Source organism: Oryctolagus cuniculus, chromosome 7 (genome assembly GCF_964237555.1).
Source record: "Oryctolagus cuniculus chromosome 7, mOryCun1.1, whole genome shotgun sequence".
Taxonomy (NCBI): Eukaryota; Metazoa; Chordata; class Mammalia; order Lagomorpha; family Leporidae; genus Oryctolagus; species Oryctolagus cuniculus.
This window is the reverse complement of record NC_091438.1, coordinates 86,454,963-86,527,051: the sequence shown is the minus strand read 5'-3', so window position 1 is coordinate 86,527,051 and position 72,089 is coordinate 86,454,963. Positions and strand designations below refer to the sequence as shown.

The window sequence follows — 72,089 nt, the reverse complement described above, 5'->3', positions numbered from 1 at the left end:
AAAAGATATCTTTACTTTTAAAGATAAACCTTATTGTGTATATTTAAGACATACAACAGGAAGTTATGAGATAAATACATAGAGAGATAGATATAGGAAAATGGTTGTTATACTAAAACAATCACTGTGCTTATCATTTCACATAGTTACCTGTTTGTTTTTGTGGCATGAGGAGATATAATCTACTCATTTAGCAAAATTTTGAGTCCAATATACTGTTTTTTTATTTATTTTATTTATTTGAAAGACAGAATTACAGAGAGGTAGAGACAGAGAGGTCTTCCATCAGATGGTTCACTCTCCAACTGGCTGCAACAGCCAGAGTTGCATCCATCTGAAGCCAGGAGCCAGGAGCTTCTTCTGGGTCTCCCACGCCGGTGCAGGGGCCCAAGGACTTGGGCCATCTTCCACTGCTTTCCCAGGCCATAGCAGAGAGCTGGATTGGAAGAGGAGCAGCCGGGTCTCAAACCGGTGCCCAATGGGATGCTGGCACTACTTCAGGCCAGGGCTTTAACCCGCTGCGCCATAGCACAGGCCCCCCAATATACCATTATTACTTACAGACTTCATATTGTACATTAGATTTTGACTTGATGTATTAGGATTTAGCCATCAGTGGATTTAAAGCAGAGGAGTTGCCTGATTAAATGAATGATTAAACAAAGAATGTTCTGGCACAAATGTGGAGAATGGATTGAGAAGGGCAAGATCAGTGAGAGATCAGTTAGGAAGCAATTCTGAGGGCCAGCTTTTTGGTGCGGTGGATTAAGCAGCTGTCAGCGAGACTAGCATTCCCTATAGGCGCCAGTTGGAGTCCCAGCTGCTGCACTTCCAATCCAGCCCCCTTCAAATGCACCTGGGAAAGCAAGGAAAGATGGCCAAAGTGCTTGGGTCCCTGCCACCCACTTGGGAGACCTGAATGGAGTTCCAGGCTCTTGACTTCAGCCTGCTCCAGGCCCAGCCATTGTGGCCATTTTGGGAGAGAACCAGCAGATGGAAGATCTCTTCTTCTCCCTGTCTCTCTTTCTCACTCTGCCTTTCAATTAAATCAATGCAGGCCTAAATCATGACAGAATCAGTGTGGACTTGAAGAAGGAGGACCAACAGCATTATTGGATCAAGTGAGTTTCAATAAACTCCGTTCCCATATTCTTGTTACCTAACAATTGCCCAAGTCAAATTCCAAGAATAATCATACTTATCCCCTCTTAAAGGTGACAGCCAGGTCACCCTATCCTGTCTTAAATGTTTATCGAAGGAACCTCAAGATGTCCAAGCTTCAAAGATTAAACCTTACCACTCAAATCCTTAATGCTGTCATCAGAAAAATCCCTCTAACCACACTCCTCTCTGAATGGTCCTTGACCTTCCAGCTCTCAAGGAAACCTGGCTTTGCCATGAGGACACGGAACACTGCATTCTCATGAGTGGCACCCAGTTTTCTCTCACACATCATTCCCCACTGGGCCAGAAGGAGATGGAAGTGTACTTCTTCCTCCTCACTGCCGCTTCCAAACCATTGTCTCTTTCTTGTTCTTTCTGTTGGTTGCTTTGAAGCCCGTTTCCTTCCCGCCACACTCCCTTGCGGCCGTCCTTGCCCTCCTGGTCATTCACATACATTTTTTAGAGATTTCAGCACCAGGCTCCTTGCTTTCCCCCCTCCATTCTCATCATCACTCTGAGTGATTTCAGTCTCTACAGACAGCCCATCGACTTCCACGGCTTCTCCATTCCTCAGTTTCTTTATCTCTTTCCAGGGATTTCAGGATAAACAGGCTGGATGTTGAAGGTACAGGGAAGAGGGACTTGAGGCAGGGAAGGGGGCAGGAAGGAAGGCAGTTAACAGCGCTTCTGCTTGTGTAGTTGGAATTCTTTCTGTTCAAAGTGTCAGGAATTCAACTGAAACCAACTTAAGCAAAAATTGCAATTTATTGGATTGCAAAAATGAGATAATAAAGGTCAACCTGGCCTAGGATTTCAAACACGGGATCCCATTGTCACTGGGACCTTCTATAGGACTGCTTGATACATTGGCAAGCCAAGCCTGGCACTGGTCCCTGAATCCCAGTAAGCCCTGGCATTTGGAATTTTTTTCCTCAAAATGTTCATGTCTTCCTCTAGGACAGGATTCTCCAGATCAATGCCACGTACCATGCATCTCAGTCACGTGAGGTGTTCTAAGTCCTCTCTGGGACTGGGACTGGGACTGGGACTGGGACTGGGACTGGGACTGGCCAGGGCCAGTAGGGTTACCTGAGCCTGAGTCAGTACTCCCCTGAGCCACTTTTCTCTGTCTCTTGCCTTTGATACACTATTAAAGCTACTATCCCATACGTGGAGTGATATAAATGCCAAAGGAGCTCCAAGACTCACTCTAGGATCATTTTCAGTTTCTAAGGCCAGGCCCCAGTTCCAGGAGGGCAGCTTAGTAAGAAAATCATTCCCATTGGCCAGTGTGCTAATTCTTTTGTGGGATTGTGTGAGATTGGGCCTCCAGGCTGATTTTTGGATGGCACTCAGTCACTTCAAACATAGGATGAGTTCAAGTCTGTGAGGGTACTAACAATGCATTGCTGGCATTTGGACTTGAGCTGCACCTGTGAGCACCTGTGTCAGCTACTGCCTGTCCAAGTTTCAACCACAGTGTGGCTTTCAGTATTGAGGCTGGGGTCGTGGCAGCGAGCATACTTTACCTCTGTGTCCTGACCACTGGCACCCAGGTCAGTCACCCTGCCCCTGCAGATTCCATCCCAAGGGTCAAGCAGTCCTCCAGGGGTGGCTGCACCTCTCCTCTGAGGGCTTTTGAGATCCCTGCTCTGCAAAGCTATTGAACCCTTTCATCAATATCCTCTCTTACCTCCAAGTAATATTGGAGTCAGTCTTAACTTCTCCTGGACCAGGGATACACAATCCTTGTAAAAATAGGTTGCTGTTAGCTTCTGCCTCACAATGAGTCCATTGCCTACCCCCTAGTTTTGGAGGTTTGTGGAAGGCAAGGCTATGGTCAACAGACATGGAGGTCACATTCTGTGAATGGAGTGATTATTTGACCTGAAGGTTCAAAAGAAGATGCGCTGCCCTGTGCTGATGCTATTAAACTACAAATAGTAGATTTAGCATGAGCAGAAAACAAATGATCATTCACCTTTTCCTTCATACTCTGGAGATGCCTTGTCATATCAGTGAAGGATGGTAACCCCATGAGAGTCATTAGACGCCAGTATTATGAGTGTCACCTGAGTACTGATGCAATAAGCATCAAGTAAATAGTATCAGGAAACTCGCAGGGATCAGAAAACCTATGTTCCTGAGATACAGATGAGGTTCTAAAGAGCCATGGTCATGTGAGAAATAAGAACATTGGTACTGATGCATTTGACAATAAAGAAGATGAAGAGGTGATTCTTGGCCCTAAAGAGAAGAGGTGGTATTTAAACACTACAAAGAACCCTCATGTAACCTGGCTGAACCCTAAAGAAGTATGCAAGTATGTGTTCTCTACCAAGTGTTCTCAATCTTCAGCAAGAAATCCCTGCCCTTTACATTCACCCAAGAACTTTTTAACATATTTTTGATCAGATTGCTTACATAGACAGAGGCCTGCAAAAATGTAGGCAAAAATGCCTACACTCTGTCTCCATTGCTTATTTCTGCCTCCTACGGTGCATTTGGTTTAATTCTGTCCTAATGCAGATAAGATTTCTTCATGGTGTGTGAAATGCGGATGCAGATAGCTCTGGGTTACATCTTGCTGCTTGTCGTGAAAGAATGAGAATGACATTATTCCAGAAAATTCTAGGAAGACACCCCGTCTCAACTTAGATGATGTGCCCACCACTTGAAGTAATCGCTGTGTCCTAAGGAATGTGATCAATGAGTAGACTAGATGGTGTCTCTTACTAAATTCCTCTGCCAATGACAGGAATGCCATAATTGGCAGCCCAACCAGAACCACACCGAGTAAAGGAGGAGCAGTCAAGACACTGGGGCAGTTTCCAAAGAGAAAAGGATGGAGGATGAATGGAAACAACAGATGCACCTACAAAAGAAAAACCTGGAAAAGTGGGTGCCAGACAGATCCTAGAAGACATGATTGTAGTGTATTTACACTATAATTTATTCTATTACCACAGTGGAGTTGGTAAATAAATATAAATGCCTTGTCCAGTCATCTATAAAATCCATAAAATAATGTTAAAAGCAATAACCTGATAAAGTAAAACTTAGAAAAAGGAATATAGTTTTTATGTTCCAAGTTGACAACAGGAACTCATACCCAAACAATATAACAAATACTTTTACATCCGCTTTCAGAAGAAATGAACCTTCAAATGTATCTCACACTTTCCTGAAAACCTAGACGTCAAGCACACTAACATTAAAAAAAAAAAAAAAAAAAAACCCTTAAGAAACAAGTGCTTGAAGTTTTTATCTGTACAGAAAGTTTTGCTATAGCCTTTATTTAGGGTAACAGTCGACAGTCGAATGTCTTTTTTTTTTCTTTCTTTCTTTCTTTCTTTTCTTTTTTTTTTTTTTTTTTTGACAGGCAGAGTGGACAGTGAGAGAGTGAGACAGAGAGAAAGGTCTTCCTTTTGCCGTTGGTCGAATGTCTTCTTAAGGTGAATGTTTACCATAGCAGTTAAACTGCTGCTTGGGACATGTACATCCCATATCAGAGTTCTGGAGTTCAAGTCATAGCCCCACTTCCTGTTCCATCTACACTTGATTTTAGCCAAAAGGCTGACAAGCGATTCTCCCATTCCATCTTATTACTAATGCACACCTTGCAAGGTAGCAGGTAATGATTCAAGTATTTGGATCTCCACCACCCATATGAGAAATTCAGGTTGAGTTCTGGGCTCCTGGCTTTTGCCTGGCCCACCCCCAGCTGTTGCGGCCATTTGGGGGCTGAACTAGTGAATAGAAGATATTTCTCTCTCTTTCTCTCTGTCTCTCTTTGCTGTTCAAATAAATAAAAATAAATAAATAATTTAAAATACAAGAATGGTCTTTTTTAACTGTAGAAAAAATGCAAAAACTATTTAGTAAAACAAGAGGGGTGGGTGTGTGGCTCAGCATTTAAGGCACTGCTTGGGACACCCACATTTCACTCATACCAGAGCACATGGGACCAAATCCCGCCTCCACTTCCCATCAGTTTCTAGCTACTGTGCACCTTGGGAGGCACCAGATGATAGTTCAAACACTTGGGTCATTGCCACCCATGTGGGAGACCCAGATGGAGTTCCTGGCTCCTGGCTTTGTCTTGGCCCAGCCCCATTTTTGAAATGATGGATTCTCTCTCTCTCTCTCTCTGCCCTTCAAATAATGAAATAAGCTTTAAAAAATAGATAAAACAAGAAACTTACAAGTCCTACTGGATGTTTTGAAAGGCTCAAGATAAAGAACTGCTGATGACATTTTTAGAACATGATGAACTATTTATAATCCCAACATTTTCAGAATTCAGCCTCTTTAAATGCTGCTACCTGACTGCAGAAACCAAGGGATTTAAGCTAGAAGTGCAAGCAACATGGATAGAATAGTCAAACCCAGACCAGATGGCTCTTTAATGCTATTGAAGTAGGCTGGTGGTAATGTGTTATGTAAGGATCCAGGGGGAAAAAAAGCTGCCTTCAAAAATATCTCCCTTATCCAAGAGCCCTGATGCCTGAAAGTCCACCTTTAGTAATTGGAGAAGGCGGAGAATTTATGTTGCTCTTCCCTGCCTGGTATCTACTAGTTCTAATGGTAACAATATTCTGATGTTCCTTAGGAGAGCACTTCTCTCTAGCTTTCCTTGAAAAACTTAAATATAGTTGATTCAGACCATAAATGTAGAGATAAACATGAGACACCATCTGACCAATCAGCATATCACATCCCCTGGCTTCAGCAGTTGACCCAGGGACAGACACATAACGCAAGGAGCTGCAGTTGTGGAACTATGCATGGAGAAATTGGGACAGAGATAACACTTCTTCCCCTGGAAGCTAGCAGTAAGATTGATGGAAACCTGACTCACCCTGGGGCCAGCCCCTCTCCTCCTCTCCCTCTCTTAGGCCAGCCACTCTGGTGCTGGGATTGGTGAATTCCTTTGTACGTGCCCACTTAGGTCCTCACTGACTCTGTTGGTATTTTTCAGCTCTCTGAGATAATCTGGGATGATTCACTGAAGTCTAGAAAGCAATAATGTCTATGTTTCCCACACATGTCCTCAGGACGTGTTCCAGGAACACAGTTGCCCATATGATTATGTGTTCTTAATGACTGCAAGGGGGGAAAAAGACACCCCACTTGCACAGAATCACTTGGGTTTTCTTCTTTTTTGTATCTGGCCTCTTGGAAAGGAGCTAAGTGGACAGGCAAACTTTCCCATTCCAAAAATAGACTGTACATATTGCATTAACTGTATATACAATGAGACATTCTATATACCGTAAAAACCTTCAAGTATGGTAGTCAGCAAAGATCTTTGAAATAAATTCATTTTCTTCTGCTCCTGGAAGTCTTCCATGGGGACTGACAAAATGCCAACAGTTAGGAGAGAGTGATGGTAAGATTATTTCTCTGAATGTATTTCACTTCTCCCTCACTTCCAACCCTGGCAAAGCTCCAGAAGAAATTATCTACACAACAAGGGGAGGCAGCTTAGCTCTAAGGCCCATTTACACATGTTTAGGAGTAGACAGATCCAGATTTCCATCTGCATTTTGCTCCTTCATTCCATTCTCCTTTCAAGATCACTTATGGTCTGCCTACCTTGAGACAGAGGGACACTGTGTGACAGGGATTAGAGCAACAAAAGAAACAGATGACATTTTTTTCTCTGATGTAATTATAGCTCCTGTTGGATGAAATACAATGAAGACAAACAAATTACTCAATAAAGTAATTTCAGATGATGATAAAAGTATGAAGAAAAGAAAGGCAGGCTGGTGCTGTGGCACAGGTTAAGGAGCCCACATTTGAGTGCTGGTTCAGTCCCTGCTGCTCTAGTTCTGACCCAGCTCCCTGTTAATGTGCCTGGGAAAGCAGCAGAAGATGGCCCGAGTGTTTGGGCCTATGCCACACAAGTGGGAGACCTGGATTGGAGTTTCAGGTTCCTATTTTTTTTTAAGATTTATTTATTTATTTGAAAGTCAGAGTTACACAGAGAGCGAACAAGAGGCAGAGAGAGAGGTCTTCCATCCGCTGGTTCACTCCCCAATTGGCTGCAATGGACGGAGCTGCACCGATCTGAAGCCAGGAGCCAGGAGCTTCTCCTGGGTCTCCTACATGGGTGAAGGGGCCCATTGACTTGGGCCATCAACTGCTTTCCCAGGACATAGCAGAGAGCTGGATTGGAAGAGGAGCAGCCGGGTCTCGAACTGGTGCCCATATGGGATGCTGGCACTGCAGGCGGCAGTTTAACCCGCTACACCACAGCACAGGCCCTGGAGTTCCGGGTTCCTGACTTCAGCATGGCAAAGCCCCAGGCAATGCAGCCATCTGGGGGAGTGAACCAGAGGATGGAAGATCTCAATCCCTCTCTCTGTCTCTGTCTCTTCCTCTCTTTGTCATTCGGCCTTTTGAAAAAATAAATAAATGTTTGCAAAATAAAAGAGTGCTTTGGCATGGGAGATTGGTGAGTGAGGATGTACAGTTTCTGTTCCCCAAGGCTGCCCCAGCACATAACCAGAAGTTCAGGAGCTCAAATGATGCACACTTATCACCGTAGGAGGACAGAAGTTTCACTGGGCCATGCCTCCTCCAGGGGCTCAGAGGGGATCTGTTTCCCTGCCTGTTCTGCTTCTAGAGGTCACTGCCTTCCTTCACCTTGGCACCTCCCTCCGTCTCCACAGCCAGCAGAGGAACGTCTTCAAGTCACTCTGACCCACCCGCTGCCTTCTTTTCTGGGTGAGGACCATTGTGAAGACACTGGGCTCACCCAGGTAAGCCAGGATGATCTCCCCACCTCAGAGTCCTTGGCTTAATGAGATCTCAAAAGTCCCTTTGCTTCCCTGGGGTAACAATCTCACGGGTCCCAGAGGTAGAACACAGACGTGGGGGGAGAGGGATGATTAGTCTGACTACACAGAGAGTAAAGGAGGAAAGCCAGGGTGAGTGCAAGCCTCGGAGTGCAGCGGGGAGCCAGGAGGGCAGGGATCTGATAGAAATCTGTAACAAGACGACTGTGTGGATAAAGGGACTGGTGATGAAAAGATGAGCGGGCTATGGCTGTGCTTCAGGACAAAGATGAGGACCTAAACCCCAGGAACGTGGCTTAGCTTCTCTGTGGCTCAGGAACCTTGTTATAAAATGAAGTGACTATTGCAGTGTTGTACTGAGTAAGCAGCACTGCGTGTTAAAAATCCAGTGTATTACTGGACTCCAGACAGTGCTCGACCATTGGTACGTATTGTTTTCATTGTGCTTTAAAGCTTAAATTCTAATAACAATATTAGAGCATGAAAGAAACCTAAAGGGTTAAGAAGATGAACATCTGTGGGAGAAGCAACTTGCCCAAGGATCCCTGTAGTCAGCAGTCAGCTAGAAAGCGAGGTATCACAGGGAAGCATGGAGAAAGAGCCGCTTCCTGTCCTGACGATGACAGAAAAGGTAGCTCAGAGCTCAGCAGGAAAGGCCTGCGAGAGGCTGACCCTGTGAAGCTCACAGGCAAAGGCCTTGTGGACGGGGTGGGGGTGGGAGGAGCTGGTTTCAGATCCTATTTAGTGCTTACTGACTGTGTCATCTAGAGCAAGTCACTTAATCTCCACTTGCCAATTTTTCTTCCTTAAAAATGGGCTTACTATTCCATTCCACAAAGTTGTCATGAAGCTAAAATGCGAAAGCATAAGAGCATTTTGTAAACTGCCAAGGCTGTAAAATGAAATCTTTTTATGCCTCTTCTCCCAAGTAGCCTATTTTCCGTTCCCCTCGAATCCTGGAAGGCATGGGACATGTTTGCTTTCTGTTGTACCAGTTCTTACTTTTCCACAAGAGCTTTTGCCAGAGTGATAGTCTTCTAATGCCCCTGTCTAGAGAACAGATCCAGCCACATTGTCCGATTCCTACTTCTGACATATCAGTTTTTCCCATCAAAAGCTGATATTCAAATGGAAAATGTGCCTTCTGCAATCATATGGTGCTAGCTTTTCATTTCTGCAAGTTTTTTTTTTTTTCTGCTTGAAAGTTCATTTGTTACAAACTGGAATTTAGATGCAATAAAAATAACTGTACTCTACAGAAATATAGAATAGATTTGAGGCATATGCAACTGGGAATTATTTATAGCAAAGTCAGTTAAGGTTGTATTTAGTTAACTAACATATATATACTTTACATAATAGAGTGTGGAGAAGCTTTACAAAGCATTAGAGATGACGAGAGTTCTGAGACCAATCAGCAGAGAGAAGTCAATGCTACTATCACCCAAAGGCCCAAGCTAAAATGATAATCATACTCGTGGTGTTCACACACATGAGCTTCAGTAATGCCAGCTTGCATATGGCTTCTCTGATACTAAACTGCGACTACCTGCTGTGACTACAACAGGACCCCCCCCCCCGACCCCCCACCCCCACCCCACCAGCACTCTTTGTTTTCGAGAGTTCCCAGCTGTATCAAATGCTGTCTAGTATTAGGCCCACCTCCTCCCAGGGGAGGGTCCACTGGTCTGTCTTCCCTACAGTGGCCCGAATGGAAATGAGTCAGCCACTCGATACATGTAATCAGATGAAAGCCTGTTCCCGAGGGATGACCTCAATCCCACAGTGAATGGGGAACAGACTGCATACTGCAAATCCCAGGGCACCAGGCATTGTCTGGTAAACAAAAAGAAATGAGAAGCACCGGAGTAGGACGCAAAAGCCAAGACAAATTAATGCTTTATGTGTGCTAGTGTTTATCTGTGTTTAAATAAAGATTGAGACCAGCAGTGAGTCATATGTAAATAAATGTCTGTTAGACCACAGTGTGGGATGGAAGGGGGATACTCATTCATTACAATGCGTAGATTTTACAAGAAAATCCTTTAGAATCACTGAAAATAACGATAGCTTCCTTCTCCCACCAAATCTTTGTGATATATTGGTTCTGTTTTTAGGCAAGATTCTGTTGTATTGTAGGTATACATATACCTGAAAAGATGGAGAAAACGGAAAAAAATGAGGCTGATGATTAGCAGTAACTATCAGAGTGAGCAGTGGCCAGGACAACATGCTAAATTATGTGATGAGATCAGAAAAACTGAGAATATAGAAGACTCTATAGGGGAGATGATCTAGGTTTTCCAACAAATAACATGCAAGGAAAGGGGTGGGCACTACGATGCACTGGGTTCAGTCACCACTGGGGATGCCTACATCCCGTATCACAGTACTTAGGATTGGATTCTACCTACCTTTCTGATCCAGCTTCCTGGTAACATAACCAGAAGGCAGCAGATGCTGGCCCAAAGGCTTGGGACATGGGAGACCCAGGTGGAATTCCTGGCTCCTGGCTTTGGCCTGGCCCAGTCCCAGCTGTTGTGGGCATTTGGGCAGTGAGCCAGCAGATGGAAGATCTCTATTTTGTGTGTGTGTGTGTGTGTGTGTGTGTCCATTATTCTTGGCTTTCAAATGAATGAATGAATGAATGAATGAGTAAATAAATAAAAGTTTTTTAAAAGTTTTTATACAAGGGCATGGCATGATGTAGCCAGGGGAGAAGGAAAGAGTAGCAAGGAGCCAAGGTTTGACAGCCCTGCCCTGCTGCAGCCCTGCATGATACCAGCAAGGCAGCAGGGCTGTGGTGTGACAGCTCCAGTTCACTGGCGTGACAGCTCTGGCTGGCTCGTGAAGAAGACCCAGCAGGCTGGCATAGTGGCTGGCCTGCATGACTGCCCAGCCCAGCCTACAGCATCCAAACCTCCTTTCTCTGCGCTGCCCAGCTCCCCCTCCTTGTAGCAGAAACCACAAGTTCCACAATGTTGCAACTTAGAACTGGAGCCAGCTAGAAATATCCAATATGGCTGCAGGCTGTGTCCTCATGATGACCTTTAGGTCATTATAATGTCATTATCATGAAGTTACTATAGCCAACACTCCCCCTCCCATCCTGCATCTGGTGACATGACACTTCCAGGATTTCCAGGACACAGAAATGGGGGCCACTCAAATCCTGCCCCAAACCTTGTTCCTCTTTGAATATTAAATTAATTCCCACCCCAGACATCACTCCCATGCCTCCAGATAATATAAAACAACACGCTTGTTGATTGCAGTACATTACTTGATTTTGTGTGAATTTATTCCTTGAGTGTGCACTTTCCCTTTGCTTTAAATAAATCTTGCTTCTCTACTCACCTTTAATCTACATCTCCTCCTTGAATTCTTTCTTGCACTGGAGAGATGAACTTGGACCAAGTCTAGCCAGGGGCCACCACACAACAGGTGTTTGTGGCGCAGTGGATTAAGCCACTGCTTGCCATGCCCGCATCCAATTTTGGAGTGTCAGTTCCGGTCTCAGTTATTCCACTTCCTACCCAGGTTCCAGCTAATGTGCACCCTGAGAGGCAGCAGGTGATGCTTCAAGGGCTTTGGTCCCTGCCACGTATATGAGAACTCCTGGATTCAGCCTGGCCTGCCCCAGCTGTTTTGGGTGTTTAGGGAGTAAACCGGTAGATGAAAGGTATCTCTCTTTGCCTCTCTCTCTCTGCCTTTCAAATAAAATGAAAATAAGTCACTTTTAAAAAAGATTTAATTATTTATTTGAGAGGCAGAGTTACAGAGAGAGAGAGAGGGAGAGACACAGAGAAAGGTCTTCCATCTGGTTCACTCCCCAAATGGCTGCAACAGCTAGAGCTGGGAGATCCAAAGCCAGGATCCAAGAGCTTCTTCCGGGTCTCCCACATGAGGGCAGGAGCCCAAGCACTTGGGCTATCTTCCACTGCTTTCTTAGGCTATCAGCAGGGAGCTGGGTAGGAAGAAGAGCAACAGGGACTCAAATCTGCACCCAAATAGGATGCCAGCACTGCAGGCGGAGGCCCAACCTACTATACCCCATAAGTAAATTTTAAAAAAGTCTATGAAATATGGAGCCACAGTTGTGGCATATCAGGTTAAGCCATGGCCTGCAATGCCAGCATCTCACATTGAAACACCAGTCTGAGCCCTGGCTTCTCCAATTCTGATCCAGCTCCCCACTAACGTGCCTAGGAAAGCAGTTGAGGATGGCCCAAGTACTTGGCTCTCTGTCACTTATGTGGGAGACCCAGACAGAGTTCCTAGTTCCTGGCTTTGGCCTGGCCCAGCCCTGGCTGTTGTGCCCTTCTAGGGAGTGAAGTACTAGATGGAAGATCTCTCTCTCTCATTCTCTCTGTAACTGCCTTTCAAATAAACAAATCTTTTTTGAAAATCCATAACATAAAACTCAAACTCTAGGGAAAAGTCGCCTTATTCTCTGCTTGTCATATCCCTCCTCTGAGGCAACAATTGGAAAAGAATATCTGACTAACCGGGGAAAGGAAAGATGGGGGAGTGTGTCCACAAATATTTCAATTATTTTTCCTTCCATTCCAACAATGCATGAATGGAAAAAAGTACACAGCTGAGTGAGTTACTTAGCCTTACTCAAATTGCCATAATTAGTTAAGACAGCTTGGCAATGTTTCAGGACATCCGGGAGGAGGATCATATTGAATGTCCGCCCTCACTCCCCAAAAGAGCAGATGAACCATCCAAGGCAGTGTCATAGGTACAGGGAGATTGCCACGTCCATATTTTCCAAGAAGACCTAAAACCTAGGACCAGTAAGAGCTAGGAAGCTCAGAGAAATTGTGGCCAGGTGACATTTGCCAATTGCTGCTCTTCAAGTTTTAGTTGGGGCCGGCGCCACGGCTCACTAGGCTAATCCTCCGCCTTGCGGCGCCGGCACACCGGGTTCTAGTCCCGGTCGGGGCGCCGGATTCTGTCCCGGTTGCCCTTCTTCCAGGCCAGCCCTCTGCTGTGGCCAGGGAGTGCAGTGGAGGATGGCCCAGGTGCTTGGGCCCTGCACCCCATGGGAGACCAGGAAAAGCACCTGGCTCCTGGCTCCTGCCATCGGATCAGCGCGGTGCGCCGGCCGCAGCGCGCCGGCCGCGGCGGCCATTGGAGGGTGAACCAACGGCAAAGGAAGACCTTTCTCTCTGTCTCTCTCTCTCACTGTCCACTCTGCCTGTCAAAAATTAAAAAAAAAAAAAAAAAAAAAAAAAAAAAAAAGTTTTAGTTGGGGTAGTCAAGTTTTCAGAAAAGTCTTTTTTTAGAACAACATGGAGTTGGAAAAAGTGTGTTTTGTGCTTTTACTTCTGGGTTATTCCATCCTGTTCTGCCTTTGGAAATCTTGTCAGGCCCATGTTTCATTCATTTATTCGGTAAATACTGAGTACTACGTGCTAGGCACCGTGCTGATAACCCGTGTGACAACTCCAGAAGCAGCGCTCACACGTTCGTGGGGCTTGCTTTCCCAATCCCTCTTGGCCAGTCTAGGGCTATGAACGTGAACAACTACTACGCCATGGAATGTCTGGCCGGAAACGTGAGTTATTATGGGCTAAGACATGTGTAGTTAGGAGACGTGCGACAACAAGAGACACATTAATAGTGGCTTTCGGCTGAACGGGTGGAGAAGAGAATGAACAGGCCTTCTATGAGTGTGTGACTGTGAGAGAGCTTTGTGCCATCTGGGTATCAGGTTAAATGCCACTGTGTTACTAACGCTCTAATGAATTTCAAAAGTATTGTTTTAACGCAAATCCGGTGGGCAAGAAAGATCAAGAGATTCTGCTGCCACAGCTGAAAACAAGGCCACTACAGAGGCCCATTTCTAAAGTGGTGCACACTCATTCTGGATTGCACTCTGGGCCCATTAGAAACTCCCTCCTCAAAAACAAACATCTCTTTGAACCTGTCATTCTTCACCCAAGTTAAAGACTGAGAGAAAAAGCGCTAATTGTAGACTAACAGTTCAAGGACCAAACGGCTATGTGGTCCCCTTATTTCACGGGCTCACACGTTCTTAGCATTTCTAGTGCACTGAGAGTAAAGACACTAATTAGTGTTACATTCTGTTCCTTACACATCACGTCCTTATTTCCACCAAAGTGAAAAGTAAAATCCTATTAATTAGTCATAATCATGAGGTGTACAGACAGCTGAATCAAGTCATTGGCTAGAAAGAAAGATTTCCTTATCGAAAGTACTGAATTTTTGTTTTGTTTTTTTCTTTTCTATGGCATTGTTTTATTATAGTCAATGGGCCAAAGCTATTTTTATTTGAAGTCTAAAGTTCAAAGTGGGTATTCACATGAACTTCCTTCTGGAGATTGGTAACTTTGAAAACACAACATATAAAGAGAGACGAGAAGAAATACCCCTTCTCACGACTTCAACTGCAGTCATAGCATAAGAATTACCCCTATTTTACGAGCCATATTTCTATTCAAACCATATTTTTGTGACAAAAAATATTCTATACAAACTGACATAGAAATAGTATAAATGAAGAAAGACTCAGCTTCTCCAGTTAAGAGCCATAAAACACCTCATTGTGATGTAAGCAACTGGGAACCATGAATCCGGCTGCAACAGCACAAACCAGACTTTCTGATAGAGGAGAGAGGCTTTGCTGACTCAAGGTCTTCTGGTCTTCCCAGAATGAGGCTATCTGCCAAAGTCCCAGGGTTTCATCTTCAACCTGGGTTTTTTATTTGAAAGGCAGAGAGAGAGAGAGAGAGAGAGAGAGAGAGAAAGAGATGCACAGATCTTCCATTCACCGATCCACTTCTCAAATGTCTGCAGTAGCAAAAGGCTGGACCGGGCTGCAGCCAGGAACCAGGAACTCAAAAGAGTCTCCCACGTGGGTGGCAGTGATCCAAGTACTTGAGCCATCTCCTGTTGTCTCTCAGGCTGCACATAAACCTGAATCTGGATCCAAATGGGGCCAGAACTTGAATACAGGCACTCTGATACAGGATGCGAGTGTCCCGAGTAGCATCATAACCGCTGTGCCAAATGCCCACCCTGACCTGGGTAATTCTTAGTAACTTCATGCAGGCTTTTCATGACAAAAGGTGATTTAAGACACAGCCTTAAATCCAGTCACTACCTTGCAACCTATTGTTTTGTTTTCCCTTTTTCCAGTCAGTCCAATGCCCAGATCCATGACTCACTTCTGTTTTAGACCATTGTTTATTCTTTCCTGAAACCGCAAGAATCTGCTGTTACATTGTCCCCTGTACATTGTTGGCTAGTACATGTGAACATCTATGATCTTGCAGAGTTTATATTAATCATTGGAAATTGCTGTTTTAATGTTTCCAGGCTTAATTGGAGTGATTAGACTTTATGCCTTTCTTCCCTTTGTTGAAAGAAAAGGTGGCCAGAAAAGATACAGCATCCTGATTTTCCCACAATTTCACTATGGATGTCTTTCCTTGTCTTTCCCTATCACTGGAAACAGATGGAACACCAAAACCCATATGTATATCACATGTGATGATGAGCTTGGCCTGGCCTGGTTTTGTCTTAATCACCTGCAGTTCCTGGATCCTTTTTTTTTTTTTTTTTACAGGCAGAGTAGACAGTGAGAGAGAGAGACAGAGAGAAAAGTCTTCCTTTGCTGTTGGTTCACCCTCCAATGGCCGCCACGGCCGGCGCACCACGCTGATCTGATGGCAGGAGCCAGGGGCTTCTCCTGGTCTCCCAAGGGGTGCAGGGCCCAAGCACTTGGGCCATCCTCCACTGCACTCCCTGGCCACAGCAGAGAGCTGGCCTGGAAGAGGGGCAACCGGGACAGAATCTGGCACCCCGACCGGGACTAGAACCCGATGTGCCGGCGCCGCTAGGCGGAGGATTAGCCTAGTGAGCCGCGGCGCCGGCCCCTGGATCTTCCAATATAGTTGGTTTACCGTTTTAGTTAAGCTTTGAGGTAAATACACTGGACGTCAGCTTCTTGCGGCTGAAATTCAGAAATTATGAACTCATCTCCCATCACCCATACGGAAGTAATCAGAACCTTCCCTTACGCAAACAAACCCTAGAGTCCACAGTGCGTCATCTGGTCCCTTTTTTATTAGTTTGAACAGCGTGGGTTAAGTGATGGTAAGTCAGCCAATCTGATCCACTGCTGGGGACGTTACGTAGCCTTCCTTCCCCACACCTGTCATTGCCACAGGTGCTGCCAAAGTTCAAGTGAATTAACAACTTACTTATGAAGGAGCTTCAAAAAGTTAGTGGGAACTCGAATTAAAAGACATTTTTGCTTAATTTTGTGCAAAAAGTATGAAATCCATGCATAGTTTATTTTATTTATTTGAGACATAGAGCGAGTGAGTGAGAGAGAAAGAGAAAGACAGCTCTTATCCACTGGTTGACTCCCCAAATTTCCAGAGCTGGGCTAAGACTGAAGCTGGGAGCCAGGAACTCGGTTCAGGTCTCCCACATGGGTGGCAGGGATTCAGTTACTTGCCTTTTTACCACTGCTTCCTAGGGTCTGCATTAACAGGCAGCTGAAGTCAGGAGCCAGAGCCAAGCATTGAACTCAGGCACCCTGACATGAGATGCAGCTGTCTTAACTGCTAGGCCAGTTGCCTGCTCCACAGTTTTGTTTTGTTTTTAATAATCACATTTTCCACAGCTTTTGGAAATACTTTCTTATGTAACCATAGGTTTCTGCAACAAGGACAAGCCCTGTAACTCTAAATAAAGAAGGAAAGTAGGTAAATCTGGTACAATAGACTAGCAGACGCGGCCTCTGGAGGCCAGCAGCTCAAAAGAAAAGTGAGCGATAGACTCAGGCATGCTGTTTCCCAACACTGACTCACTGATTGGATGAGTCCTCCCCAGGGGGAGGTAGTAAAGGGGAGGTAAATGGTCAGTTGTGGGGGCTGGTGTTGTGGTGCAGCAAGTAAAGCCAACACCTGCATCCTATATTGGCCCCGGTTCATGTTATGGCTGCAGCACGTCCAATCCAGCTCCCTGCTAATCGCCTGGGAAAGCACCAGAAGAGACCCAAATGCTTGGGCCCCTGCCACCCATGTGGGAGACCAGGATGAAGCTCCTGGGATCATCCTGGCACTGCCCTGGCTGTGTGGCCCCTTGGGAGTGAATCAGCAGATAGAAGATCTCTCTCCATAACCCTAACTTTCAAACAAATCTTTTTAAAAAGAAAAGTCAGTTGTGTTCTTTTCTTCTGGAGAGTGGAGTGGGAATTCCTTTCCCTCTATGAGAACATAGGCAATGGAGATTAAGCGTGCACCTCAAGCATAGACACAAATGCTGGAAGACTTCAAGGAAGGAAGCAGGTACATTTGGCTGGGTTGTCCAGGCTGCCCTCACCCACACAGGCTCAGCTGGACCCTGTGAATGAGGAGGATAACAGAGCCACCAATGGACCCTCTTTAACCATCCCCTGGTCAACACCACCTTTGCAAATAGGAGGCGTCTGGGAACTCATAAACTGCCTAGGCCAAAATGACTTTCTCAGTGAACAATCTCTGGCTGTTGTAACCATCTCATTGCTCATCCTTCTACCCCAAGACATCCCAGTTCTAAAGGCCTAGCTAAGGATGTCTGCAGCAGACCTAGCATCCCTGACCCAAACCTGATGGTTGGGCCATTGCCAAGATGTTAGGCCAGGGACCAAGAGTTCCAAACTCCTGCCACAGCCCTGCCTAGTCTTGATATTTCTATATTTTAAAACCTTATGGTTGACTTCCATCAGAGCAAAAGAAAAACTTACAGCCAATGGGACTCCAAAGAAAGTCACTGAGGGATGCTATGAAATTTCAAAGAATTGACCCAGACTAAGAGGAATAGCAGGTTAGTGCAACCTATAAAGTCCTGTGCTTTCCCTTATTATCCAAACATTATTCAGAGCTTCTTAATATTTTTAGAAGTTAATCATCCTTTTTTTGTTTGTTTTTAGATTTATTTTATTTGAAAGGCAGAGTTACAGAGGGAGAGAAACAGAGAGAAGGAGAGATCTTCCATCTAGTGGTTCACTTCCCAAATGACCTCAATGGCCAGGGCTAGGCCAGTCCAAAGTTAGGAGCCAGGACCTTCTTCCAGGTCTCCCATGTGGGTGGCAGGGGTTCAGGTACTTGGGCCATCTTCTGTTGCTTTCCCAGGTGCATTAGCAGTAAGCTGGATCAGAAGTGGAACAGCTGGGACTTGTACTGTTGCCCATATGGCATCACAGGTGGTGGCTTAACCCGCTACGCCACAACACTGGCCCCAAAAGTTGACCATCTTAAGAACAATAAGTTGTTTCTCTTTACAGAAGAAAGAAAAATGTAAAACTAACAGGAACACATTTCCAGAGAAGTAATTTAAACTTGTTTATCTTACTATTTATCTATCAACAGAGACTATTATCTGTGTGTTGGTAGGTATACATGTCTGCTATATGTATATTTACCCTGAATGAGACAGGATTCTTAGTAACAAACACAACACCTTCTGGTTAGCTTAAGCAGAACTATTGACAAAGGATGTTAGGTAGCTCAGAGGGTCAGCCTTACAGGCCATTGTAGTTAGGAAAAAGGTAAAAACCACAATATAGGGGCTACTCCAGTAAAGATACCACAGTTCATACTAACAGGAATGGGACTGGAGCCCAGGAGCTTGGCCATGACTTCCCTTTGAAGGTGGAATGTTTCTAACCTCACACTCACCAGTAGATCCATTCCTCAGTGTACCTATACTTTATTTTCCTCACTTCTAAGAGGTTCACTTAGATAAAACAGATTCAGGGTCACACGTCTGTATCCTAGTCACAAGTCACTTGAGGAAGGGGAAATCACAATGTGGCAATTTTGCAAGCATTGGGTCAAAGGCTGGTAGATGATCGTAAACCAAGTAGGGTTGACTTCAGTCTGCCAGTTGATTATTCAACAACGATATCTCAGCTCCCATGTACACTAACATTTACCAGTTCTTCCTTTTAAGAGCGAAAACATATTCCTCTTCTTCATGCCATATCCTTCTACAAGCGGGAGTCAGGATTTGGTCCCAACCACTTCCCCCAGTGCCTGCTCAAGTCTCCTCTCCTTTCTGGCCTCTCCACTGTTGAATCTCACTGCTCTCTGCTTTTGTGAAGTTGCTAATTCCTCGTCCAAGAAAATGCTTACTTATTGTTTCTATTATTATTATTTGGAAGCTTTAATTTTGTCAGCTTGGCTGGGCTATGGTGGCCTTAGTTTGGTTAAACATCCAGATAGATACTGCCATGAAAGCATTTTTTAGATGTGCTTCATTAACATCAGTAGACGTTGAGTAAAGTAGATTTGCTGTGGGTTAAATTAGCTTAAAAATTAGTATTTCGGGCTCTTGCCTTTTACTGAGAGAAGAATTCTAAGCACGGGCTCAAACACAGCATGCAGCAGGGTAATATTTAAATTTATTTAGAAAGTAGGGAGAACACACAGGAGCATAAGGGCTTTATTAAGGGAGAGTGGGGACCTCCAAAACAGTCGTTCCCAGTGGTCCACAAGGAGAGGAAGCAAACCAGAGAATGCAAGCAAGTGGGCACACAGGCGAGAGAGCAGGGGAGGCCCAGTGCTCTCCAGGCCTCTAACTCACTTCCAAAAGGGGAGGGGTTACATAGTCTGATTGACAGGTCAGTGGATACAGGTGAGATTACATGGGGGGCAAGGGGAGAAGAGGTGGTCTCCAGCTCATGAACCTAACCTATCTCCCTGACCAGTCCCGTATCAGATTAGCCTCCCTCCTTGTTGGATGGGCGGGCCTCATGCAGCCAGATGAAGGCTTTGAGGCTAGACCTGTGTCCCTCCAGGAACGATTTCTGCTTCCACATGGCTTCAGACTCAGGACTGCAGTATCTGCTCTTCCCTGGATTTCCAGTCTGCCTGCTGCCCTACAAATTTCAGACTTGCCTACTCCCACAGTTGTGTGAGCCAATTCCCTAAAATAAACACCTCTCTCTCTCTCTCTCTCTCTCTCTCTCTCTCTCTCTCTCTCTCTCCCCATATATATATACACACACATTGCTTTTGCTCCTCTGGAGAACCCTAACACTTGAGGGATGGGAGTTTGAAGGAGATATTTGTAAGTTCCTGGCAGGGAATTTGCAAAAGAAACCATTTACATGTTGTTTCTTTTTTTAAATGGGCTGTTATTTTTTTCACCTCAGCCATTCTTTTGTTCCAGCTTTCTGATATATCTCTTTCCTCCGGCATACACTGTATTGGAAAGAAGTGCCAGGTTGTAATTCAAGATTATAGCAACTGGCTGGAATCTCTCCCAAAGTTTCTTTGGGCTTTTTGCTTTCTCTGGGCTGTGACCTATTAGATAATTGTTCTCTCCCCTCAGGAAAAAAGAAAAAAAAATCTAACAATCCCTATTTTTCTCCTTAAGTCAAAGATGGGGTCACACTAGAATGTGAGAGAGGCATAGCTAGGCTGTCAGTCATTCACTCATTCCTTTTCTCCGTTCATTTCTTTACTTTTTAAGCCTGTAGACCGGGAGGTTCACGTGGTTCCATGTCATAATAGCCTCACACTCAAGAAACACAGCCAGGCTGGATTCCATCTTTGGGAGAGCTCTCAAAAAATCGTATTAAGAAGGGTCTTCACGCATTAACAGCGCTCGCAGCACTTCCCACACACCTCCAACCAACGCTCAAGTCTCCTCTCCTCTCTAACATGATATTATGTCCATTATTGTGATGTCTGGTGCTTTTGATTTATTACTGTGCAAATATATTGGGGTCTCCTCCTCTTCTTCCTCCATTCTCTTCCTCGGTTGGCTCTCAAGCCCATCTCTCTGGATCTTCCATCACAGAATTGCAAAGAACAAATTCAGTTTATCAACCGCAGAAATCCCCTCAGAGGCTGGAGGGAGTGGAGAAAGAAACTCAAAGGCAGAAGCCAAGTCCCAGCGGAGGAGTTCAGCCTGCGAGGCCCGGCGGCTGGGGTGGGGGAGGGGAAGGGTTCTAGTCGGGATCTTTTCGTCCCCTCTCCTTGCACTGATTTGCTCGTTCTTTTCGCTGTCATTCTTGAAAACACCTAAGACGCTAACGTGCGCCAAAGCAGTAGCTTAGATGTTGGGTACTCCATAATAAATAAGGCGGAGAGCGGTCCACGCCCTGGTTACCCGCACTGCAGGTGCGCTCCCGCGCCGCCCGGCCTCGGGCCCGCAGAGTTGCGCCCCCTGGCCCCTCCGCTTCCTTCAGCATCAGAGGGGCACCGAGCACTCGCCCGCGATCCTGTGGCCTTCAGGTCTTGTTCCTCTTTGGCAGTTTGGCGCCCGTGGTTTGTGAAAGCCTTGATTGTTAGCGCTACTGCAGAGTGTCTCGGCCCCAGCTCCAAGGACACCGTTCACAGTCAGTGCTGCCCAGGTGCAGGACTGCGACGCCAGGTTGGTCGGCTTTCCAACGCCTTTCCCAAAGGCACTGGGGCACGTGCTCCAGTGGAGAACGCAGGGGCTCTGGTGGAGGAAAACGGCCCTGACAGCCCCCAAGAGCGTCTCTGCAAACTCCAAAATGAGAAACATTTTCTGAAAATATCCTTCCACTGGGGCCCACGCTGTGGAGTAGTGGACTAAGCCTCTGCCTGAGGCGCCGGTTCCTGCCCAGGCTACGCCTCTTGCAATCCAGCTCTCTGCTTATGGCCTGGGAAAGCAGTGGAAGATGGCCCAAGTTTCTTGGGCCCCTGCACCCACGTGGGAGACTCAGAAGAAGCTCCTGGCTCCTGGCTTTGGATCAGCTCAGCTCTGGCCATTGCGGCCATTTGGGGAGTGAACCAGAGGATGGAAGACCTCTCTCTCTCTCCCTCTTCCAGTCTGTAACTCTACCACCCAAATAAATAAATAATATATTTTTTAAAATTCCTTCAAGTACATGTTATGGAAAAACAATGCCTTTTGTCTGCAGCTCACATGCAATTTCTTTTCAGATTATCATGAAAATGAAGTTAGGAAAAAATGTGGGAGGTTTTTTTGTTTTGGTTTGGTTTTTGTTTGTTTGCTTGTTTTTAAGATTTAGTTATGTGAGAGGCAGAATGACACAGAGAGAAATCTTCCACCTGCTGGTTCACTCCCCAAAAGGCCAAAGTGGCAGGCTGAAGCCAGGAGTCAGGAACTCTATCCTGGTCTCTCACATGGTGGCAGGAACCCAAGAACCTGGGTGGTCATGTGCATCCTTCCTAGGGGCATTAGCAGGAAGTTGGATCAGAAGCAGAGCACCAGAGCTTGAGCCTTCACTCCTGTTTGGTAGGCTGCTGTCGTAAGCAGTGGCTTAATCTGCTGCACTACAAAGCCAGCCCCAAAATGTGGGGAGTTTAAGGGTCACATAGAGTATGTCTATGGCTCCAAGCCCCATGCTTCGTCCATCCAGCTAAGGAGGTAAACTTTACACCCTCCCTAGCATTCTGTTCTGGGCTAGCTCCTTCTGGAGCCCTGAGGCAAAGCATGGGGAACTGACCCTCTACAGAGTGACCTTCTCCTAACCAAAAGAGTTAGGACACATGTGTCTGACAGTTCATAACCAGGGAATTGACAAAAGCTGAACTTTTTTCTTTGCTAGTTCCTGCCTACATCAAGAAGACAGAGGGACACGAGACGAGCCAAGTCCAGAGACTCTCTTATAGTTCCTACCTGAATTATACATGGCAGACACCACTAGCTGCCTACTTGATATTTATTCTTCATTACTAAGAGAGTCTCCATTTTGTTCAACATAAAAAAATAGCCAACATTTCCCTTGTTGCTAAGGGTGACAAAGGAACAGGGTTTCAGCCTTGGTCTAGAGCTGGAAGCAGAGTTGCAAATCAGAACTTCTGGAAAGAAAGCTCTTCAGAGGGAATAGGCTTGGGCAGGTTTTGACTTTCACCCTACTTCTGCAGTCTGAGGAGGCCACAGTAGACGTGGGATGGCCATCATTTGTCACTAGCATGACAGTGATACGCTGCAGGTGGTGGACACTGAGCCAATCCCTGCTGGTCTGTGGATCCTTGGTACTGACCCCAGATTCCCTACCACCAGACTTTATTTTTGTGAAAAACAAACAAACAAACAAACAAACATCTAATTGTTAAAACCACTGTTTTTAGAGGGTTCAGTAGCTCACAAGCCAACATAATCTCAACTGATAGCTATTTAAACACAACTTGCATGTTATCTTCACAGCAGTGTTTCAGTAATACTGCTGAGAGATTGCTCTGAAGCTCTGGTGAGTCTTCTGTCCTCGGAGATTTGCAAGTGTTTTGGACAAATCTGCTGTTTTTCTTCTCTATCAAAATGAAAGATAGATCTATATTTCCTGTCTAACAATTCTGTTGACATAAAACAGAAGTGATAGCTTTATATATCTAAGGTGTATCATACTGCTTTGTTTTTGTTTATGGGTTTGTGTTAAGGTGCTCCAGAGAAACAGAACAAGCAGGGTATGACTAAATAGAGCAGAGGATTGATATGCAGGCATTGGCTCATGCATGTGGGGCTCATGCGCAGGGGCTGACAAGTCAAAAACCTGCACTGTGCGCCCGCAGGTGGAGATCCAGGAGACCAAGGTGCAGTTCCTGCCCTAAGGCGAGCAGCCTGGAGGATTCCTTGCCCAGGGTGTCTGCTCTTTCTGTTCTATTCAAGCCTTCAGTGGATTAGAGAAGGCTCACCAGTGTTGTGAGGGACAATCTGCCTTCACTGAGATAACTGTTCACTGAGATAATTGTTAATCTCATCCCTAAACACCCTCCATGTAACTATCATAGGGTTGCTTTGTTGGCTTTTTGGCACAGACTAACTCAGGGATAAATGGAAGGTGCGCTTGTGACCTTGCCAAGTCCCTGAAGCTACTTGTTCTTTCTCCCTAAACATTTTATTTTTATTTTTATTTTTATTTTTATTTGAGTGGCAGAGAGACAAACAAACAAAAAAAAGACAGTGCCAGAGAAAGAGCTCTCCCTACCGATTCACTCCCCCAAATGCCCACAGTGGCCAGGGCGAGGCCAGACTGAAGACAGGAGCCAAGAATTCAATCCCTTGTCCCACATGGGTGGCTGCTTGAACCATCCCCTGCTGCCTCCCAGGGTGCACACTTAGCAGGAAGCTGGAATCAGCAGTATAGTCAGGATTTGAACCCAGGCACTCTAGTATGAGATATAAACATCCCAATCAGTGTCTTAACTACTAGATGAAACATTTGCCTCCATTTTTCATCTTTAAGAATGAAAACAATATCTAAAATTCATAGCTACCCCTTAAGACTAATATCACTCTTAGCATTAAGGAAAATATAATAGAGATATCTGAAAGTTCCAGTAAAACTGCATTTATTAAAATTCCTAATCCCCTCAAACCTTGCCCACTGTTTCCTAAATTCTAGAAGTACTAAAGTTTTGAATTGTTATACACTGGGAGCTCCAGGATTTAATTCTGTGCCACAGACAGAGCACTCAAATTTCGAGATTCAATAATATCATGTTGTTTTCTCCTCTCCTTCAAAATTATAATTAAAAATATCATAGGGGTGGCTGTTGGTACAGTAGTTAAGTTGCTACTTGGGATGCCTGCATCCCGTATCAAAGTGTCCTTTGAGTCCCAGTTGCTCAGTTTCCCATCCAGCTTCCTGCTAGTGTATATCCTGGGAGGCAGCCAGCATGGACTCTTTAGTTTGTGGGCCCTTGATGGCCACATGGGAGATCCAGAGGGACTTCTGGGCTCCCTGATTCATCCTGGCCCAGCCCTGGATACTGCAGGCTTTTGGGGAATACACAAATGGATAGATGATCTCTCTCTGTTTCTAAGTCTCTTTGTATCTCTCTCTCTCTCTCTCTGAAATTTGTCTTTCTCTCTGCCTCTCAAATAAAATGAAAACAAATAAAAAATTTTAAAGTTATTTTAAAAAATCATAGTTTTCTTCATCTGAACTCTCAAGTATCCTGGAAGTTGTCATTAGTATGTGGTCTGGTTAAGAATGATTATGTATCAGATTTGCTATTTGGGACATCTTATAAAAAGATATACTATGGGGCTGGCACTTTGGTGTAGCAGGTAAAGCCGCCACCTTCAGTGGTGGTTCAAGACCCAGCTGCTCCACTTCTGACCCAGTTCTCTGCTATGGCCTGGGAAAGCAATGGAAGATGACCCAAGTCCTTGGGCCCCTGCACCTGCAGGAAAGACCTGGAAGCTCCTGGCTACTGGCTTTGGATCAGCTCAGCTCCGGCTGCTGCTGCCAATTGGGGAGTGAACCAGCAGATGGAAGACCTCTCTCTCTCTCTCTCTCTCTCTCTCTCTCTCTCGATGTGTGTGTGTGTAACTCTGACTTTCAAGTCAATAAACAAATCTTTTAAAAAAGATGTACTATATGAGAAAAAATTTTAAAATTGGACACTCTTAAGGGTAGGAGGATTGTAAAGTCAGAGGTAAAAATTAACACACAAAATGTAACCCGCAGATTTTTATAGGCTTATTAGAGGCAGGCCACAGAGCTGGCCCCAGTATTTCTGGTGAATGAATGAGTTACAGGATTCAGAATTTTCCATAGGATAAAGTAAAAGTGAAGGGGTAGACAATGTGGCCCAGCTAAGCTGCTACTTGGAACATCTCACGTGGGAGCACCAGTTCAAGTCCCAGTTCTCCACTTCCCATCCAGCTCCCTGCTAGTGCTCCTGGGATAAGCAGCAGAAGATGGCCCAAGTGCTTGAGCCACTGCCAACCATGTGGGAGACCCGGATGGTGTTCCAGTCACAGCCAGACTTGCCATTTGGAGAGTGAACCAGTGGATGGAAGTTCTCTTTCTCTGTGTCTCACCCTGTAACTCTGCCTTTCAAATGAAGAAATGTTTCATTGAAGAATAGTTTTCTTTGATTTTGAGTTTCCTACAGGTATGAAATGTCATGGATAATACCCTTCATAACACTATTAGTGAATTATATAATCTATGATTTTTATACTGCTATATATGATAGGGTATCTTAAAGTAGTCTAATCTGCAGAAAAAGAATTCTACAAGGGAGCCAAATAATCCAGTCTCAGCTGTCTTTTTCTTTAATGTAAGAGTAAGTTGGACCCTTGAGTAGTGGTTTCTGAACTGTGTATCCTGCATACATGAATTTCGGGGGTGTCTGTAGGGCTGCCCTGGTTTGGGGAGCAGGGCTGCGTCTGAGGGGCTCAGGCTCATGTTTTTACTCTATTTCTCTCTTCATATTTTCTCATATTCTTGTTGAGGATTTTTGCCCCTGTGCTTATCAGGGATTATAGGTCCACAGTTTTCTTTGGACATTCTTGGAATATCTTTACCTGGATGATGCTGGCTATATGAAATGAACTTGGAAGTATTTCCTACTCTTCTATTTTCTGGATGAGATTGTGTGGAACTAATATTATTTCTTCTTTAAATATTTCAAAGAATTTACCATTGGCATGGTCTTAGATTCCATACTTCTTCATCCAAGTCTCACTTGGATAGGATTGCCATATAAAATACAGAATTGCCAATTAAATTTGAATTTTATTTGTTTATTTTTAAGATTTTAAGTCAGAGTTACAGAGACAGAAGGAGAGAGAGAGAGAGAGAAAGGGAGAATCTTCTATCAACTGGTTCACTCACTCAGATGGCTACAATAGCCAAGGCTGAGCTAGGCCAAAGCCAGGAGGCAGGAGCTTCAACCAAGTCTTGCACATGGGTGGCAGGGGCACAAACACTTGGGCCATCTTCTGCTGTTTTTCCAAGGCCATTAGTAGGGAGTTGGATTGAAAATGAAGCAGACCCAGGACACTAACCGGCACCCATATGGGATGCTGGCATTACAGGTGGCGGTTTTACCCTCTGTGCTACCACACTGGACCCTAAATTTGAATTTTAGATAAATAGAAAATCATTTTAAAATACAAGTTTGTTCCAAGCAATATTTTAGATACATTTGCATCGCTTCTCTGCCTTTTGGCTAAGATCAAGTGTAGATATATTTGCATTAAAATAGTCATTATTTATCTGACATTAAAATTAACCTAATAAAAAAAAGTGTTCACTCAAAAACTTATACACAAAATGTTCAGTATTATTATTCCTAAATAGCCAAAAGTAGAAACTACCCAAATGTCAATCAACTGTTGAGTGCATAAACAGAATGTGGTCTTTGCATATGTATTAGTCAGAGTTTGTCAGAGAAACAGAACTACTAGGCTGTAACAGGAAGGACTGGCTCAAGTGGTTACGGAAGCTGAGAAGGCCCTTGATTTGCCATCTCCAGGCTGAAGATCCATGAGAACCAATCATACAATTCAGTCCAAATCTAAAGGCCTAAGGACCAGGGGTAAAATTTCAGTCTGAATGCAGGTGATATAAGGAGACCCAGATAAAGCTCCTAGCTCCTAGCTCCTGGCTTTGGCCTGTCCCAGACCCGGTCCTGGTTAATGCTGTCACTTGGGGAAGTAAAACAGTAGATGGAAGCTCGCTTGTGCTCTATCTCTCCCTCTCTCTCTCTCTCTCTCTGTAACTCTTTCAGATAAAAGAAATAACTCCTTTAAAAATGTTTGTATTACTTGGATTAGATTGGTACAATCCAAGTTATATACCCCTGCATTGTAGCTGCAAGAGAGTCTGGGAAGTTTTTTTAAAGACTATTCAATTCTTTATTAAAGATTTATTTATTTATTTGAAAGGCAGGGAGAAAGAGAGAGGTGGGGGGAGGGAGATTGAGAGGGGGGGAGAGAGAGATATGGATCTTTTATCTATTGGTTCACTTCCCAAATGGCTATGACAGTCAGGGTTGGCCCAGGATGAAGCCAGGAGCCCCGCCCTCCATCTAAGTCTTCCACTTGGGTTGCAGGGGCCCAAGCACTTCGACCATCTGCTGTAGCCTTCCCAGAAGCATTAGTTAAGAGCTGGATTTGAAGCAGAGCACCCAGGACTTGGACTTGATCCGGTGCTCTGATATGGAATGCCAGTGCTGTAGGTGACAGATTAACCCACTGTGCCACAGTGCCAGCCCTTGGGAAGTGTGGTTTTGGGATCATATAGTGGAAAACTACCAAAATGCAGACAAAGCTTTTGAAACATGTTGAACAATTTCATGTGCTACATGCTTACACATGCCTGGATTGAATCTCATCTCCTCTGCTCACCTGCTGTGTGACTAGAGAAGGTTAACTTCCTGTATCGGAATTTTCTCATGTATAACATTTGTGAATATCAGAATTAAAATAGTTTTCTAACTGGTCTCCCCCTTGTCCTTCTGTCTTCTCTACTGCAGTCTTCGTTCAACAGAGCAGCCAAAGTGAGCCCCCACCCCCCAACTTTTTAGATTTAATTATTTATTTGAAAGGCAGAGTTACAGAGAGGCAGAGGCAGAGAGAGGTCTTCCATCCACTGGCTCACTCCCCAAATGGTCACAACAGCCAGAGCTGGGCCAATCCAAAGCCAGGAGCCTGGAGCTTCTGCCGGGTCTCCCATGTGGGTGCAGGGTCTCAAGCACTTGGGCCATCTTCTACTGCTTTCCCAGGCACATTAGCAGGGAGCTGGGTCAGAAGTGGAGCAGCAGGGACAGGAATTGAAGCCCATTAGGGATGCTGGCACTGCAGAGGGTGGCTTATCCCACTGCACTGCAATGCAGACCCCCAAAGTGAGCTTTTTAAGGCATGAATTACATGGTGTTACTTTGCTTAAAACTCTTCAATGATTTCTCAGATGAAGTGAAAGAATAGAGGAGAAATTTCTTGAAGTTGAATCAAACAGGAGGAAAATGGGGGAAATATAGGTAAATGAGAGCTACAGATAAAAGTGGAAGCAGGAACAGAGCAAGGGGACCTCAGAAAGCAAATCGTCACGTTTTCTAAACACAGTGTGGAACAACACACACACGCACACACACACACTCACACACACCGAAAAGGGAACTCTGTGGTGTTGGAGAAGCTGTCTTTAACTAATTCAAATAAAAATAGAATAGAACAGAGGTGAGATACCACACAAACTTACAATAACTAACAGATGCCTATGATTAATAAAGCAGACAAGAAAGATAATGGATTTAAAACAAATAAAAACTGTTTTGCATTGAGAGAATAAGACAAGATATGAGGGAACAACATAGATTAGAATTAGTAAAACACAAGCGTGAGATGACAAAATTCAAGAACTCAATATGAGGAATAAAAAATATTTATTTTAGATGTGAAGTCTAAACTAGGAAGAACACAGAAGCAGATAAACACAATAAACAATGTCTTAGAAAAGTAGACGGTGAAAAAGAAAAAAAAAACTCACTGAAAAAACACAAAAAAGTTTTTAAATTACAAGTACTCAAGATAGACCTCCCAAAAAAAATCTGCACAACTAATAGGAGCTGCTGAAGAGAAAAAAAATTGATACAGAGAATAATTACTAAAAACTACTACTGCACAGCAAAGGAAACAGTGACTGGAGTGACAGACAACCAACAGAATGGGAGAAGATATCTGCAAGCTATGCCTCTGGTAAAGAATTACTATCCAGAATATATAAGGAGCCCAAGAAACTCAGCAACAACAAAACAAACAATCCGGTTAAGAAATGGGCTAAGGATCTGAATAGACATTTTTCGTAAGAAGAAATCCAAGTAGCTAAAGCATGAAAAACTGCGCCATGCCACCAGCCGTCAGGGAAATGCAAATAAGAACTTCAGTGAGTTTTATCTCACTCCAGTTAGAATGGCTATTATCTAAAAGACAAAAAACAACAAATGCTGGCAAGTTTGTGGAGAAAAGGAAACCCTAATACCTGTGGTGGGAATGCAAATTAGCATAGCTATTATGAAAAATATTATGGAGATTACTAAAAAAACTAGAAATGTATCTACCATATGCAGTTATCCCACTTCTGGGAATATATCCAAGGGAAATGAAGTCAGAATATAAAATGTATAACTGTACTCCCATCTTTGTTGTAGCACTATTCACAATAGCAAAGATATGGAATCAACTTAGATGTCCATAAATAATGAGTGGAGATATATATATATATGTATGTACACACACACACACACATATATGAGTGGAATATTACTCAGCCATAAAAAAGAATGAAATCTTGACATCTCCAACAAAATGAACAGAATTGGAGTTCATTATGTTAAGTGAAATAAGCCAGATAGGGAAAGATAAATACCAGATATTTTCTCTCATATGTGCAAGTTTTATATATATGAACACATATATGGTTAAAAAGATGTGGATGTTATATTATTTATATTATTTTGGTGCATACATGCTTATAAATGTTGTTCTCACTGAATTATACTCTTTACATAATAATATATACTTCTTTCATCATTTTATAATCTTTGTTATGAATTCTATATTATGTGACACCCATGCTTTAAACAAATAGTAAATTTGTATCTAGAGATCATGTTTACAAATGAAATGAATGTCACACAATACTAAAAATTATTAAATCTGTGTGTGCTCATTGAACTCACATTTTTAATTTTTCAGTATTATCAAATATTTTTAAGTAAAAACACAGGAAACCCTATAATTTAAAAAAAAGTAAAAAATAATTTGAAAGTATAAAATGAAAAAAACACACTGTTAACCCAAAATGACTGACATGGCATGTCCTAGTAAAATTACTACATTTTAAAGGAAAAGGAAAAAATTCTTTGCAAAAGAAATCTATGCAAAAATATTATGAATCTTATCAGATAATGAAAAATAGATCTATCTCCAGACCTTTTGACAGCAACCCTTCATGCATAAAATTGAGCAACACTTAAGATACCAAAGAAAATGTAAACCAAGAATTTATTATCCCAAAAATGACTTTTGAATATAAAGGGCACAAGCTGTTATCCACATACACGAACCCAGAGAATATTGTTCCTCTCAGGCTTTCCTGAGGAATTGACCTCAGAGCTTGTTCGGGACAGCAGCCTAAGTGATGTAAGAGACAATGGCTCCAGACTGCTAGTGAGCCCTGAAGCGTTTCCTGCAAGGACCGCGAGTAAGAGAGCTGAGAGGGAGGGAACTCTGCCAGTGTGGAGACAGCAAAACCATACATCAGGGAAGAGAAGAGAACGGGACCAACACATACAGAAGCTTTAACTATGTTCAGTCATCATAATTGATGGTGATAGTCTTAGTATTATTCTGAGACTGCTGTGTATATAATGTAAGGTAATTTTGAGATTAATTATAGGCTATTCCAAATCTCTTATACCTAGTAGCCTTAAGATCCAGAATTCTTGCTATGTGAGAAAAGTCTTGAATTTTGAATGGAAAATGCAAGTAGAGATACATGAAGTATTTTATCTTTAAGAAACAAATTCAAGGGGTCTTCAAAAACTTCACGGAGGGGCTGGCATTAGGGCATAATGGGTTATGCCACCACCTGAAACGCCAGCATTCCATATAGGTGCTGGCTTGAATCTCGGCTGCTTTGCTTCTGATCCAGCTCCCTGCTAATGCACCTGGGAAAGCAGTGAAACATGGCCCAAGGGCTTGGCACCCTGCAAGCATGTGGGAAACTCAGATGAAGCTCTTGGCTCCTGGCTTCAGCCTGGTCTACCCTGGCTTTTGCAGCCATTTGGGGAGTGAACCAGCAGATGGAAGATCTCTCTCTCTCTCTTTGCCTCTCCCTCTTCCTCTGTAACTCTGCCTTTTGAATAAATAATATAAATAAATCTTTTAAAAAAGAAACAGCCAATTTGAAGCATTTCTCACCCGTCAACACCAACAACAACAAAGGAGTAAAGCTTCAGAAATGACAGTGAGCACCACGCGGGAGGGGGCAGCCGTGATTGCTGTCACACCACAGCAGGTGCAGAAATTGCTGGAGTGGCTGGCAAAGTTCGTTTCCTTGACTTGGGTGGTGTTGACTACAGGGTGTTGGGCTGATAATCCTTCCTTAAGCTGTATATTTCTTTTGTGTGATCTTTTGTGTTTTTGTTTGATTTCACAATAAAAGGTTACGAGAAATTACTGTTGATGGAATGACAGTATTTAAACCTCTTGGGCCTTAGCTCCTTTGCCTGACCCATAAAGAAATCACTTTCCATGTTCACTCTGGAATTTACTTTACAGCCCAAATAATATTGACCTTAGAGTAGCTGTTTGTCATGGTTATGGGGAATGACTGCATCCGATGTAATTCTCTGGCCAATGCTGAATTCATGTTCCAGGGGGAATGGAAGCAGCAGGGAGAACTGGCTGAATTTGGACACCAAGCTGCCCAACAAATACAGGGTCTCACCAGGAACCCATCAAGAAAGAGGAGGAAGGTGTGAAGGCAGGGTCCTCCCCAGCAATAAAACCTCCTTTCTCTCCGTTGGATGTGGGTCTTTCATCACCACACTGTCCTGCCTAAGACTGCAGTCCGTATATTGCGAACTCTGCTGAGAACCATCGTGGATTCCAGCTTCAACCCCTTGTTTCAGCCCACATAAAGGAGAGCCTTGGTCGGGGGGCTTGAGTGATGCCACCTGGCCAGGTCCAGTTCCTCTGAAACTGTGTGCTCAGTGAGTGCTGGGTCAGGACAGAAGGTGGGACAGCCTTACTGGACTGGCTGTACCCCTGATTGACAACAATCTGGCCTCACCTCTGTGGCAGCCAGGCCAGGGCACGTGGGCTGTCAGTGTTGGGGTTAGAGTATGGACAACGGTACCACAGAGGGAATCATGAGGATGCCTGAAACCACTCACCTGGTTGGAGAACATTTATGTCCCTTGTTTCTCTTCCTTATTCTTTCTTTTTTCTTTTTGGAAAATATTTATCTATTTATTTGAAAGTCATTGTTACACAGAGAGAGGAAAAGAGAAAGAGAGAGAGAGAGACAGAGAGGAAATTGAGATTGATTCTATTTGCTGGTTCACTGCCCAAATGGACACAATGGCTGGGGCTGAGCCAGGCTGAAGCAAGGAGCCAGGAGCTTCTTCTGGGTCTCCCATATGGGTGCAGGAGCCCAAGGTCTCAGGTCATCCTCTGTTGCTTTTCCAGGCACAACAGCAGAGAGCTGGATCAGAAGTGGAGCAGCCAGGACTTGAACTGGAGTCCATATGGGATGCCAGCATCACAGGCAGTGGCTTTACCTGCTATGCCACAACGCTGGCCCCAACCAAAGGCTTATATTCATGTTCCCTAATAGCCAGCAATTCTGCTCTCAGATGTGCCACAGATATTTGACATGGTTGGTCACATGACAAGTATAAAATTATCCAAGTAGAATTCTGTATGAAAGTACTATATTGAAATAACCCCACTGCACCACCTTCTGAAGAAGGGATGAATTGTTATCCACACTGTGAAACCCCAGGCAAGGTGACAGTGAAGAACCCCCGGCTTCACACGATAACATGGAAGAATCCTCAGACACACACATTGTGGGAAGGAGCCAGCATGGTTCCCCCAAGGGAGCAGCAGGATGTTTCTGCTGATGGATCGACGCTGCCCTGGAACATTCTTGCGTGGAGAATGGAGCTACAGTATCATGGAGAGGAGGGAGATGCTGAAGCCGGGGATGGAGTCTGCAGCTGGGAGAATTTCAGATTCTGACCTGTGGTTTGCAGCATGAGAGTCTGAGGCTAACATCAGAACTGAGGCCAGCAAACCTCCTGCCATAGGCCTTGAACTGGGAACTCTCAGGACTGAGGTGGAAAGACACAGAAAGTTCTCCACTGTTGGAATCCCCAAAGGCTAGAGAGGAGCTGCAGGAACCCGAGAGGAACAACAGGACTGGCTGAAGCAGGCAATGTGTCTTCAAAGGCCTCATCTCCTAAAACCACCACCCTGGGCATTAAGTTGAGGCTGGGGTGGGATTGGAGGTAAACATTCTATCTACAACATCAACAGCCCAGTCTACTTCCTGAAGTGGAGAGACTTATCCACGCTTCCCCTCTCCGTGTTAGCAGCCAGCATGACACATGAGCTGCACCTCTTGGAAGCAGAAGCTTCCAAAGACACTGCTCTCCTGTCCACAGTGAACAGGGCCCTCTTAATGGCTGCACATCTTACTGTGAGAGCACATAAGGCTCTCGTGTTCTCCCCAGAAAACCTCTCCCGTCAGGCCCCACTATAGGAAGAATCACTTCCAACTTGGCTTTGTGGAGAAAGGTTCCAAACTGCCAATAGCATGAAACAAAATGCAGAATGTATCCTTCATTACCAGAGTGAACTAATTTTCAGTTGCCTCTTCTGTATCTCTGTGAGGACTGCAGGGTGCCGCTCTCCACAGCTGGCATCTCAAGTGAGTCACTATTGGGAATAAGCACCTCTAACTCAGGGACAGAATGAAGACAGTTTCTGTAAGTCCCTATGTTCACAGTTTGAAGGCTTGCTTTGTGCAGATGTTAATACTAATTTGTGGCTTTAAAACACTGCTTCCATTGCACCAATGTACCCTTCCAATTTCCCCTGTGGAGGTTTTTGTCTATGGCATTACTCAACTGCCTCAACACCAATCCTCACCTGACAGCAAGAAACAGTCTACTCTTCAATATGCAAGAACGCAGGGGGAGGGCAGGCGAACTTCTCAGTAGAAAGAAGGACTACATTTGTAAGGAAGAGGAAATAAAGATGGATAACTGATAAAGATAGATGATAGTTAAAAAGATATAATTTTTGTATAATATCTATCAATTATTACTAATCAAAATGTGTTGTGTCTATTATGTGCTTATACTCTGCTAGGATGCTGCAGACATGATACTGAGTAAAACATGGTCCCCAACTTCAGACTTCTAGTTTTCTAATGAGAGCTAGTACAGAGTGATATAACATGTGGTTTTTTCACTAATCTTTTACCATTCCACGTTTATCTAGGTTCATCATTCATGTGAGCTTCAGTCTCTCCTTTTAGCTTATGAGAAGCATAGACTTAAATTTCTATTCCTTTGCCCCAGGATTATATTCCTGAGACATTCTCTTGGGGCATTCGCCAAAAGAGGAGCAAACACAGAAAAGCAACACTGACGTGGTAGGGGTACCAAGTCTACAGGCAAATCAGCGTGTCATTATTTGACACAGTGGAGGAATAGATAATGATTTACAATCATGACTGCTTTCCTTGGAGGGTGGGCCATCTTTTCAGCAGAATCCTTTCTTGGGAGCTGAGTCTGGAAGCAGAAGCTAGAGTTTAATTGTGAGAAGAACTGGGAGTTTGTCATGGCAACGCTTTGGGAAAAGTAGGGAAGAGGCAAGAGGTGAGGCCAAGAAGGAAGGAATTGGAGTGGAGCTGCAGGAGCAGAGAGGGGCTGGGATGCTGTGTGAGTGAAATGGCCAGGGAACCACCCTGGTGGTGGAGCCACCAAAAGGGTGCCACTGGGGGTCAATGTGAAGTTGTTCCGTGGTTGCAATGAGGCATAACCCCAGCTCTGCCACATCCCCTTCAGTGAAGTCTGCATTCGCGTGCCTGCCTTGTATGAATGGTTACTGGAGGGTGTGGTGGAGAGAACAGTGACCCTTAGTCTAAGTTGCCCTAAGCCCTGGAATCTGTGATGATGCGAGATGACTTTGCAAGTATGATTAAGTTTGGGATCTGGAGGAAGGAAGATGAACCTGGATTATGTGGGTAAGCCTGGTGCAATCATGGGGATCCTTACAAGTGGGGGTGGGGGGTGGGCAGGCAAAGAGAGCCAGGGGGACTGTGATAGGAACACAGCCCCTCTGTCTTAGAAGCTGAGGAAGGGGGCTGCAGGCACAGGGAAAGGCAAGGAAACAGATCTGCTGTGGGTCATCCAGGAAGGAGGGCTGCCCTGTAGACGGATGCATTTCACCCCCACGAGTTTCATGTTGGACTTCTGAGCTCCAACACTGCAGGTAATAAATGTGTGCTGCTAAAGCCACTGAGTGTGTGGCCATTTGTTACAGCAGCAGTAGCAGCAGACTACTAATGGTGGGAGAGCAGAGTGCCAAGATGGAGAAATCTAAGTACCATGTGGGGACAGTGGCTAGATCAGAGGTTGACTCCCAGGGCATTTCCAAGTCAGAAAGGTCAGCTTGAGTCAGACAGTGAGGATCCAAATGAGAGATGGATGACCTTCGGCACCCATCGCTGGGCCTTGGAAAGCAGCAAGCAGAGTTCAGAAGCTGAGAGCATGTATGTACTAAAGGATCCCTGGAAGGATGCCCAGCACTGTCTCAGGGGCTTGGCTGAAACGAAGCTCCTACCCTGCACATGACAGACAAATCTTGCAAATCAATCTTCCTACGGTCAGCAGGTGATCAGGAGCAGCTGACCCCTCTCAAGTGCAGTAATTCCCAGAGGAGGGAACTGGACATTTGGTGACTCCCGCACAAAGGAGAATTAGCAGACCCCAAGGAGGGCACCGTGAGGATGCAGGGAATGCTTTCACAACAAGGGTCCGCTCTGATCTCACAAAGCCAGACACTGACCCAGCTGACAGAGCGGGAAGCAGAAACCTGGTCTCTGGCCTCTGTCCATGATCCTGGAGGAAACACAGATCAATCTCTCAACCTCCTCTTCACTCCACTTCCAGGAAACCTGTCAAATCAGAAAGCAACAACCTATGGAAATGAGTGTTTAGGACCTTGTGGTTCTCTAAGCGTGCCTTTCAATTGTCAGGGTATTATTACCGAAATAGGAACATTGTAATTACTTGAGCATTATTACAATACACAAAGTGACTTAAGCAGTAAAAAAGCTTTGATGAATTAGTAGTTCCTCTGATTCTTACAGTTTTGCAACTCATGTGCAAAGACATATTTTTAAAGTTTTCAGGTTCATGGAAAAGCTGCTATTGTTCTAAGATCTTTGCTTTCTGACTCCAAATCAGTGTCCCCTATTGCTTTCTGGACACTCTACCGGCAAGTCCCACTAGCTTCACTTCCAACTCAATGTGTTCCACCTTGAGACTCAACCTCTTTTACTCCTGGCTTGCTCTTCCTTTTTTTGTGTTTCATATCTGAGTGACTGGCCTTTCTGCCCATTCGGTCATACCCACTCAAAAATGTGGGCATGTCCTACCATCACTCTTTATGTCCATGTAACTTTAAGTATTACCATAACAATCACGATAATGGAAACTATGTTTTGAGTGTCTATGTATTCTAGGCATCTTAGATATATTAAAGCTAATCCTTACAAATCCTGCAAAATCTGGACTATAATCCTTACTTTATAGTCAAAGAGCCTGAGATTCAGACACATTTCTCCAAGATACACCTGCTAAGAGGTAGCAGTTGGGATCAGGATTTGGAGCCACATCTGAATCTTACGCATTTTCTGCTGCACAGGCTGCTACCAATAGGTCTGCCAAATATTCCTGTTAAGCATCACTATTATCTGCCTACTCCTCTCCATCCACACGGCTGTTTTCTACCTTACTTTATGCTTTCATTGATTCTTGCTCAGTTTGACATCAGAGCCTCCTCACCAGTCTGTCTACCTCCAGTCCTGCTGTGTTCCCAACAAATGTCTCTAGTGATGTAATGACAACCTGATGGATCATCAACTAGTTCCTGTGTGCTCACTGTGGGCCCCTAAATCAGAATCTCCCAGCCTATGTATCTGTGTTAGGAGCAAAGCCTCCACCCCAAACACACATGTTGATTTTTATGGTGATCCAGTACAGCCAAAGGCATTTCTAAGAAGGAAACTCCCAGCTCAAAATTCCCATGACTGCTGGTCACCCACAGAATAAACTGTGTATCTCTTAACTTGACACAGAAGGGTCTTTTGTGATTCAGCTACAACTCACCCTTCATCGTATGCTGGCACACAGCGGTCACTCAGCAAATTAAATGCACAACACGGTAGGCAGGATAATGCACCCCCAAGATATCCAGGCCCAGATCCCCAGAACCTGGGACTATGTTATCTTGTGTGGCAAAAAGACTTGGTAGATGTGATTGAGGTTATAGCCTGGAGAAGGGAGAGAAACTTGGGTTACGCGGTGGGCCCAATCTAATCACAGCGAAGCTTCTCCAGCTGTGGTCAGAGAGAGATTCCATGGTGGGAGAGGGATTAGAAGGACAGAACCCGAGGAGCCTAGGCCCACCTTGGCTGGTGTTGCAGATGGAGGAAGGGAGCCATGAGGCACTAACTGCTACTCTCTCAATGCTGAAAAGGGTAAGGAAAGAAATTCTCCCTGAGCTTCTGGAAAGAAATGCAGCCCTGCCCCATGCCTTCCTTTTGTCTCATATCAAACTTCGGGCCTTCAGAATTGTGAGACAATACATTAGTGCTGTTTGCTGCTAAGTTGATGTTTATTTTCTAAAACAGCAGTGAAAACAATAATCCACACGGTTTTCTGACAGTGGCCTTCCCAATCACACTTCATGCATGTACCGCTGCCTGGAGTGCTGTCAGGCCCACTTGGAAAATTCCTACCTACTTGTCCAAACCCAGCTAAACACGGCTGACCCCTTAGGCATGTAAGCATGCTCCTTCAGCTCCAACAGCACCTGACCGCGTACTCAGAAGTGCTGATACCCTATTGTGCAGTTACCTACATCCCCCATTCTCCTTAGGGCTAAGATCTTGCCTTGCTTCTTTTGTGTTCCTGTTCTGGCATGGTGCCTTGTATACAGTCACTGTTGCCACATATTTGCTGGGTAATAACTATAGAGATATTGAAGGAATTGTATTCTCCAAGTACCTCATGTCAGCCAATTAACATAGATTCTATGAAGTCCGGTCATTAGAATATCAAGATTTTAAATATCAAAGGTAAAGATTCACAGGTTATTAAACTCATCCTTTTTTAAATCAGATTTTTATTTTCCTTATATGAACAGCATTTATGTCTATCATTTACTCCGCTGGCCTTCCTTCCACCCAGCACTTAGTAAGAGTCTACCACGTCCCTATGCCAAGTGTTGCGGTTGTGAAGATGGGTTAGACGGCCTGCACTGGGAGGTGAGAACCGAGGCACGACCTGCATTCTACAACACTGTGAAGCAGGCTTCTGCGAGACGGTGCTGGTGCGCGAAACAGGAGTTTATGGAGTCTAGCAAAACCCCGCTAGTGGCAGAAGTCATGTATTTGCATGCAATTCCAGCACAAAGTCCTGAAGAACTTTAACACACTCCACAGCTTTCTGAGGCTCTGGATGACTCCCTGGCACAAATGTGTCATGGTGTTTGGACTTGCGTTTTTCCTGCCCGCACATAATTGAGAGTGGTGTTCTAAAGCTGCTTTGGCCAGCCAGGGGAGGACTTGTGTGCACAGGCACGAGCTGGAGAATTTGGAATATTTTAGTGTTACTCCAAAAACGCATCTGTTTTCCAAAATATATACTCTTGGGGCTGGCACTGTGGCACAGCGGGTTAAAGCCTCCACTTGCAGTGTCAGCATCCCATATGGGTGCCAGTTTGAGTCCCGGCTGCTCCACTTTCAATCCAGCTCTCTGCTATGGCCTGGGAAAGCAGTAGAAGATGGCCCAAGTCCTTGAGCCCCTGCACCTGCATGGGGGACCTCGAGAAAGCTCCTGGCTCCTGGCTTTGGATAAGCTCAGCTCTAGCCGTTGAAGTCATTTGGGGAGTGAACCAGCAGATGGAAGACCTCTCTCTCTCTCTGGCTCTACCTCTCTCTGTAACTCTGGCTGTTGGGGCCATTTGGGTCGTGAACCAGCAGATGGAGGATCTCTCTCTCTCTCTCTCTCTCTCTCTCCTTTTCTCTCTGTAAATCTCTCAAATAAATAAAACAAATCTTTAAAAAAGTAAAAGGGACTTAGAATTCTTGATCCAAGAATTTAAGAAAGGTTGCCTATTATTGTGGCCAGCATTGTGGCATAGCAGGTAAAGCTGCCACCTGTGACACTGGCATCTCATATGGGCACTAGTTCAAGCCCCAGCTGTTCTACTTCTGATCCAGCTCCCTGATAATGTCCCTGGGAAAGCAGTGGAAGATGGCCCAGGTGCTTGAGCACCTGCATCCACATGGGAGACCTGGAAGCAGCTAGAGTATGGGGTTGAGACAAAAGGGAGACAGATCACAAACAACCAGAACAGGTGTATTCAGAGACAAACCTGAGAGGGACCTACTCCAGGCAAGGGTGGAGGGCCCCATTCTCTTACAGGCTGGAGTTTATGTAGTTGAGGCAGCTGAGAGTCATGCATAGGTGGGCATTAGGCAAAGCTGAACTGGTTTGTGGGAGCTGCTTTGGTGTGCATGCGCTAACAGCTGAGGCAAGGGTGGGCTGGCTGGGAAGTTTCTCAATGGAGCAGCAGTTGGGATCTGCTCTCAGTCAGGCAGGCCTGGAACTGAAAAGCCGTGGGGTGCTTTAGATCTGCTCTCACTCTCCATCAGTCCTGACTCCGAGGATAGCTAGGAAGAAGAGGCGTCATGTCTTTTCTCAAGCCACTTCCCGCTGAAGAAGGGTGGTGCATCCGTTCTTTGGATCAGATTGATTGGAGAAGAGCAGTCTTGTGATGTTCCTGTATGATGGCTCAGGACTCAGCAGTCACTGGTTCCTTCTAGAACTTTTGGTATGTTGATTATACATGGTAGGAATAAAAACACTCTGATTATGAGGAAGAAAGGAGACAGAAAAGACATCAGCCAGCTATATCCAAAATGATGAGGTGGGCTATTTTCAGAATAGATTTCATTAGTGCATTTTTAATACATTCAGTCTCCTCTTTTACCACACCTGACTTACTGGTGTAAAAGCCACACTTTTCACTGAGAAAGAGGCAAAGTCCTCCTTTATCGGCAGCGAGGAGGTCTAATCCTTGGCAGTTTTGAAGAACCAGTGCTGCCAAGGGATCTATCTGGTTCTGGAGGTGAGACAATTGTACTAGTTCACCTATGTTTTCTTTGAGTCAGCGAGGTATGTCTTCGATTGGGTTTGCCTTGTATGCAATGATTGCCAACCTGGCTACTCCCGTCCCAACTCCTGCTGGGACTTGCCAGCCGTCAGTGGAGGAATGTGTACAGATCCAACATAAAGAGGGACTGGGGTGATATCTGAAGAACAGAGAAGAAACATTGACGATAAGTATGTAGGGATTTTGGTGGGGAGGTTTGATTTCTCAATGAGGTCCTTCATGCCAACACCAGAGACAGAGGAAGGAGGGAGTGGTATTCATTTAAAACAGACAAACTAGCCCCCGCATGCACCAAGAAAGAGATCCACTTGCCAGACACTGTTCCCCATCACCCTCGGGTCTGTGGACTTGTCTGTGATGGGCACTATTGAACCTGTGCTTCCTCATTCTCTTAAGTTTAACAGAAATGAGATGTCCTGTGTCAGAGCTTGTGGAATAGAGGGTTGCTCCAAATGGGGAGGGTGTCCCCCTGGGGGCAGTCCATTTTCCAGTGTCCCACTGTCAGCAGTTGGGAGCTGGTTTGGTGGGAGGCCTTGGGCTGGAGTAGGCCTTGACTCAACACACCCAGTATTGCCACATCAAAAACAGGTTCCTGGAGGGTTAGGGGTTTGGTGGATTATAGAGGTAAGCTTTAATATTTCAGTCTTTCATTCTGTATGCCTATTGTTAAAGATGCAAAAGGCCATATTCATGAGGTCCTTTTGGGAGTTTGAGGACCCTCCTTCAGCTTGTGGGTTTCGCACTGGATGTCTGGGGCCAACTGGGATATAAAGTGGAGATGTGAGAACAACTGTCCTTCTCTGGAATTGGGATCAATGTTGGAATACTCCCCATTGCCTCTGTAAGGCGGGACATAAAGAGGGCATGGTTTTCTTCCGGCCCCTTTATGATTTTGTGAAGTCTGTCATAGCTGAACTGCTTGTAGATATTTTTATCCATAACCACCAATAGGCAGGAAATCATGATATTGAACCCATATCCCAGGGTCTCTGGGTTGGTAGGTCCAATCTGGGGTAGGTGAGGCCCTAGGGATGGCCCAAGCCACCATTGCAGGTGTATCTGGGTCCTGGTGTTATAACTCATCTGCGTGCTGTTTGGCAGCATGCCAAATGCATTCCCATTCATCTGAAGTTGGAGTGGAGGATGGCCCGAGATAGAGGTCCCGCCAAGTTAGGCTGTAGGACTGGATCAGGCAAAGAAATCCCTTACAGTCTTTGGAGGAGTTCCCTGAAAGTGAGCCTAAATGCTCTTATTTTGCTAAGATCTGATCAGGAAAAAGGGACGTGGACCTAATGGGACCTTCTGCTCCAGGCAGCTCCCATAAAGGGAGAACAGGTTGGGCTGTTGGCCTCTGAAGCCAGTAAGGAGGAGGTGAGGGGTGGGGGTCAGGCACAGGGCAGATGGAGGTGAGGGGTGGGGGTGAGGCACAGGGCAGATGGAGGTAAGGAGGAGGTGAGGGGTGGGGTCAGGCACAGGGCAGATGGAGGTGAGGGGTGGGGGTCAGGCACAGGGCAGATGGAGGTGAGGGGTGGGGGTCAGGCACAGGGCAGATGGAGGTAAGGAGGAGGTGAGGGGTGGGGGTCAGGCACAGGGCAGATGGAGGTAAGGAGGAGGTGAGGGGTGGGGGTCAGGCACAGGGCAGATGGAGGTAAGGAGGAGGTGAGGGGTGGGGTCAGGCACAGGGCAGATGGAGGTAAGGAGGAGGTGAGGGGTGGGGGTCAGGCACAGGGCAGATGGAGGTAAGGAGGAGGTGAGGGGTGGGGGTCAGGCACAGGGCAGATGGAGGTAAGGAGGAGGTGAGGGGTGGGGGTCAGGCTCAGGGCAGATGGAGGGTCCAGAGGGTCCATAAGTCAATGGGGTGGAGATCTGTTGGCCAGGACAGTGTTTCAGAGGGGACTGGTCGAGGAAGGAAGTGGTGGGGTGGAGGGTTTGGTGCAGGGTCATTCCTCTATGAGAACAGGCAGGTCAAGATCACAGAGAAGATTCGAGGAGAGGGAAATGGTGGGTGCAGGTTTCCAGGCCCCCTTCCTCCACGAGGAGAACCTGACTGTAAAGGGAGGGTGACCTCAGAGGAGAAAAAAGGCCTGAACATAAGGGATCTCTGACCATTTGCCATTTCTCTGGGTGAAGCTGTCAAGGTTGCAGAGAATTTGGAAATCCAAAGTACCAAATTCTGACCACAGGGAATCATCATCCATTTTATATTGAGGCCAAGATGTAGTACAGAACAAAATCAATTATTCTGGTTCTACCTCCTTTTCAAGCCCAAGGCCAACAGACTTTTTAAAATAGGCCAAGGGTGAGTCAGGAAGAATTCAAGAAATTTTGGAGCCCATGGAACAGGCAGAATAAGGCCAGGGTTGGGCCCTCGCCTCACTCGGGCAGCTCCCCAGGGGAGGAGCCAATTGCAACCAGAATCTTCCCCCAGAGAAGAGAGAACCCCAACATTCGAGACAGGCATCCTTAGTCCGCAACATGGGATAAATTCCCCCAACACCTTCTGAAGGTCTCCCCTTCTTCTCCCCGCCCCACCTTTTAAAAAAAGATTTATTTATTTATTTGAAGCCGAAACTGGGAGCCAGGAGCATCATCTGTCTCCCACATGGGTGCTGGTGCCCAAGGACTTGGGCCATCCTCCACTGCTTTTCCAGGCACATTAGCAGGGAGCTGTATCAGAGGTGGAGCAGCTGGGACTTGAACTGCTGTGCATATGGGATGCTTGTGCTGTAGGCAGCAGCCCAACCCATGAGGCCACGGTGCTGTCTCCCCCAGAGTTCTCCGTTTGTTATCTCTGAGGGAAAAAGGAGGGGGAGTGGGCACTACCCTAGACCCTCCAATGGAAGAAGCAATGGCCAGAGTCTGTCCCAGGGGTTTGGGTTGGAGGTCAGGACCAGTGTGGCGTGTGGCAGAGAGATCTGGCAAAAGGTGTCTGGCTGGAGTTTGTGTGAGAACACAAAGACAAGAAGGTGAGGGTGGATTTAACTGGGTCCATCGAGGAAGAAGAGGCAGAATTAAAGAGAGGCTGGAGAGCAAGAAATCTTGGGGGAAGTTCAGTGTGCTGGGAAAGCATGGATGGGAGTCTGCCCAAGGCTGAGGGGCAGCAGGAGAGTCGGATGTCACAGTCAACCCGTGGCAGGCCGGCACCGTGGCTCAATAGGCTAATCCTCTGCCTTGCGGCGCCAGCACACTGGGTTCTAGTCCTGGTCGGGGCGCCGGATTCTGTCCCGGTTGCCCCTCATCCAGGCCAGCTCTCTGCTGTGGCCAGGGAGTGCAGTGGAGGATGGCCCAAGTGCTTGGGCCCTGCACCCGCATGGGAGACCAGGAGAAGCACCTGGCTCCTGGCTTCGGATCAGCGTGGTGCGCTGGCCGCAGTGCACCAGCTGCGACGGCCATTGGAGGGTGAACCAACGGCAAAGGAAGACCTTTCTCTCTGTCTCTCTCTCTCTCTCTCACTGTCCACTCTGCCTTTCAAAAAAAAAAAAAAAAAAAACAAAAAACAAAAAAACAACCAAACAAAAACCCGTGGCCCTTACCTCTGGCGTGCCACAGACAGAAGGGAAGACAAGGGACAGGAAAGAAGGAAAGAGAGCCACGGTCTTCACCCAGAAGGCATCGGAGTTCTTGGCACAGGGCAGGTCCGGATAACCCCCCAGCAGGTGGAGGCAGAGTAGCAAGCTCTTTAGAGAGCAGGTTCTCCCATGACTGCCTACAGCCAGAGGAGAGACCACATTCAGAGACCACAGTGAGCAAGGGCACCAGTCTCTCCAACCCATCCTTGGTTTCGGCACCCCCTGTTAGAGTATAGGAATAAGGCACAGAGAGGCCAAATCATGAACTCACAGCCAGAACAGGTTTATTTGGACACAACCCTGAGAGTGAGCCACACTGCCAGTGAGGGCAGAGAGTGCACAGTGGAGACCCCCATTATCTTACAGACTGGGGCTTTTACATTAAGGCAGCTGCAGGGTGTGAGTGGGTGTGTGTTAGGCGGGGCTGAGCTGGTTGGTGTGGGTTTGTTGGGAGGACACAGGCTAACAGCTGAAGGGAGGCAGAGCTGGTTGAGGAAGATTGCAGGGGGTTGGGAAATTTCTCAATGGCTTTGGCCTGGCGCAGCCCTGGCCGTTGCAGCCATTTAGGGAGTGAACCAGCGGAATTATTATCTGCCTATCTTTCCCTCTCTCTCTGTAATTGTGGCTTTCAAATCAATCAATCAATCAATCAATCAATCTTAGGGAAAAAAAGAGAAAGGTTGCCTACTTGCCAAAAAACTAGGGTAGCTTCTTAAATTTTTTTTGACACACACACAAAGAAGCCAAAGAAATGCTTTGTCTTATACCCAGAAATTGGAAATGATTTGTCTTTGAGAAAGGCACTGAAATTCCGTAGAAGATTCACTTACTCAAAACTGGCATTTGCACATCTGTTACTTTTGCCTGCCTCTCGCCATCCATCGGTCCCTCCCTGTCCTCTCTCTCCTTATGGTCTTTCTTCCCGTCAATTCTTAGTAAGAGCCCAGAGTGCACTGGGGTTATTACCATGGGTAAGACAGCTCCTGTCTCTACCCAAGTCTAGTGGAGCAGAAGACAGAGACAGACAAGTGACAGTCTAAAATGAGAAGGGCCACAGGAATCTCCCCTCACAGCACAGTCCTCTGCAGTCACCTTCCACTTTGTCTGCTTCTCTCAAACCTCTGAAATTCTGCCCCATCAGCAAAATTTCGGTAAGTTTTATATCCTATAGTTTGTTTTATGACAACAGCTGCACGAATATATACAATGCTTATAATCCCAAATATGCTTTGGCAAGGTATTTATATATACCTAAAGTAACAGATGAACCTCAGTACAGTGTGAAAAGCAAACTAAAGTCCTCCCTTGGGAGGGGTGGTTTAAGTCCCCCAGAGGAAGACTGAAACCGTGCATCCAACCATACTTATGATAAAGTGTAACCTACAAATAAGACACATCGTAATAAGCCGGTCAGCATCTCTACTCTTGCACACGGTGGCCGTTATTAAGTAAAACACAGGTTACTTGAGCACACGAACCAGGACACCACCACGGTCCCTCTGGTAACCCAGTGTGGCCCCAGTGACTGGTGGGGCAGCCTGTTCTGGCTGCATAACAGGACAATTCCTACCGCAGGGTGGGCTGCAGGCGACAGTGCGAGATTTCATCAAGCTACTCAGTGTGGTATGCAGTTCAAGTTTCTGAATTGCTTCTGGAATTTTCCATGTTGTACTTTATGACCAAGGTTGACTGTGGGTTACCAAAATCAGAAAAAGCAAGCCAGGGGCTACACCGCTGTACTTAATTGATAACCTTATTCTATTGTCTGGACTCTCCGCTGCCTTCCCTCTACCCTAATAGGAAACCTGAACCCAGGTCCCACGCGCCCGCGCCAGGTCCTCACTACTGTCCCTCTGCGTGGCTCACTCTACCGCCGTCGCTCCCGGGGTCGGCCTAACGGCTCTTCAGAAAGGCCTCCTGGGCGAAGGCGGGCGCCCACGGCCGGTGCAGCCGGTCTCCTTCGGGGCCTCCTCCCGAGGGGTCATCATTTCACCTGTTTACAGAGTCCCTCCTGCTAGCCCGTGAGCCCCGCAGAACATTCTCCAGCCTAACCCGGGGATAGCACGTTTTCCGACACACTGCAGACGCAGAGATATTTGGGGAATAAACAACCTGTCGGGACCGGCGCCCAGAAAGAGCCCCTCACCTTTGCCGAAGCGGGGACGTCTTTGCCCAGACACGAAGGCCGGGGTGCGGGCCAGCAGCGGAGCAACAGCGACACCACGTGGCCGGTCTCCCGCGCGGGTGGCAGAGGCCCAAGCACTTGGGCCACCGCCGGCTGCATCTGAGAATGCCCGTTAGCGGAAGCTGGTTTGCAGGTAGCAGAGTGGCCAGGACTCCAACCAGCGCTCCCATATGGGATGCCAGTGTCCAAAGAAGCAGCTTAACTTGCTGCACCCCAAAAGCATGTCCTAAATGCATGTCCTTTATTTAAAAAAATCATATCATACAAAACTATGTGGACTTTCCTCCCTACACTCTTTCTACTCTACACACCCCCCGGAGCAGTTGGGTGTGCAGTGTGTGTGTGAATGCGTATGTACACACTTATATATGCATAGAAGGCACTTTGAAAAGCTCACGGAAGGGGTGGGCATTTGTTCTTGCAGTTAAGAGGACATCCGCATCCCTTAGCCGAGTGCCTGGTTCGAGTCCTGGCTGTGCTCTTGATTTAGCTCCCTACTAATGCACGCCCTAGGAGGCAGAAGATGACGCTTCAAGTATTTGGGTTCCTGCCACCCATGTGGGAGACCCCGATCAAGTTTGCAGTTCCAGGTTTTGGCCTGACCTAGTGCCAGCTGTTGAGGACATTTGGGGAGTGAACCAACAGAGAAGAGACCTCTCTCTTTCTCTTTGCCTTTCAAATAAACACTTTTTAAAAATATTCATGTAAAATGTAATTAAAAGGTAAGTTTGTTTTGGTAAAAACATGAAGTTCATGCATTTTATTTTATTTTGTATTTTTAAGGATTTATTTATTTATTTGAAAGGCAGAGTTACAAAGAGGCAGAGGCTCAGAGAAAGAGAGAGAGAGAGAGAGAGGTCTTCCATCCACTGGTTCACTCTCCAAATGGCCGCAGAGGCTGCAATGGCCGAAATTGGGCCAATCTGAAGCCAGAAGCCAGGAGCTTCTTTCAGGTCTCCCACGTGGGTGCAGGTGTCCAAGGTCTTGGGCCATCTTCTACTGCTTTCCCAGGCCATAGCAGAGAGCTGGATCGGAAGTGGAGCAGCCAAGACTAGAACTGGCACCCATATGGGATGCTGACACTGCAGGAGGTGGCTTTACCTGCTATGCCACAGCACCAGCCCCCATGGATATATTTTCATCACACACATTTCAAGACCTTTTTGAAGACTGCTTATATATACATTACACAAACCTACAACTGAGGTGTCCAGTTCACTTTGCTATGCAGTTACCTCACAGTACTAGTTCATAGTGCAGTTTGAGTCTCAGACGCAGGCCCACTTGGTCCTGGCTGCTCTGCCTGTCCTGGGAGCCTGCCTCCCCGCCCCCCTCCCCTGGAAGCTGGCGTGGGCACACACCATGGCTGTGCTCCTTGCGTGTTGCATCTGTGTGTCGCAGACACGCTATTTGGATTTGCACCAGGCTTTTCTGCCACCCTGCGCGGCTCTTTGACCAAATGCTCTCTGGAGTTAGGTTACCCGGGTAAAGTCACCTCTCCTTTCACCTCATCTACCTGCCCACCGTCAGCAGCTTCCATGCTGCCTCCTCATCTGCAGTGGGGCACACAGCTCCGCCGGCTCTGCCGGGGCATCTCTCAGGACCGTCCACCAGCCGCCAGCCCTGCTCACCACACTTGCTGGCATCCTGCTGCCTTAACACCCAGGCTTGGCGCTTGCTACACCAGGAGTTCCCAGCTGGGGACAGAGGAGTGCACGTCCTTTGTGCACACACACATTCTGTCTGATTCGCGCTTTGTGTTGGTTACACAGTGACGGCCATTGTGTTTGTGAAGGGAATCGGAACCAGGTCTTTGTGAGGCTGTCAGGGTGGCGGCGGCACAGTGAGGTTGTGTAGTTATATCATGGGACAGCTTCTGTGCCCACCCCTTATCCCTCCCAGCCCACGGATCCTCTACAGCCCCTCGTTTTTCCCTGTAATTCCTCCCACATCACTCAAGAAAGTATTGATTGAGAGCCTAACCCTACGATAGGCAGTGTTGATGGTATGAAGCATTCATGGGGCCAGCCCTTTTCAAAAGGTGCTAATTAGATTTTTCCCCCATATAAAACCCCCTATAGCATTTTATTTCCTAACTCTGCTTCTCACAGTCAACTTCATTTGCCCATTGAATGCAATTTGCTTCTCATGATAAGATTCTATTAAGTGATTATTAAGACATTCTGAGTTCCTCCAGCCTACAATCATTACCTACCTCCTGGGGGTGATCCGAGGAGTAATTAGTTAAAGCTCACTGTTGCCTCCCAGCACCCGGCACTCTAAACAGAAACTGCTTCCACACAGCAATCCGCAAGCTCCAAGCGGAGTCCAGCCAGAGGCCCGGCGCAATCTACTCTCACTGGGATCCCATGAGTCCTTGCTTGAGGAGCCGCCGCGCTGTGTGGAGTAGGTGGAAACAGCACACCGGAAGTTGCCTATATTTATATCAAACTATATCCTTAAGGGTTGATTTTTTTTCTTTTCATTTCTAAACCACGTTATTTGATCGTTCTGATCTTAGTGTTACTAAAGCAAACCCAGAACTTCCACTAAAAACTGAAATATGCTGTAACAAACCAACCCAGCACCCCCTCAAGCCTCTCTTTCCGTCTTTCAGAAATAGCTTACGGATCTCCTGGTACCCGAGGCACTGGGCGAGGATGTGAAGCTACGATGTTCAAAGTCACTGTCACATACTTTATCCGAAACTCACATTCAGTCACAAACCTAGGTAGGACAGAGAAGGAGAAAGAATGTACAAGAGATTTAAAATACCCCAGTGATGAAAGCGCTCAAATCAAATGCCAAAGGCCAGGCCATTTACGTCCCAGGCAGATTAGAAGCATTTAATTAGAGGGGGCAGTGAGTGCTTCAGAGAGCACCCGTGCTGTACATCAGAGCACTGGGTTCGATCCCTGGCTCTGGCTTTTGACTCCAGGTCCTGCCAATGCAGATCCTTGGAGGGAGCAGGTGATAGCTCAAGTAATTGGGCCCCTGCTACCCATATGGAAGAGCTGCACTGAGCTCCCAGCTCCTGACTTCAGCCTGGCCCAGCCCTGCCTGTCTCAGGTATTTGGGGAGTGAACTAGCAGATGGGAAGTCTCTTTCTGTGTCTGTATGTCTCTCTCTATCTGCCTCTCAAATAAATAAATTAAAAATTTAAAAAGTGTTAAATGTATTTTAAAATACTCACTTAGGTATGTGTATGTGTTTCCTGGCACCAGAGTACCTGGACATGGGCGAGTTATGCTGGGGAGAACAGCACACAGTAAGTGACATTAAGAGTCACGTATCGGGGCCGATGTTGTAGCACAGCTGGCTAAACTGCCCCTGCAGCACTGGCATCCCGTTCCGATCCAGCTCTGTGCTCACATGCCTGGGAAAGCGGCAGGATATGGCTCAAGTGCTTGGGCCCCGGCCTCCCATGTGGGGGATCTGGATAAAGCTCCTGGCTCCTGGCTTTGGCCTTGCTTAGACCTGGTCACTGTGGCACTTTGGGAATGAACCAGAGGATGCAAGTATCTCTCTGTGTGTATCTACTTTTTTCTCTGTAACTCTGCCTTTCAAATACATAAATAAATCTTTTAAAAAGTCACATATTATGGAGCCGGCATTTGCCCCACTCGTGAATATGCCGACTGAGATGCCTGCATTCCATGTGAGAGTGCCTGGGTTCATGTCCCAGCTTCGCCCTGGATCCAAGTTCCCGATACTGCACAGTCTGCGAAACAGCAGAGCTGATTTGAGTATTCGGACCCCCGCCACCCATATGGAAGACCTGGAATGAGTTCCCAGCCCCGGGCTTCAACCTGATCCAGGCCAGGCTGTTGCGTGTATTTGGGGAATGAACAAGCAAATAAGAGCTCTCTGTCTGGATGTCTGTCTGCCTCGCCAGTAAAATCAGAGACAAACAATTCTAAAAAGGACTCGCACGTCGCAAGCATTTTTAATTGCTCGGAGGAATCCGGAGTACACGCACGCACGTCCTCCAGGGCAGTGCTGTGTGACTTCTCCCGCTGTTGCCGCTCTGCTGCCTGTCAGATGACAGCACGGAGCGAGGCTGACTTCTCAGAAAGGAACGAGGTGCTTCCCTGCGTCTCTCCTTTCAGAACCGCTGAGCGAGAGGAGGTCATGGTCATGTCACGTTTTACTAAACACTCATTTTGAAACCCAGCTCGCTCCCGAAACCACAGCTGTCACTCACTGTGGGTGCTTTCACTGCGGCTGTTTTCACAGGCACCTGTGAGGGAGGCTCGAAATAGCAAACTGCTGTTCAGAGAGGACCTGCGGGGCAGGGCGGAGATGGGAATTCTCTGTTCCTTTAGCTCAACCAGGCTCTAAAGATATTCTGCTAATTTAATAAAATAATCTCTCTGGAGTATTATGAGTGGTTAATGTTATTGATTGCTAGTCTCCACTTTCTGCTTGTCGTGTATTGCCTTTATTATTAGAAAAAAATTAGCTTCATTTTGAAAAGGAAGCAAAATCTCTAACATTTGCTTTTGGAGTCTCAGGGCTGAAGAGTGTGCTGGGGGGCAGGAACAACAAACCAGAGCAAGGCCATCATCATCATCCTCATCATCACAATCATCATCATCATCACAATCATCGTCGTCGTCGCCATCCTGGAAATCTAGCACAAAACCAGGCACCGAGTCGGGCCCATTCTAATTCACCTGTGGTCACTCATTTCATCCCTGTGACCACACTGTGGAGTCAGGACTATCATCAATACTTTAACAGACAGGAAACCCACCGGCACACATGATTCATATGCTTACACAGTGTGCATAAGGCGGCAATGAATAAATGAACACACAGTACAATTTACAACAATTTCTCCACACAGCCATAACTGACACCCAGGAAGCCCACCTGAGAGATAACACCTGCCATGTGGGGCCTGTTAGCAATGCCACATGGGAGTTTCAGCCACCATCCCTGGCTCTGAGCTGTGGCGCCATGGATGAGCCATGACTTCACAAGTGAGTTTTGACGTCATGAATGACCCATGGCATCACAAACAAGCTATGCTGCTGTAAATGAGTCATGACATCACAAACAAGCTATGACATCATGGAGGAGCTATGACATCATAGATGAGCTGTCTTCTTTAACCCTTCAGCTTTCTCTGAGATCCCATGGGAGTGAACGGGAGCATCACAGGACGCGGCTGCAGTCTGGAAATAAAAACAATGGCAGCAACACGTGGGCCAACTTGGGGCTGGAAGCGCAGGCCAGCCCTGGGAAGTGTTTTACAGCTGTTCCCTCCTTCACTTTGTCTGTCTGCTAACTTTGCCGGTCAAGGGCTAGCTCGTATTGATCCTGTCTGCCAATACAGTGGCAGCCACTGGGATTCATGCAAACACCATGAGACCGCCAGGCACCTTCTGAGGCACCCTCTCCTGAAAATTCATGTTCCCTGCTGCTGTTGTAGTGGTGAATGGATTTTATTTGAAGAATGTTACTTCTCCCAAAGGCGGTAATGTATATACAGTGGTCACTCCACTAACTCAACCACTTGCTGGGAGCTCACAGATCACACACTCAGTGAAAAGGAGAGGCAGCTGCAAGGTTTTGTGCAAAGCGGAGTGGACTCAAGTGTGGCAGACTGAGTATGAATCCTGACCCTGCCGCTCACCAGCTGCGGCACGTAGGGCTTCAGGTGCCCCTCCGCACCCCCCATGGGACGTGACGGAGCTGGCTGTTAATGGTTGCCTCTAGGTAGGACATTCTGTGTCTCTGAGATAACAAAGGCACTGAGGACAAAAGAGGCAACAAATCTTTCCCCTAACATACGGGCACTTCAGCGAGTGCACAGAGAACCCAAACTGCATTCCGTGCGATCACTCAGGGCAGATGTTCTAGAAGGGCACATGAGAACTGGGGGTTGTGGGAGTGGAAGCCAGACGCCTTTCTGTGGAAAGATGGATCTCTGGGAAGATGGAACTCTGGGAAGGGGCCTTCTGCCTGGATAGCACTGAGGTCTGTCTGGTAGGATCAAAACGCACAGTAGGGCTGCATTTAATACATGGGGAATACCCTCCAACTGCTTTGATAAGTATCCATGAGGTGCCTGCTGGGTGCCGGGCACAGGCTGGTACTGGGCTGAGATGACCAGACCTGCTCTTGGGGAACTTACAGTCTAGCGGTCAGGTCTAGAGTGAGCCAAGTCATGAGGCTTCTGACTCTCCAGATTTTGGGGACAACAAGAGCAGTTGAGGGAGTCAAGCAACCCAGAAAGAGGCATATAGGACAACTGGAAGATCACCAATCCAGACACGAATTGCCCCGAAGGCTCTGTGGTGTTGGCGTGAGGCCAGGAGAGGAGGGGGTTGTGTCCTTTCCCTTAAGAGATTCGGTTCATTTCTCCAGGCTCCTGTTTGTGTAGCCCCTCACCGCTCTCAAACAGGGACAGCTTCGGGACATGCGTTTTTCTTTTTTCTAGACTGATTTATTTATTTGAAAGGCAGAGTGGAAGGGGAGGAGGGAGGGAGGGAGAGATATCTTCCATCCCACTGGTTCGCTCCCCAAATAACCACATCAGCCAGGCTGAAGCCAGGAGCCAGGAACTCCACCCAGTCTCCCACATGGGTGGCAGGGACTCAGGTACTTGAGTCATCACCTGCTGCCTCCCAGGGTGCATTAGAGGAAGCTGGATGGGAAGCAGAGCTGAGATTTGAGCCCAGGCACTCCAATATAGGATGCAGACATCCCAAGCAATGGCTTAACATGCTGTGCCAGAGCACCTGTCCCAGCTTTGTGTTGGGCGTCATCCACAGTCATCCGCTCTCCATCTGTGAGAGGGAACTCAAAGCCTTTCACAGAATGACTTCAGCCTGTTTTTCTAGCTTAACCCCCAACCACATCTTTACATGTCCTCAAATATACCCGGAGCGCACTTCTGTCCCCTTGCCTGTTGCTCATGCTCTTACCCAATTTTTTTCCCAGTGGTCTCTACTCCCTCTTCTCCTTAAAGGACCAACTCAAGTATTATCTTTCCTGGGAAGAGTTCTCCTACTCTTACAGCTGTGTTTCATTTAGCTCAACACAAGATCCACTATAACCCTGTTCTCCGAGTGCCCCGCACATGGCTTTAGAGAGAGCTTAAGCTCACATAGCTCCCAGCGAGCTATATTCCCAGCATATGGAGTGAGTTGAAATGAAATTGCTAATGGATGAGTCCAATTTGCAGACCAGAGTTTTCTCGTACATGCTAGGCCCTGTCCATTGATGGCTGCTAACTGGAGCATTGTGTAGAGGGTTTTCTTATTTATTTATTTATTTATTTGACAGGCAGAGTGGACAGTGAGAGAGAGAGAGCGACAGAGAGAAAGGTCTTCGTTTTGCCGTTGGTTCACCCTCCAATGGCCGCCGCGGCTGGTGCGCTGCGGCCAGTGCATCGCACTGATCCGAAGCCAGGTGCTTCTGGTCTCCCATGCGGGTGCACGGCCCAAGGACTTGGCCCATCCTCCACTGCACTCCCGAGCCACAGCAGAGAGCTAGACCGGAAGAGGAGCAAGCAGGACAGAATCCGGTGCCCCGACCAGGACTAGAACCCGGTGTGCCAGCGCCACAGGCGGAGGATTAGCCTATTGAGCCGCGGCGCCAGCCATAGGGTTTTAATGGAATGTTTTGGTTTACTGGGAAATGTAAGGTTTTTGATTAATGATGTACGTTACAGTCACAACCAGGGGTGACAGCAAATGCATCATTTTCCCATTCTTTCACTAGATACTTCCAGAGGGCAGGTACTTTGTTATTGTTGTTATTATAATAGAATCCTGGTTGTTTATGGCATTGTTCTTGTCCATATAATACATTCTTGGGTGTTTTGAGCCACTTTCTCACTTGTCAGTTGTCCTTGTAATTGGCTGCCTACACACTTGGCCTACATATTCCTGGAGGCTTCCACTTGCATGAGTGTTCCTATCATCCATAGGTCCAGCTAAACAACAAGAAAAACAACCTCTTTAAAAAGCAACCGTATTAAATACCATGCACTGATATTTGAAATGTTTTTTTTTTTTAAAGCTTTATTTGTTTTTGAAAGGCAGAGTTAAAAAGAAAGAGGGAAAGAGAGACAAAGACATTGGTTCACTCCTCAAATGGCTACAACACCCCCAGCTGCACCGAAGGCAGAAGCCAGGAACTCCATCTGGGTCTCCCATGTGGGTACAGGTGCCGAAGAGCAGGGCCATCTTCCACCGCTTTCCCAGGTATGTTAACAGGGAGCAGGATGGGAAGTGGAGAAGCCAGGACTGGAAGTGGTGCTCATATGGGATGCCGGCATCACAGATGGCAGCTTAACCTACTGCACCACAGCACTGACCCCAAAATTTATATTTGAAAGTATTAGGGCATTATAGTTTGGAATCTTAGTTTGCAATGTCCTCAGCCACAAATGCTACTTAATGTCTGCATAGCTAATCCTGCCTAATGCTGTCTTCTGCATTCAATTCATACCATGTTCTGCGTGCTTAACAGTGAAGCACAGTCTGATCTTCTGCCAGCTATTTGGAGAGCAAAATGCTCATTTAAAAAAAAAAAAGCCTGAACACATCACACATCTTCACATCCTTACGCAACGGGGTGCCTGCAGCCGGGAACCATGCGCCTGACGCTCAAGCCAGGGCTTGACAGCCCCTGACAGCTCCAAGTCAGGTGGTCCCCTCCGGAGCCCCGTGATCCAAGTCAATTCAGGCGAAACAGAAATTTCCCCAGTGGCGGCTGCAAGCCACTTTCACTCACTCTGAGTATTTTCACTCTCTCCATTGGCTGTGGGAGCGATTATCTTCCCAATCAAGGAACATTGCCCAGGAATGCAATGGTGTTAAGCCTCAGGGCACACAGGTTTCTTTACCCAGGAATGCCTCTCCGGGAGGAGAGAGGCTGCAGGCCGGAAGGACAGGTGGGGGAACCAGAACAGAGCCGAGATGTAGGCGCTCTGCTGGAGGGCAGGCAGCTGCCATTGGAACTAATGTTTTAAAAATATCTCCTGCTGGGGGGAAATGGAGAAGTGCTAATGGATGTAATGAACCAAGCCTCCCAGGGAAGCGAGAACAGGCCCATCAGCCGGGTCATTTCAAACTGGAGCAAGGAAAACGCTGAGGGAGAGAAACACAGGGGAGCGGTACAGTGTGGCCCTGGGAATGGTCAGCAGCCCCGGAATCCAGGCCCAGGGTCAGCCTGAAACAGGGCATTTTGTGTGTCTCCAGCAGCTGAGGAGAGTCCACAAGCGCAGCCTGGCCTGCAGGGGTGCAGGGTGAGTGCAGGGAGCTGGGCTGTGTCCTCGCCCTGACCTGCCCTGCCTGCGTCCACACCCTGTGACTGGCTCACTGTGTCTGTGGGCATTCACTTGGGCACCTGCTTTCACTCCTGCTGCTGTAACAAACCCTCATGCTGTGGCTTTAAACAAAACACATCTCATCTCTTACAGCTCTGGAGGTAGAAGTCCAGGATGGGTCTCATTTGGTTATACCAGGTGTCCTCTGGATTTTGTCCCCAGTGGAGACTTTCCCCAGTGGAGAATGGTCTCCCAAGGGAGAAGCCACAACCTCGTCTTTCCCTGCTCCTAGGAAGGCAGTAGCGCAGCATCCTCACACTTTCTTGAATCCTTCTGCCTCTTCTCTCCCTTACAAAGACCCTGTGATTGCATTGGGTCTTCTGCTGTTTTTCCTAGGCTGTTAGCAAGGAGCTGGATCAGAAGTGGAGTAGCTGGAACATGAGTTTGCGCCTATGTGGGATGCCAGCATCACAGGTGGAGGCTTTACCTGCTATGCTACAATGCTGGCCCAGAAAAGTGGAATTAAAAGAAGAGCATATTTTGGCACAAAATCTTTTTTTTGAAATTCATGCAAAATTTTCTCAAAATATGGCTGGCACCGTGGCTCACTAGGCTAATCCTCCACCTGCGGCGCCGGCACCCCTGGTTCTAATCCCAGTTGGGGCGCCAGTTCTGTCCCAGTTGCTCCTCTTCCAGTCCAGCTCTCTGCTGTGGCCCAGGAAGGCAGTGGAGGATGGCCCAAGTGCTTGGGCCCTGCACCCGCATGGGAGACCAAGAGGAAGCACCTGGCTCCTGGCTTCAGATCAGCACAGCACGCCGGCCTTAGCAGCCATTTTGGGGGTGAACCAACAGAAGGAAGACCTTTCTCCCTCTCTCTCTCTCTCTCTCTCTCTCTGTCTAACTCTGCCTGTCAAAAAATTTTTTTCTCAAAATGTTCATTTCCCATGAGAACTGTTTGTAGGCTCTTTGCATTTGGGGAGCCATTAGTCTGCTCTCCTCACCCTCCCCCATAGTCTGATCTCAACAGCCAGGGTGGCAGCAGGGCTCGGTTACCCCAGGGCTAGTGCTCTGGAGCCAGCTGGGACCAGGGAGGACAAGGCTGACATTTCTTTATTGCAGCCACTTCACCAGCTGGTATCTCAGAGTCGCAACTCTTGGTGCAGCCTCCCACTTCTGCCACCTTCTCAAGGGACCGTTCACACTCGTAAGATTGGGGTCACTAGCTCTTCTCTGCTCAGCTTTAGGTTTGACTCTGCACTGGCACTTGGCAGATGAAGAAAGATAAGAAACGCTTCCCCCACCCTCCCTTCCTCCCCCACTTGCTAAGAGCAGCCCTTGAATGGGACATTGGCGTTCTGGCATACTCTATTGGGAATTATGGTGCGCTTTCCATTGAAAAAGGCGTTCACATGATGGCAAGAAGTCACTGAAACCGGCCTCTGCCCCAGCTACATTATGTGTTAGACAAGTCGGTGAGCTGGCTGAGCCCTGCGCTTCCCTTCCATTGTATTTCCATGGCAGAGATGTGCTGAACAGCAGCCATCCAGCAGCCACGCCCGTCTGAATGACAGCTTCCCGGCTCCTGTGCTGAGCTCACTGTTTCACTGCACTGCCCGCTCCACATTCATGCCTCTATTATTGTCCTGTGACATTGCTTCCTTCCCAGGAGTTTATTATTTCAGTGGTAGCTTCAGTCCCCTCACTATGCATGTGACACTGCATGTGCTGCTTTGCCTTCTAGGAAGAATTTACAGCATTGAGACCCCTCTGTAAGGTTAGTGGCGAGTGCAAGGGAGTACAATGCATGGGCAAGTTGGTAAAGCCAACGTGGTCTTGCACAGCCAATGGGGAAAGTCCCTGGGGTGACTGAGTCTGGGCTCAGCACCAGACTTCCCTGAACTTTAATCCTAATTCTGTCATCTCCAGCTATGTGACTTGGGTGAAGGAAAGACATCACTGCACCTCAGCTTCTGTGTCTGTACAGGGGGAGAGAGCAGTGGTTCTGCAGCAGAGACTAAGGGGTGGCCCTCCCAACAGCCACGCCTAGTTCCATCTTCCTTGCCTTGACTACAGCAGAGATGGGCTCTTCCATTCTCCTTGGCAGCTTTAGCCAACGGGCTGAAAGTGGGAGCCTGGGCATGGAAGTTTTCTCTACAGGAACAGGCATAGGCTCAGTCCCTCTTTCTCTTGTCTTTCCTCTGCCTGCTCTGGACACTGTCATAACCATCTCACCAGGCAAGGAAGGCCAAGAGGATGTAGAGATGCTCACTTTGTGTCCTGGTGGCGGACTTACCCGGAACGGCTCACCTCTTTGTTAGGTGAGAAGATTAAACGGCTCCACAGTTTAGACCTCTCTCGGCTGAGTGTTTGGATTCTTATGACTTAAAGTAGTCCAAGTGATAACAAACTTCTGTCTCAGGGAGGTTAGTGTAACGTTTAACTGAAGGTCAAGCGCCTGGCACAAAGCAACCATCTCATAAATGATCACCTGTAACCATTATTAATACCCAGGGAAAATAAAGATCAATTACTACTATTTGCTTTTTAACTTCCTACTTGTTAATATCACCAGCTCACCGATGTCTGCTTGTCCCGGGAGATGAGGTAAGGCCTCATAGGCAGCAGCAGCCTTTGTTGAGAGGTTATAATCTTATTTGGGGTCTTAGAATAGGAGCTCTTCAGGAGCTGCCTCTCATTCATCAATGAACACCATACCTGGCCATAGACTATGCTCAGCAGGTGTCCTGGGTGAGTGAGTTGAAGGATGGATGGAACAGATGAATAACGAGCCTTGCAGAGTCTTTCTTTACCTGATATCAGCCTTTTGTTCTGTAACACACACACACACACACACACACAAACACACCGTAATGAAGAGCAAGACGTTCATGGGAATCTGGCACTACTGACCCGAAGATGCTAACCAATGGTGTTTTATAGTCTGTCCAGGAGGGAAGTTGCTAACTGAGCTAAGCAAGCACAAATGGGTTCTCCCAGATGAGCCAACCTGTCTATTGCTTGGATGAAATGTCTAAATATGCTGCGAGATTTTTATATAATGTGACTCTTTCTTTCCTAGAAGATGGCTTGCACAGAAGAATTTTTAAAAATTAGCTTACTGTAAAGAAAAAGTGATGATGCTTTTTATTATACACTCAGGGCCAAAAAAAAAAAAAAAAAAAAGCTCCCAAATGCCAGCTTCAGTTGAGGTTTCTACAAGACAAGATAATCAGATTTGTGAGTGTCCAAAGTTACTTTCTCACTTGCAAAAGAGATTGCAACACTTGGCAGTAGACATAAAACCAAGGGTTGAGAATCAGTGCAAAACTACTGACCCATTAGCCAAGGCAACGTCACTTGTCCTTCTGTAGAACCTGAAATCCTTCATCTGTGCAAATGAATTCTGTGTGTGTGTGTGTTTTCAGTGTGTTCTTTTCTTCAAGGTTTGTTACGCATGGAAATTTTACAGGTCAAGACAAAGGGATTTCTTCTCACCATTTATGCTGTGATCAGCCTCCAATGATCAAAATTTATCTCCATACTCCTTCTCAGGATTTTCTGCTAACCACAGACTAGAAGTAAAGTGTAATACATGTGTAGTTTGGAGGGCCAGTCCGGGTCTGATCTGGCAGTTCTGCAGTGTCACTCCAGGGCATCCATTCATATTCCATCAGCCAGAAATTAGTCACAGGGGAGCTGGCTGCAGAGGACGCTGGGAGATGTAGTCTGTTTGCTAGATATGCTGCCGCGCCTGCAGGTGCAGCCTGTTGCTGCGGAAGCCGGGGAGAGTGGACACTGACCAGAAGCCCTGGGTGTGTGGCTTTGCCCGGTCTTCACTCTGCTTGCCCTTTTACACCTCCAAATAGGTTTGGGTTTTTGCTTAAGCCAGGGTTTTGCTTCTAATGGTTGTTGTGTAATCTCTCTGTGGGTTGGCTGTTTGTGGCGTTATTCATGATGCACTTCAACCAGAAAGAAGGCACCAGAACACCCCACTGGGATGCACTTTCACCATGACCAGCAGCCTCATGCCTCCAGGGTAGCCTGCTCTTAATTTGCCAACATTTGCAGAGACACGAACAAAGAAAGAGACAAACAGCTGTTAACTGAGCTTGCACTGTCCTTCATCTAATCCTTCCAATCAACATCCTTATGAGTTAAGTACCATTTTTATTTATTTATTTTTTAAAGATTTATTTATTTTTTATTTTTTTATTTTTTGACAGGCAGAGTGGACAGTGAGAGAGAGACAGAGAGAAAGGTCTTCCTTTGCCGTTGGTTCACCCTCCAATGGCCGCCGTGGCCGGCGCGCTGCGGCCGGCGCACCGCGCTGATCCAATGGCAGGAGCCAGGAGCCAGGTGCTTTTCCTGGTCTCCCATGGGGTGCAGGGCCCAAGCACCTGGGCCATCCTCCACTGCACTCCCTGGCCACAGCAGAGAGCTGGCCTGGATGAGGGGCAACCGGGACAGAATCCGGCGCCCCGACCGGGACTAGAACCTGGTGTGCCGGCGCCGCTAGGCGGAGGATTAGCCTAGTGAGCCGCGGCGCCGGCCAGATTTATTTATTTATTTGAAAGTCAGAGTTACACAGAGAGAGAAGGAGAGGCAGAGAGACAGAGAGTTCCATCCACTGGTTCACTTCCCAACTGGCCCAACGGCCCGAGTTGTGCAGATCCGACGCAAGGAGCCAGGAGCTTCTTCCGGGTTTCCCACGTGGGTGCAGAGGCCCAAGGACTTGGGCCAGCTTCCACTGCTTTCCCAGGCCACAGCAGAGAGCTGGATTGGAAGTGGAACAGCCGGGACTCCAACTGCACCCATATGGGATGCTGGCACTGAAGGCAGCAGATTTACCCACTACACCACAGCGCTGGCCCCAAATATTCATTAATTTTTTGAAAATCAGAGTTAAAGAGAGAGGGGGAGAGACAGAGAGAGAGAGAGGTTTTCCATCGCTGGTTCACTCCCCACTTGGCCACAACAGCCAGGACTGGGCCAGACAGAAACCAGGAGCTAGGAGCTCCACCTGAGTCTCCCACATGGGTGCAGGGGCCCAAACACTTGGGCCATCTTCCACTGCTTTCCCAGGCACATTAGCAAGGAGCTGGATCCAAAGTGGAGCAGCCAAACTCAAACTGGCGCCCATTGGGATGCCAGCGTTGCAGGTGACGGCTTTACCCGCTAAGCCAAAATGCTGGCCCTGAGTATGTTCTATTCCACAGCTTTTCCTACTGTAGTGTACATTTTAATACATTTTTTCCCTCTGGCTATAGGAAATGAGGCCAGGCCCTCACTAGAGTCCACAAGATGTGTGTGTGGCAGGGGGAGTCTTCCCAGAGCACAGCAGTCCCAGCCTGGCTAGGATCACTAAGTCCAGAAGCTGCTCTTGGCTCTCTGCTGATGGAAGCAGGAGGGGTAGCAGAACGGGTCATCCTTGGTCTGCTCCTTAACCTTGGGGCTGCCCTTCCCCTCCCATGGCGGACCCTGTGAAAAGGGATGACGTTTTACAGCCTGGGGATAATGGAAGCTGGGCTGGGCCCCTCCTGCCAGAGGCTCAGGGGCACACATTGAAGACCAGAGCGCTGTCCCTTGCTGTCCCCTCTGCCAGGGACACTAATGTCCTTTATCTGTCCCAGGGTCCAACCCCGCACCCTGCATCACGCCTCTTCAGTCTCCTCTAGTCTGTAATGGCCTCCATCTGTCCCGGTCTTTCCTGACCATGGCAGAAGACAGGCAGCTGTTTTTCATAAAATGTCTCTCACGCAGTGGGTGGGGGACATTGTCTCGCCATCAGTGAGGGGAGCCATCGTCAGCAGCAGTACCACCCTAGTGACGCGTACCTCTCAGCCACTCATCGGGTACCGAATGCCAGAGTGTCAGGTATTGACCCTGAGCACTTGGTTAAGTGGTCCGTGTTGCATTTTCCCACTGTAATGTATTATTGTTCTTTTTGTCTTCAGTTAATTGTCTTAGATACCTAAGACTATTCAAGCAGACATTTCTGTTCAAACCTCTGCCTGTTATGTTTGGCATTTGTTGTGCATATTGCCTATGGTATTCTACAGGCGATTCTATATGTCCCTCATGCTTCACTTATCAATTATACTCCTTTTATAAGGGAGATTTATCCCTTCTCTCATGCTGGTTTATTTAGACCAATATTAATTCGTGGGTATTGGCTTTAGTCTACAAATTATAATCCAGATTTTTCATGATTTCTTTTACCCCTCACATGGTTACACCCCCTGCCATGGGGAGCTCTTTCAGCTTAGTTCCAGCTATGGTTTGGATGTGGTTTGTCCCCCTCAAGGGAAGTTCATGTGTTGGAAGGTTGGTCCCCAAGATAACGGTACTGAGGTGGAGGAACCTTTAAGAGGAGGGGCCTCATGGGAACAGATTAGGTCACAGAGACATCATCCCCAGGAGGAATTAGTGCCTGTCTTGATGTGTGACTGGATTGGCTCCTGGGAGATCCAGTAGTTAAAAAGCGAGGCCACTGCATGTGCTTGGTCCCTTCGGCACACAGCTGAGCCCCTTCCCGCTTCTCTGCCATGCAGTGGCGCGGCCAGGCAGCCCTTGCCGGACACCAGCTCCAGGCTGCTTGGAATCCCAAACACCAGATCCTGAGCCAAATAAACCTTTCCACTTTACAAGCTGCCCAGGTATGACCAGACTGCCTTGGGTATTCTGCTGTAGCAACACAAAATGGTCTAAGACAGCTCCCACACCCCTCTGACATGCCCGCCTTGGTGGCTGCTGAATGAGACTGAGCCAGAGGTGGGAGACCTGGCTAGAAGGCTGGAGTTTTGTACTTCACCGGGTGTTTACACTAGGCAAACTCTTTCATCGTTCTGTGCTCTATTTTCCTTGCCATCAAATGATAGGGTTGGACTCCATGACCTCCAAAAAAAAAAAAAAAAAAAAAAAACCTAGCCTAGTTTGACATCTTTGGACGCTTCAAATTCCTTCCAGAATTTCCCTAAGAGAGTGGAGGGACAGCCACAGTCTCATTGATAGATCTCTTGCGCCACCTACAGGCTCACTCGGAGGCCTCTTTCTCTCTAAAATGCTGCCTCCTGTTCCCAGGTCCCGTGGCGACTGAAACAAGAGAACTCAGCCATAGCCGGTTCAGCACTTGCTTTGCAGGAGCGCAGCAAACTGTCTGACCTAGGAAGGCAGGCTTAGCTCATGTCCTAGGAAGATGTGCTGTGTGAACACACTGCCAGTTCCAGTGGCAAAGGCCTTGGTGTGGGGGGCATGTGGTTTCAAAGCCAGGCTCTGGCATCAAGTGCGGTGCCTTGATAACTTCACCCAGAGATGCGCTCGGGTTACTCCCTGTGTGCTCATCTATCAGATGCCGGTCCTTCATGCTTTCTTTCTTTCTTTCTTTTTAAGATTTATTTATTTACCTTGTAAATTCACTTGAAAGCCAGAGACAGAGGGAAACATCTTCCATCCACTGATTGACTACCTAAATGGCTGCGACAGCTGGAGCTGGGCAGGTCCGAAGCCAGGAGCCAAGAGCCAGGAGCCAGGAGGTTTTTCCAGGTCTCCCACGTGGGTGCAAGGACACAACACCCAACCCAACTGTCCCACACTGCTTTCCTAAGTGCATTGGCAGGGAGCTGGATCAGAAGTGGAGCAGCCGGGACTCGAACCGGCATCCATATGGGATGCCAGCGCTGCAGATGGCGGCTTAACCTACTCTACCACAGTGCAGGTGCCCCTTCATGCTTTCAGCTGCTCCCCAGTTAGCACTCAGTAAGTGTGCTTAGCCCTTCAGTCAGAGCCCTCCTCCACATAGCTGACACCAAGAGAGTCAGGAGGACTTCTTGGGTCTCCTGCTGACCTGGAATAATCTACATGGATGGTCCTGGTAGGCTTTTCCTGTCCCTGGCAGTCCTGTCTAAAAGGATATCCCTTCCAGAGTCTGTCTGACCCTCAGAGTATGAATCATATGGGCTGTGGTGCATTTGTCAAACGATGCACTGACTGGCACAACAGCTCCTGACCCAGTTCCTCGTCAGCCCCTCTCCTGGTGACGGCTGCTCACCTGGGTCAGGAAATCCCATGTCTCTGGATTTCATTGTCTAAGTCCTGGGGAGACAAGTGCAGTTGGTAGTATTCCTACCCATTGTACAGTCAAGAACAACAAGGTTTAAAAATCAGGTGCGGGGACTCTCAGGTATGCAAACAGGGAGTGGTGGAGTTAGAATAAAAGGAAGGGGTTCCAACCGCCCAGTTCAGTTGTGTAGTAGCTGGGAATTTGTTTTTTTGCAGTCTCAGTGGGGAGCTATTGGTTCATTAGTTTTCCCCACAAACACTATTGAAAACCATTAATTGCCTGTGCATTAAATGGCAGTGGAGATTTTGTTCTTTCCAGGCAGACAGTGTAGTCAGTGAGTGGCAGGAGCCCCGGGCTGGGAGCCAGAGAGCCTGCACTCTTGTTTGACATGGCCACTGCAAAGCTGGGGGACCAGGAGTCACCACCGTTGAGCCGCCTCCCCCCCAATATGTGAATCGAAGGAGCAGCACTGGGGTCCCTTCCCTCCTCAAACCCCACGTAAATGGGATCTTTAAAAAGTTCACAGCACTGCTTGCAGTGCTGGCATCCCATATGAGCACCAGTTCGAATCCCTGCTGTTCCACTTCCAATCCACCTCCCTGCTAACGGCCTGGCAAAAGCAGCAGAAGATGGCCCAAGTGTTTGGACCCCTGCTACCCATGTGGGAGAGCCAGATGAAGCTCCTGGCTCCTGGCTTCAGCCTGGCCCAGCCCTGGACATTGTAGCCATCTGGAGAGTGAATTAGTAGATGGAAGATCTCCCTCTCTCTCTCTCTCTCTCTCTCTCTGTAACTCTGACTTTCAAATAAATAAATAAGTAAATCTTTTTTAAAAAGTTCATGGAAAATGTGCATTCAGCAGAAAACCATGTGTGCATTCAAAACTTCTTTGCACCAAAATAAGCTATCTTCTAATCCCCCCCCCCCTTTTCATAATGTTTTGAGATGCCTTCATGTACAAGGAAAAGGCATTTCTGATTTTGGATATGTTTTTACTATCTCTACTTTTCTATCTATCCAAATAAAATGATTAAGTGAGGGGATCTTTGTTGAGTAAACAATATTCAACTGGCCAGTCCAGATTGTTGCAACTAGTTTATTACTATATTCATTTTAACCCCTTCCTTCCTCCTTCTCCCCACCCCCCAAACACGCACACACACACACACACACACATCCTTCTTTCTAGGTGATGTGGCCTCTTCATGGCACAGAATTTCATTCCCAGGTGACAAATCCCTTAAGGGCAGGCCGTGGCAAATAGGTTTTATCCTGAGTGCCCCTCCACTCAGTGAGCAGTGCTGTGGGGAGCTCTGTGCTAAAGCTTCCAAGGCCATGTCCTGGGGCTCTGTGTGACAGTGATCGATTAGCCATGTCTGCCATGGGCAGGAGCTGCATGAGGACTGGAGAGGGGTTAAGGGAAACTGGGCCAGGCACAAGGGCACAGAGCTGCATAGAAGCAGAGCAGGGATCCGGGTCCAGGCCTCTTCCCTGCAAACACAGCTGCCTCCTACTCTGGTTTCCCTCCTTGTATGGCGCAATGGCAGTCAGGTACTGAGAAGACATTTTCTGATGATGCCAGTGAGCCAACGGTGCTGTGGCAGCAGGCTCTTGGCTGGCCCTCTTGGCAGCCACGTCTACCCACAGAAAGTAGGTCGCATCTGACAGGAGATTGACCAGGCAATGGCAGCAGATGAAGCAAATACTCATGTCCCTGCTAAATACACACCCTCTTCTTAGCAGCCAGTCCCTGGCAGGCTTTGAAGACACATCCTGCCTGCCTGACAGGTGGCAGCAGGAGCAGAGGAGGACCCCAGGCTGCAGGTGGGTGGAAGGCAGGGGGACAGGACATGGAATGAGCAGTGATGGGACCTGGCTGTGCCATTGGCAAAGCCACTTTCCCAACGAGGGCAGCTGTGGGGGCGGCTCTGGGCCAGGTGGACCTGCTGTACTGTGAAGGCACATTCTGTGCCCGCTGGCTGGCAATGAGCGCCCAGCCCAGCAGCTGCCCCTGACTGCACACCCCGGCCCTGGCGGCTTTCTCACAGGCACCAGACCTTCTGCCCCGAGCGAGCCAGTAGATGCCTGAGCTTTGTGTTCCCGAAGAGCAGCTTGCCCTTGGCGGGCCATCCATCTTCCTGTCCCTCACCTGGGGGTGGTGCGGCTGCCCTGAGCGTGGGCAGGGAGCTCTCACTGCACTTGGGAGGGTGCTGCCCAGAGGGAGGGGGCCTGGCGCCTGAGTGCTCCCTTTGGGTTAGAGTGAAATAAAATACTACCTTCTTAAAAAGCATCCATGCTGCCAAAATCCCAGGTAGGATTGAGCCGTGTGGGTTGTAAACCTGCTCCACCATGCGGGGAAGTCCTGGGCCTGCTTTTGACTTGGTGGGAGGGCTTTCTCCCCCAGCATACACCTTCCTTCCTCTGTAGGCTGCTCGGGACTGAGGAATGACCAGCCAACTCTCAGAGCAGTCAGGGGAGCAGCTCTGGATCCAAGGGCCTCACTTTTTTTCCAGAGCAATTTGCCCTCTCGTCAATGGCTCAGGGCATGGCTTCCCTGCCTTCTCTGCATCCCCTGCCCCCAGCCATGAGGATTCCTGTGCAGGTTCCATCCTGTTCCTACCAGACTCTGATCCAACCAAGTGACAGCCTGCACAGGTACTGCCTCCAAGGCATCAAGCACCCTGATAACGACAGGAACCCAGTCGGTACCCACGCTCCCGGACGCCATGCCTTTCTTCTGTAAGGCTGCTCCTCTAACAAGGAAATCCCAAGAGACTGCAAGTCTGCAAAACATGGGCTGTGTTTGTTTCCACACCAAGATTACTTGGGTCCAGGGAGATCTTAACTCGCCAGCAAAGGTGAACTTGTTATAAACCAGCTGAGACTTGGGACTACATTTCTGTCTCCAAGCACTCCATGGGGGGGCGCTGCACAAAAGGAGGAAACACGCACCGATGAGGAATCATCAGTGGAATCCCAGCTCCTCATACCATGTCTTTGCAGTTGGGATCAGACAAGGGGAATTTTGCAGATTCCTGACCCAAGCTGTTGGTCGGGTTTCTTTACACACCTGATCTGGACAACTTCATCATGCATTTCTCTGCATTTTATTAAGAAAGCTGGGGCTGTGCCTTTGCATAAATATACTCCCTACCACCCTCAGCAGGAAGGTCCTCACACAAACAAGGGAGGTGCATGCATTCAGTAAGAGCCTCTTCAGCTTCTACTACATTGCAGGCAGTGGGCCAGGCTCAGGATCCCCAGAGGGACCTCAAGAGACCTTCAAACATGAAAAAAAGAGGCCACAGTGATACAGGTGCGGATGAGAAGTGCAGGGCTCAGTGGGAAGGCAACACAGGGTGGAGGCATCTCCTCCGTGCGCAGAGAGGTGAAGTGGGGGGCGGACGAGAAAACTCCCAACACCTGGAGTTGTTGGAGAGTTAAACAGAGTTGTTATGTAGACTCTTAGATCTGCTTGCCAGGCTTCAGTCCTGGTGGCCAGGGTCATCTGCCTGCACAGTCTGGTGAGGACCAGTGTTCTCAGCTCCCAGGAGACGGGTAGGACAACAGGCTGTCACTGTCCTAGTTTTCCACGGCGGGAGTCTATTTGCACAGATGAGAGTACAGCCGCCTGGAGAGAAGCCACTCCTTCTGGGGCACAACCCTGCCCAGGAAACCCCAAAGAGAGGTTTTCTTTAATTGGAGCTATGATTATCTAAGAAATGCTCCAAGTTGTGGGAAAAAATGAGAAAGGCAAAGGATAAATGACCCATCCACGGCCAGAGACCTGAACACTGCCCAGGAAGCCCAGCCAGCCTTGTCCAGGGAGGCCACAGACTTGTGATTTTATGTGGAACAATGAAGGAAAAACACTTCCACTGCAGATGTCTGGGCTGACTCTGCCACATCATCATGACAGTTTGGATTCTCTCTATACCCAAATCCACGATCTGGGGACTCAGAGCTCCTAATGACTGCATCCATTCACAAGCTTTATCCAGTGGTTACTCCCCCAGTTACCTTGTACATTATGTGTGTCAACATGGAAACAATGTCTACATCACAGATGAAAATTCATAGCTCATAACCAAAGGCTGGTTCAACTTCCCCTTGCCAACTTCACTGCCCATCATGGATACAGAGAGACAAAACTCTAGGAATTACTGTAAGTGATAGGCCATGCAGAGTTCAGGCAGTAGGCTTCCTTTCTGCTGCTTATTTTTTTATGTTTATTTAATTTAATGTTTGCTCAAGTTCTCTGTGTTTTTGCAGGCTTTGGGAGGCCACCGGTTTGCTTACCACAACCTTGGAAAGTGGTTGGAATCCATAAGCCTTGCAGCTTGGAAAAAGTTTATGCCTTTTAGAGGCACCTCTGAGTCAATCTCCTCTGGGGTGCCTGGGGTGCACTATTGTGTGCTGGAATCACTCTGCTCCAGCCTCCATGGGGATCCCCCCAGGGTGTATCAGGATCCCCCCAGGGTGTGTGAGCCAGGGAGCCTTGGCAAGGCAGGGCCAGAGTGTTTAGTGCTCACTGACCCTCGGTTCCTCTGGCCTTTCTAGGCTCAGTAGGACAGAGGCAGCTGTTTGTCCACACAGCCACCGTACTGTACCACCCCAGGGGGCTGTGATATGTGAAACACAGCCCACAGCACCTTGATGGCAGCCAGCTAGAGCCAGGAGCAAAAGTCCCTTTTGCTTTTACTTATTGCAGATCATGAGCCGAGCCATGTGCTGCCATTAAAAATATCATGGCTGAGCTTACATGCAGTGAACTATCCATGGCCGCCGGTTAGTTTTCAGATACACTTTTCATCCCTGAGAAAGCTGTGCTTCCCAGCAAGGAATCCTGGAGGCAGAGTGGGAGGCAGATGGCCGAGAAGCACAGCGGTGCGAGGAGCTCCACCTGGCCTCACTTCAGGCTACAACTTTCCTCGCAAAGAACCCTGCTGAGTCATCTCAGATTCGCTCTGGCCCTGTGTGGTGACTATGGTGCACTTCAGGGCTGTAGGGCTGGTGGTGCACAGCTCAGGCCCCTCGGCCACAATGCTGGTGGGTCTCAAGTCCAAGGCTCATCCGTGAAAGGCACCTGCTCCTGTAGTGAAAGGACAGCTTCCGGCTGTGCCACTGCATGGACCACGGTGCACACAGGCCTCACATGCGTGTGATAAGTACTTCCTTGCTGCCTCCTAGATGCCAGATGGCGCTCTCGGCACCAAGAATCCTGCAGTGAACACAACCCTGGCTGCTGTCCTCGTGGGGCTAATGCTGCAGTGGGTGGAGACAGGCAATAAGCAGGTGAACACATGCATCTATAATGCGGCCTAAAGCAAGGAGGCAGGATGTGAGCTGATGGGCAGGGTGGCCAGGGAAGGGCCACTGAGGATGTGACCATCGAGCTGGGAGCAAGATGCAGGGGACAGTCTGGGGCAAAGCATCTCAGAGAGATAGTCAGGTGCTTGGTAGAACGAGGAATGTGGCCAAGAGCTCCCTGGGTTCTGAAACACATCTGTGCTCACTGTGTCTCAGGCCCCCTTGTGTGTTCCTCATAAACGTGGTTGGGTGTAATTATCACCACGGTCCTGGGACATGGGACAACTGTTCTTCCATTTTGCGGATGATGAAGCCAGGATGACGTGGTCTGCCTCAGATGACATCATTAGGAAATGGCAGGGCAGGGCTGGAGTCTGAGTGCCAAACCCCACCTGACCGCCCTCCCAGGCAGACTCCGCCGGGAGCATGTGTGGGCCCATGGGCCCTTGTGCAGAGGAAAGAACACTTTTTTTTTTTAAGATTTATTTATTTATTTGAAAGAGTTACATAGAGAGAGACAGAAAGGCAGAGAGAGAGAGAGAGAGAGAGAGAGAGAGATCTTCCATTCTCTGGTTCACTCCCCAATTGGCTGCAAAGGCCAGAGCCAGGAGCTTCTTCTGGGTCTCCCACACAGGTGCAGGGTCCCAAGGATTTGGGCCGCCTTCTACTGCTTTCCCAGGCCATAGCAGAGAGCTGGATCAGAAGAGGAGCAGCCGGGACTTGAACCAGCGCCCATATGGGATGCAGGCACTGCAGGTGGCAGCTTTACCTGTGATGCCACAGCACTGACCCTAAAAGAACACTTTTGAGGCTGGGTTCCTGCCTGGAGACTTTCACTCATCATGTAAGCCCTCTTTCTGGCCCCTGTTTTCTCTTATTGGGAAGCACTGTCCACCCAAAGCTGCTTTTGGGGGCAGACTCCCCAGTCTTTGTGGTTTCTCTGTTCTCTGTGGTCACTATCAGGATGCCCACAGATGCCACCTGGGTTCTCAGCTTTATTTCAGGGTTGCCTGAAGATGCCAAAATCATTGCACAGCTCCTTCAAGAACCTGGCATCTGGGACTGACACGGGGAAGTCTGCCCGACTCTTACGCTAGCCCTGGGATCCGAAACGAGCGTCGCAGGGCAGCCGAGTTGGTGAGTGCGTGCTTCTTCCAGCGGGACTGCACAGGCACAGGCTGGCACAGTAGAAGGAACAGCAGTTTGGAAGCAGTCAGTTTACAGTTTTGCAAAGTCAGAGAAAAGACAAAACAAAAAACAAACCAAGCTGCATGATCCTGAGCAAACAAGTCAGGATTCCCCTGGCCTCAGGGTCCTCACGTTTAACACTGGCACTGATCTTGCCAACTTCTGTGCACCTTTTCAGTAGAGAAGGGCGCATACGGGATGACATGCCTGGTGCAGAGCCGCACTCGTCTTCTGGTTGTAGAACGCCTTCCTGCCTACAGTCACCCTGCTATCTGTCAAACAGTAGTTTGGTGAGTTGACTGTTTACTGTCCTCAGGCAGCCTACAGGAGGCAAATCAAGGTCACTGAAGGACGTCCCCCCGGCAGAAGCAGCCCTCAGAGCACCAGTCAAGACCAGGAGGAGCCCTCTCACAGCGCATGTTGAACACGCCACGTTCTTTGCAGCGCTACACACGGTATCTGAAATACAGAAGCCACCCCAGTGCTCATGAGTGCATGCATGGATAAAGGAATCATGGCGTGCGCACCCACACACACAGGAACAATATTTAGCCTTAAAAAGAGATAATGCCATTTGCCACAGCATGGATGAACCTGGAGGATTTTATGCTAAGTGAAATAAGCTGGATGTAGAAAGAAAAATATAGTATAATCTCACTTATCTGTGGAATTAAAAAAAAAAAGTTGAGGGGCTGGCATTATGGCACATTGGGTTAAGCAGTCCCTTGGGATACTGCCATCCCACATCAGAGTGCCAGTTTGAGTGCCAGCTGCTCTACTTCTGATCTAGCTTGCTGCTAATGTACCTGAGAGGGCAGTGGAGAATGGCCCAATGATCTGAGTCTCTGTGTTCCACTTGCGAGACACTGATGTCTTTGGCCTGGCCTAAACCTGGATGTTACAGCCATCTTGGGGAGTGAACCAATGGAAGCAAGATCTCTGTCTGTCTCTGGCTCTCCTTCTTTCTCTGTTACTTTGCCTTCCAAATAAATAAATAAATAAATCTTAACAAAATTAATAAACAAATAAAAATTGGATAACTAGAGTCTCTATGGGGGAGGGGGAGGAACAGGTGCATGCTCGCGGCTATCCAGGCTGAAGGGCAGATAAGCTAGAGAACTAACAGGCCATGGCAGGACTATGATTAAGACTCTTGTGCTGCACATTGAAAATCTGCTATGAGAAGGATTTTAGATTCTCTTCCCACATATATAAAAAAGAGGCAATTAGTGAACACAGGTGATGCTATGTGAATTTGCTTACCTGTAATCACTGTCTCACTACGCATGTTAAAAACAGCTACTTGGATACTTTGTCTATACATAAAAATTAAATATACATGTTCAGATTAAAAGCATAAGCAATCTAAGATATTAGTGTTTACATTAGTGCTTCAGGCATGAATGTTGAGCCGAGCTCTGAGTTCAGAGAGTGGCTCTGCCACTTCTTAGCTGTGTGATCTTAAAGGACTTAATTGTCCTTTCTGCATCTTCATTTCACCCTCTGTAAAATGAGAATAATGATAACAGCACCTTCCCCAAGGTTACTGCGAGATTTAAGGAGTGAACGTACACACGCACAAAGCATTTGGAACAGTCCCTGAGGAATGAAGCAACACTTAAGTGTTGGCTATTATTATAAGGGAAGGGCTAGATAAATGCTGGTGCTTAATATTTGCTTACAGAAAGAGAGGCAGAGAGAGAGGGAGAGAGAGAGAGAGAAAGAAGGAACATTAAAAAGAAACAAGATATACTTGAGTATTCTCACAGTTAA

General features: G+C 47.3%; 1 long non-coding RNA gene across 1 annotated transcript; it reads right to left on the bottom strand.

Annotated features, from left to right (window-relative positions):
- Positions 1-38,654: 38,654 nt before the first annotated feature.
- Positions 38,655-48,866, bottom strand: LOC127493593 (uncharacterized). Its single transcript, XR_007924007.2, has 3 exons — positions 48,691-48,866; positions 44,255-44,427; positions 38,655-40,860 (listed from the first exon to the last, which is right to left on the bottom strand). It is a non-coding gene; the product is annotated as an uncharacterized lncRNA (long non-coding RNA).
- Between the last annotated feature and the right edge of the window lie 23,223 nt (positions 48,867-72,089).